General features: G+C 50.1%; 2 protein-coding genes across 2 annotated transcripts in view; both read left to right on the plus strand.

Moving 5' to 3' along the window:
* DNAH8 (dynein axonemal heavy chain 8) overlaps nt 1-9,145 on the plus strand; it is a 294,583-nt gene extending 285,438 nt beyond the window's left edge. Inside the window, exons 90-91 of the mRNA XM_003789318.3 lie at nt 5,330-5,451; nt 8,456-9,145. Of these exons, the coding sequence (XP_003789366.3) occupies nt 5,330-5,451; nt 8,456-8,743 (410 nt within the window). The 3' untranslated portion in view covers nt 8,744-9,145. The remainder of the gene's footprint in view (nt 1-5,329; nt 5,452-8,455) is intronic.
* Nucleotides 9,146-24,259: 15,114 nt separating this feature from the next.
* Nucleotides 24,260-60,542, plus strand: GLP1R (glucagon like peptide 1 receptor). Its single transcript, XM_023512887.1, has 13 exons — nt 24,260-24,388; nt 32,131-32,227; nt 33,125-33,232; nt 40,735-40,853; nt 41,209-41,315; nt 47,080-47,233; nt 48,083-48,242; nt 52,582-52,642; nt 53,191-53,260; nt 53,358-53,446; nt 53,818-53,956; nt 54,835-54,876; nt 60,307-60,542. Exons 1-13 carry the CDS (start codon nt 24,311-24,313, stop codon nt 60,472-60,474), a joined length of 1,392 nt encoding a protein of 463 aa, XP_023368655.1. The 5' UTR covers nt 24,260-24,310; the 3' UTR covers nt 60,475-60,542.
* Nucleotides 60,543-61,731: the final 1,189 nt, after the last annotated feature.

The following is a 61,731-nucleotide window of genomic DNA, read 5'->3' on the forward strand; positions in this document are numbered from 1 at the left end:
TGATGCACTTACCAGCCCTTCCTTGTCCCCCTATCTGTCTGTCTTGAACTTCTCCCACTCTCCTTAAATCTCTCCTCCAATATCTTTTTGCTTTCAAGATGATGTCATCTCCTTCTTTAGTCAGAATGTAGAAAGCATTAGGTGGGAATTCTCTTAACTTCTTGCCACCAAGCCTACACTATGCTCATTCACTATGAGCCTCTATCTCATGCCTTCCTAATTACCCTTGTTACAGTGGGTGCCGTGTCCCTCCACATGCCTGGAGCACATTCTCCACTTGTGAGTGCTGTGTCCACTCTTCCTCCCTGTCTGCCGGCATCACCGGCTCTCTCTCTCTCCTGCGCCTTCCCACCAATGTTCAATGCTCAAGCCTATTTTGTCTTTAGAAGAGAAAGATAGAAAACCCTGTCTTCTTAGACCTACTCCTTCAACTTGCTCTTCTCCTCTTCAAAGCCTAATGTCTGGAGAGAATTATTCATGTTGTTCTTCCTCATTCTCTGTCTCTCCATTTCCTTGTTGCCAGGGTGCTTAGTAAAGGTGGGCAGATGGGCAGATGGCAAGGACAATGATGGAGGGTCACATGGCCGGAGGCTGTGGTCGTCAGCATGGCAGAGATTCTCACAGAGGGTGGAGGAACTGAAAAGGGCCAGGTCTTTAGGGCTGATCCAGGTTCCAGTATGGGCGAGAAGGTGGAGAGAGTGCTCTGTGAAGAGGTGGAAACTGGGGGAGTTTGTCAATGAACTCTGCCAGAGGGAGCAGCGGAAAGGTCTGGGAGACGGGGAAGAAGTGGGAGGTTGGTTAAGGGAAAGGAAGCATAAACCAGCACAAGGAAGACAGACCAGTGCAGGGAATTTCATTCTGTAATGTGGGATGTGTGGGTGTCTCAACGTTGACAGGGGAATTATAGTGGTTTCCTATTTTTATTCAAGTTGTGCTGGAATCAACATTTCAGAGACTGCATGAATCTCAGGAGGCCCTATAGGGGCGCCCAATCTTTTTTCTTTTCTGCTGCATATTGGACAAAGAAGAGTCGTCTTGGGCTACACATTAAATACCCAAACACTAAGAAAGCTGAGAAGCAAAACAAAAAACAAACAAACAAAAAAACCCCAGTTTTTGCATAATCTTTGCAGTATCTGACACCACAGATAGGCAAAAAAGTCCTCAAATAATCTGCAGACAGCCCATGGCCACAGGATACCTCTGCAAGGAGCCAGCTCATCCTACCTTCAGCTTTCCTAGTATCATACTCCTACTATGAGCCTTTCTCTTCTCATTTAAAAATTAGTTCTTAAAACAAATATGAGTCAGTGGCTTTCTATGACCTGTCTTGCATAGCTTTTTACAGAGAGGTGATTCTCAGAAGTTTGTCCAAAGTAAAATTACCTGGGGAACTTTTAATACGTACCAAGGCCTGGGGGCCCAGAACAGTTACACCAGCATCTCTGGGAATGGGTCCTTGAGGGTCCATACAATCAATTTTCTTAAAAGCTCTCTTAGGCATTCTAATGTGTGAAGAATCTTGACCATAGACTTCTGCTTCTCAGTATCTGGTCCGCCCGGCAGCAGCATCAACATCTCCTGGGAACTGGATACAACTTCAGATCTCAGAACTCTTGATCTACCCACAGACTCAGAACTTGCATTTTCGTTACATCCCCTTCCCCAGGTGATTCCTATGAACCCTGATGTTGGAGAAGCCATGCCTGCCTGAAAACAACACTGATGCTTGGCTCCCGCCTCCAGAGATCCTGATTTCATTGATTTCGGCTGTGACTTGGGAATGGGGAGTTTTAGGAGCTTCCTGGGTCTTTGTAATTTTCAGCAGTTTGAGGTCCCTGCCTCACAGCATCTAGCAAAGAGTCAGGAGAGGTGCTTGGGGCATTTTTATTCGACTGGGTTGATCAACCCCATCTTTGTTTAATGATATCTGACCTTTTATTTAACTTACCAATGAACTGAATTTGCTTCTCATTTGGGGAAAAAACTGCCTGTCATGAACTTGTGGCAGGAACATCATTTCTCCTCATCTTCAAAGATGCTACGGAGAGGCTTTGAAACTGATTAGACAGGAAATATTACACAACCTAAGGCCCACAACATAAAAACCAGTTCATTTATTAAAGAAAATAAAAGTTGCCTGTTTTGGGCATAGGACCATCATTACAGAATACTAACCAACTCCTTATACACTTGAGAATAGCATATTTCCTGATTAGTTATTTCTTTCATCTTTTTAAGACTTTGTGTGAAATGATACTTAAAAACACTGTACAGGTTTCTTAAGCAACTGATTGTGCAAGTTAAACAACAGTAATTAGTATGCTAAAATGTTGGATTACTACTAGTATAGGAATTAACACAGCTCTTTTAAAGAAAAATGTATCAATACCCTTTTATGCAGGCTTCAGAAAGAAACAGATTTTGATTCCATTAGACTTGATATTAGTCTACTCACAGAAGAAAGGAGGTCATTCATTTTAAACTCAATAATGAACAGTCCACTGTATTCACTACCCTCCAACACAAAACCGTCAAGAATTGAAAAAATATATATCTTGTGTGTGTTTGTGAATGTAGGAATGGCCCATGGAGCAGTTCCCTTCCTAATCGGGGAAGGTGTCATAGTGTGTCCTAGATTCCTGCTATTGGCATACTAAGAGGGCTTGCGAAGCATTAGAAGGCTTATTGCTGAAGTCGGCTGGATAACATCATGTATGCATACTTGCTAGTAGGGAGAAGAAAGGAAATAGTCTCTCCTTACAGTTTTTCAAAGCTGGCAATGACCAAAGTCTTTGAAGCAAGTGTGCTACTCACGAGGGAGTACAGCTCCTGTGGTATCATCCTGAGTCCCACGTGGAGTGGGGTCAAATTCGCAATTAGTTGGAACTTAAAATGTTATAGACTCAATTATTCAATTTGTGCAGATGGATGGTTAAGACTAGGATTCATGCTTATACATTATGACCTTGTAGATTTATATATCAGTGATGAATTTTAAAATACCATAGAATGGGGTCAATTCCAAATACTCTATTTGGATATGCCATGTCTAATTCACCTCATGGATGCACACTTCAGGTTCAATAGTGAAAATGATATTTCCATGGAATGACTCAGAAGGGAGAGTTGGGATTTGTTCTTGTAGTCATATCTGTCAATGCCGGGCAAATACGTAAAAGTCTCATTACCAAAGCAGGGGATCCCCTGTGCTTATCATGGAAGTTAGTGTAATCTCATGCTGATCAAATCACTCAGACGACTCCACGCAGAGTACAGGACAGGCACTGACCGGCAGTTGCTGCCAGGCAAACTTCCACTGTGTTTTCTGCCCTCTGTAGTCACCATTTGGTGTCATGAAAGGATCCTTTCCTATTAGGCACTCCTGGTGTCTCAGAACTACGGCTTTATAAGAATCTCCTATAAAAGTGCTTTCCTCAGCTCCTCTAGTTAATTGATCAACTTTTCTTTTGGATTAATGTAAGGGCCTTTCTTTAGCACCCCAGATCCTGTTTGAGAGAGCACTCTGAGTAAGCTTTCTGAGATGAGGGACAACCAAATCATTTGCTTACTTCAAATATTCAGTGCCTTTCACCATCCACAGAATCAAATCCAAACTCTGACTCTGGAAAACGTCATACCAGCACCTTACCTGCCCTCCCAGGCCCCCACGCCTTTGCACGTGCTGTTCTTCTAACTGGAACTGTCCCATCCAGCAAACGCCTACATGTCCTTCAAGTCACCTTCAACTCCATTGTCTCCATTACACCTGCGGAGTTACACCATTCCCTAAGCTGTCCTCCCAAGTGGTTAGCTTTGTTCATAAGGACACCGTGTCAGTGTCTTGCCTCCCTCCACATGCCCTCTAGAATGTACGGTCCATGAATGGCCTCTTCATCTTTGCGGCCATCCCACCCAGAGCAGTACCTGGTACATGGTGGCCACTTCAGATAGATTGGACAAATGAATGAACGAATGAGTGCCTCTCCAAGTGTCTAATTTAATAATGGGCAGAACTTGACTTCCTCAGCAAAGCCAGACTAGGGCCTTATTCCTTATTTCCAACTTAAAGGGATTTTTTTTTTTTTGAGACAGAGTCTCACTCTGCCATCCTCAGTAGAGTGCTGTAGTGTCATAGCTCACAGCAACCTTAAACTCTTGGGCTTAAGCGATTCTCTTGCCTCAGCTTTCCGAGTAGCTGGGACTACAGGCACCCACCACAACGCCTGGCTATTTTTTTGTTATGCCCAGCTATTTTTTTGTTATAGTTGTCATTGTCATTTAGCAGGCCCAGGCCAGGTTTGAACCTGCCAGCCCTGGTGTACATGGCTGGCACCCTAACCATTGAGCTATAGGCACTGAGCCAACTCCAAGGGATCTTAACTCAGTGTTTGTAATTATGCTTTTCAACTCCCCCCTTATCCCACTCCCATTTAGACCTAATAAAATGTTATCACTTGTGTGTCGGCTTGGCTTTCAGAACTCAGTAATCTAGGAGTGCCAAGGATGAACATTCCACAGTTTTACTCACTAGAGAGATTCATGATTTTCAATATTGACATGGAGGCCAAAATATAACATATAGGTCACAGATAAGTTTTCTTAAGCTTTTGAAGTCTAGGGTATTTTTTTCTAACATCAAATGCAACTCTCCAAAAAAGGCTTCTCTTGTTGAATGGAATGAACAGCATGGTTTGCAAATATTAAGTTTAAAGAAGTTTAAAGAAAGGGCACAGCGCATGGAACGTATTGTCTTAAATGACTGCATTGTGTACATTAACACATGTAACTTTCCTCCCCAGTGTGATTGCCTTGATCAAATTGAAAGTCAGGTTTTCTATTTTGGCATTATGCCTTATTTCCTTGGACTAAATGAAATTGTTCCATTATAGCAAATAGAAGCTTGATAATGGTTTGATTCAAGTTTAATTGGAATGCTGTTCTCAGAATAGTTCACCATTCCGGTCTCATTCCTCGATGTTGTGTTTTCACATAGAGATTATGAGCTGAGACTGGGTTACAGTCCTTTAGGATTTGAGCAGTTGAAATCCTGGGAGCATTTCAAGGCAAAGCCCAGTCTGACACAGAAAAAGTGCTGCTTTCTTGCTGTCAGCTGGTAAGAAAGATTTAGCTCATTGCAGGTCCCCCTAGAAACAAAGCACAGAGGGACATGTCCCTTTGGGGATGGTCTCAGCTCCTCTTGGGATGGACACGATGTTTGGAGATTGATAAGCAAGTAACACTTAATACTGTTGCCTTCTCCCTCGTTTCTAAGGTGGACTGCACCAAGGCATCTAAATCTTTTCTTTCCATTTTTTTTTTTTTTAAGGCTTCCTCACAGCAATGAGGCAAGAAGTGACTCGTGCCCACAAAGGCTGGGCACTGGACACTGTGACCATCCACAACGAAGTTCTGCGACAGACCAAGGAAGAGATCACCACACCCCCTGCGGTAGGCACTGTTGGGCACCAGCAAGGACTGTTCTGGAGCTGAAAGTTCAAGTTCTGCTTACAACTGAGTTATTGTGCCTTAGTTAAATCCATTGGCTTTGCAGTGAGAGTTCCCATTGTCATGACCAGAAGATCACAAAGCCAAAGCCCTCTTCATCTGTAGGAGTAGATTAATGGCAAGGTCCAGCGAGTTTTGGGGACTCCCCAGATTGCATTTCTTTATAAAGTACAAGTTATGCTTGTCTTTGCTAAAAAGCATCTTTGACACATCCTTGGCTACTGTTGTGGCCTCTCACAGAATCAGCTGTGGGCAGCAGAGCAGCTCCGAGGGCAGCAGAGACTAAGAGGGCCAGCAGGCTGGGGCTCTGAGGCTGGTTCCCGTGGTGTCCTCACTAGCTTTAGACCCTGGGTGGAAAGGTGCCTGGCTGCAGGAAGAGCCCCTGCCTGACACTGTTCTACCCAATGAACTCGGGCCAGTTCTTTATCTTTAAAGTGAGCAAGATCGTTCAGCCTTATCCAAGGAGTCGTGAGAATGTAAACGTGATTGCTTAGGCTTTGTGCAGGACCCCGTGTAGACTCCCAATAAGTCTTGGTCCCATTTTCCCCTTTTCTGATTTTCTCTCCCTCATTTGTCAAATAAAGGGGCTGGACCAGATGACTTCCAAGTTCCTGCCAAGCTTTCCAACCGTTTGTAACATGGGTTGCCTTTCCTCCAGGCTTTAGGAACACGTCCTTCATTTCTGCCTGAGACCTCACCAGAAGCACCTTAACTTCCTTATTTCCACCAATAATCACTGCAAAGCGATTTCAAAATCCTTCCAGCCTCTACCTATTATGCAATTCCAAAATCACTTCCAGTCTTTTAGGTATTTGCTATAATAGCATCCTACATCCTAGTATCAAAATCTGTAGTCATTTCCTAAGGCATAAACTGAGTGACTAAAGGCAACAGGAATTCATCTTCTCACTGTTTAGGGGACCAGATGTCCCAGTCGCAGTAGAGTCAGTTTCTTCTAGAGATTTGAGGGAGAATCTTGTTTCTTGCCTCTCTCCCAGCTTCTGGAGGTTGCTGACAACTACTGGCACTTTCTGGCTTCTAGCCGTGTCCTTCTAATTTCTACCTCCATCCACACATTCTTCCCTGTCTTTGTGTGTCTGTTCTGCTTCTTATGTAACTACCAGTCACGTTGTATTTAGGGCCTACTTTGATTCAGTGTGTACTTATCTAACCTGATCACATCTGTGGAGTCCCTATTTCCAAACAGTCACATTCTGAGGTTTAGGGTGGACATGAATTTTTGGGTGACACTATTCTATTTATCACACCTTCCATGACTTTTTAAAGTTCTGATACTGAAAGTACCCAAGAGAGGTATAACAGTTTACTATCTGATGGCTTTTGAGTGGTCACATTATTCATGCAGTTTATTGTCACCCACTGAGTTAATGGTGGTAACTGAATGCCCTGAGACTGCCCATGGTTTTATCGTCAAACCATGTGCCTTAGTTTTTGGTTCAAAAAATACAGTTCTTGACCTGATGTGATGGCTCATGCCTATAATCCCAGCACTTTGAGAGGCCAAAGTGGTAGGATCCCTTGAGGCCAGGAGTTTAAGACCAGCCTGGGCAACATAGCAAGAACTTATCTCTACAAAAAAATTTAAAAATTAGCCTGACCTGTGGCTTATGCCTATAGTGGTAGCTACTTGGGAGGCTGAGGTGGAAGGTTTACTTGAGGCCTGGAGTTTGAGGCTGCAGTGAGCTGTGATTCTGCCACTGCATTCCAGCCTAGGTGACCAACTGAGACACTGTCTCTAGAAAACCCCCATGATCTTTATACTAGAGGGCACAGTAATATTACTATCTTTTATGATAACCTACATTTCCTTCCCTTACCTGACCCTCACTTGAAATGGAGAAATGGCCGCCATCTTGTACATGAACATATTTTATGAGCTTGCAGGGTTATTGGGGCTTCCCCTGAGCTTCCTCCCAGGATTCCATTTTTTAAATAAATAAATGTTCTGCGGCTTCCTACCGCCTACAAGGTAAAGTTCAAACCCTTCAGCTTGGCATCCAGATTCTCCCATAGTCAAACCCCAATTTTTTTTACAACTACTAAACCATCTGCTAAATAAAATGCTCGGCCTTTTCCACTCACCCTGCCCCCTTTGTATTATTGCATGGGGCGCCTGCCTCCTTTCCTCTGTCTTCCTGAGCACAGCCCACCCTTCCAGACTAGCCCTCCACTAAGGACCCCAAGCCCACAGGGATGTTTCACCCCAGGAGTCACTGCCCACACCCTCAGTGCTGCTCTCCAGGCAGCCCCCGAAACAAGTGGGTGCTGCTGTTCAATTCCTGTCTTTTTAAAAATTGTCCTGTGTCAGTGTGTGTCCTGTATCCACAATTAAATGGTGAGGTCCTCAAAGGCAAGTCTTACAGTATGAGAGACGGTGGGGAGGGCGTTCAGACGCCGCTGAACAATTCTGCACCCCACCGCCTCTGTGCGCACCCTAGCTCTACTTCAACCTGTCCTCAGGGGGTGCTCTGACTCCCTGCTGGCCAGGGTTGGCTGTGGCAAATCTCACTTCACCGACTGAAAGGAAATTGAGCCTACTAGGTTGGCTTGACCAGGGCAGGCTGAGATCCCATGTTTGACCAGCTCCAAATCCTTTTTCACATTCCCACCTTACACCAACTCAAAACCAGACCCCTCAGAGACTTTTAGCTCCCTGCAGAGGTGATTGGGTGCTGCCAGTTGAGTCTGTTGCCCAGGCAGGCCACCCCTACACACTCAAATAACCAATAACAGGATGGGTTCTGGAGGCTGGGCTCAGTGTCTCACTAATGCACCGCACCCAGTGATGTTTTCTTTATCTGTTAGCATTTTAAAATTGGTGTACGTTTTCATTGCAAACTGACCATCTTTATCACATTAATGGAGGTCCATCTTGCAGCACTTCATTTTTTAAAAAGTCCTTTTACCTTCTGCTTGGCTCTCCCAGGAAGGTGTGTACATCTATGGGCTGTACATGGACGGAGCGGCCTGGGACAGACGGAATGGGAAGCTCACAGAATCCACCCCCAAGGTGCTCTTCACGCAGCTGCCTGTGCTGCACATCTTTGCCATCAACTCCACGGCGCCCAAGGACCCCAAGCTGTATGTGTGTCCTATTTATAAGAAACCCAGGCGCACTGACTTGACTTTCATCACTGTGGTGTATTTGCGAACAGTGCTGTCCCCAGATCACTGGATCCTGAGAGGAGTGGCCCTTTTGTGTGATATCAAATAGGTTCATTTCCATCTGCTGGGGGCACCAGGAGCCACATTGACCGCTCATGCTGTTGAGAGACTCTATGATGGGGGTGTGTGTCTTTTCTCCCTGATTACAGCTTGCTTACTCTTTCTAAATTAAAAAGCTGATGCTCTAAAATTGCCTGTGTGTGTATTTTCTTCTCATATCAATATTCAAAAAGTTGTTTCTAAATTGGTGCTTTTTAATCCAGAAAATCATATTCCATTCTAATTACTTGATAAAGTCCAACCTTGACGTTATAACACTTTGGAAGGTTTGAATTTTAAAAATCTGTAACAACATAGTGGCATGTTTGTATCCTAAAAGAAACTCTAGCAGATAAAATAAATTTCCCTCTAATAAAAACTACTTTCCCTCAGATAAAATCTGCCCATGTCTCGGTTTGTGCTACTGTGTTATCATCTGCTCTTCGGAGTTTGATCTGCTCTCTAGGCCTCTGCAATGGAAATTGAAGGGGTCCAGTCAGCGCCCCTCACTTAACACAGCTGTGTAGCATAAAGTATTTGAGACAATCTACTGCCATGGCTGATCCTGTAATATATTTTAATTTTATTTAATACTGTTTTATTTTATTTTTTAGTGCTCTTGAGGCCCAGGGAACTCGAGCTCTCTAGCTCCCTCCCAAGCCCAGTTCTGCAGGAGATAATGAAACACATTTCTAGGCAGCAAATGGAGAAGAAAAAAACAAACTCCATCAAATGAAATTAGGTTACATGCTGAATGTCTTAAAAAGCAAAGTCTTTAAAAAGTGAAGCTATTTCTCACTCTGTAGCTAGTCTAAAACTCAGTTTGAGCCTTTATTTCCTGCTGAAGGAAATTGTCAATTTAACAAAACAGATGGGGTTCTACATTGAATGCTCGTGTGGCTTCAGGATAGTGAAGAAATTTTGCTACCCATCTTCTCATCTAGAACCCTTTTGCCTACTACCCCCAGCTAAATGCACAAACTTCATTCCTCTGTCTATTCTGAAGGAGGGCTTGTTTCAGGCTGCTTCGTTTCTCTCTCCTCCTTCTGTGCCCTGATCAGAGATGCTGATGATAAACAAAACAAGGTGGCCATGCAATAGGCCAAGCAAGGTGTCCAGGGAAAGCCCCAGAGGAGATTCTGCCAGTCTGGTATACTTTCAAGCAGGAGAAAACGTATTATGAAAAGCGAATTGTAGCAGTGGCCTCTGGTATTCTCCTGATATTGATTTGATGTCAAAGCCATAGAACTTTTAAAAAATAATGGCAGTTTAAAAACAAAGTAGCCAAGTCCTTGGTCTAACTGCAGATCTCTAAATATATTCTTCCCTTGGCCAATACATCCACTAACGCAAAGAAGGAATTCTCTGGAAAGAATGTCCTCCTGAACTGAGGTGGTGTTTGGAAGGCCTGCTGGTCTGGGTGGGCACAGAGAGTGGGCAGCATCCTGCCATTATAGCGAACCAAACTACACGCTCCAAAATAAAACACATTATTGTACTTCTGTCCTGTTGCTAAAGGAAGTCAAATGAATATTCTAACCCCTGGATATCACGATAGGTTCTCAGAGAGTAATAACTAGATTCAGTGTTCTCTAATGACCTGAACGTTTTCTGCGGAATTGGGGAAAGAGCAAAGATGTAAATCTAGCAAAGATCAGTGATGAGACTGTTTAGGCTGTGTGTGTACTGTCTGTCTCCTGGGAACTGTTGCCGCTTATTTTGCTCTGTGTCAACACAGTGGAAAGTGAGATGGGCGCCAAGGCCCAGAAGTGGGCACCTGGCATCCAGGCAGTGCCCCAAATGGTCCTCTTTATAGTGGCTACTTCTCAGCTGTCTCTAGTTCTGTCAAGAACTAGCCAGAGCCCAGTTCTTCTTTCTCTAGGCCCAGCAAATGATTTCCTTACACATGTTGAGCTATCAAACTTCCATAAACACATAAACATTTTCTCTGCAAAATTGTTGCTTTCACTAATTACATAATTGTTCCTACTTGAGTGAGAGAGACCTGGTAAGTATGATAGAGCAAAAGATGTTAAGCCAATGAAAACTGAAAGAGGCGAAATAATTGTTCTTCCTCCTTGGCTGGAATCAGTCCACATCTTATTTTGGTCTCAGCAAATGAGCAATGAGATTTATACCGCCATTGATTTATTTTTTATTTTTTATTTTTTATTAAATTGTAGCTGTGTGCATTAATGTAATCATGGGGTACAATGTGCTGGTTTTACCTACAATTTGAAATATTTTCATCAAACTGGTTAACATAGCCTTCATGGCATTTTCTTAGTTACTGTGTTTAGACATTTATATTCTACACCTAGTAAATTTCACACGTACACTTGTAAGATGCACCGTAGGTGTGGTCCCACTAATTGCCCTCCCTCCATCCATCCTTCTTCTCCCCTCCCCTCCCTTCCCTCTCTCCTTTCCCTTTCTTCGTGTCATTAAAATTTGGGGAAAAGAGAAGCTTTGCTGGCTATATGCTCATTAATAACCACCGTGGTCTCTGAAGGAGACAGCAATATGTGTGCTCACGGTGAGGTCTGTGACTTAATATTGTAGTGTGACCTTGTGCCAGGCACTGTCCAAGCACTTAACAAGAATTAATTCATGTCATCCTTATACCAACCCTATGAGATTAGTACTGATTTTATTGTCTCCATTTAACAGGTTAAGAAATTGAGGCACAGATGCTAAAGAACTTGCCCAAGGCTGGTGAGTGATAGAGCTGGGATTTGAACTCAGACTGAGGGGCTTCTGTCCATGCTCTGAGGTACTTTGCAAGACAGTACCATGTGCAATGCCATGAGCCTCTAAAATTCATAATAGTACCTGGAAATAGTAGGTCCGTGTTTCTCTAACTTGTTCATTTGAGCAGTCGTCATTATCTGAATGGAAAGGATGATGGGATAGAGGAGAAACTACAGAAGCAAACGTTAGCATGTGTGTGGTGTGGGAATAAATGTATGTCTGAAAACAAAGGTTTTGAAGAGAAATAGTAGGTTCATTTAAACATACTTTTTCTTGAACATTCTAGAAATGTCCAGGAGGTACACTGCATGTTAACTGGAAGGAACATGGCTGGAGAAATTGGCCTTAAACTCCAAGTGAGAACATAGGGAGTCTAGTCCTGGACCGAGGCCTTCTGCGGGACAGCTTCCTTATCCACATGAAAAAGTCATAAAAACGTTATTTTCAAGAACATAGTTCAGCAAGGTATAAAAGAGAGCAAGGGTGTAAAAAAATAATTCACTACCCTAAATGAAAAAAAAGATTAAGAAACTATAGAGATCATTTCCATTTGAAAGGCCTAAAGAGCCACTCGTGGTTAAAGTAACTCAGTGACTTAATCCTTGGTATCTCATAAAATCTTCAGCGTTACCTTTTTGTAATTGTTTTTAAGTGATCTGGCTTTAGATGCAAGAAGGTTCCACATGACAACACTCTAGAAATAGTTAGGACATATGCATAAATCCAGAAAAGTGCACTAATATTGAATAGGTAATGAGTCCACCAAGAGTTTCTCAGGGCTATGTACATTGGCTTATGCCTTTTCTATATTTGATAAAAATTGTCCTACTCACTGAGAACACTACAAACTCTCCCCCTCCCTGTCTTGGGTCCTGCTGTCTGGTAGCAGCCTCTGAAATGGAAATTTGTGTGCAGGTTTCCCGGAAGTAACTCTTGAGAACAGCATCCCTGTGCTCGGGCCTGGCGTCCGTGTACTACCTTCCTCCACGTTCTTCTCCTTTCCCTCCCATCCTCTTTCCCCACCTCCTTTAATTTAAAAACAAATCCTGAGCATGCTTTTCCTTGTCTCCTCCTCAGGCTCTCCTCAGAGGATTTTAACAACCTAATCGAGAGTATTTCTGACACCTGCACGCAGACTTCATCTCTCTGAAATGCCGGGAACTTTCTGGAACATCTGAAGTGGCAGGAAAGAGACCTGAGGGATGCAGTTGCTGACCTGTCTCAGAGGCTGGAGAAGAGGGGGTACCCGACTTGGGAAATCCTTGGACTGAGCAGAGTTGACAGGAGAGATTTTGAAGACTCCCAAACACAATGACAACTGAAATCTGAAGGCCTGATGTTTTTCTCAGAGCTATTAATTCCCTGAGACCTTTGGAAGAGCTGTATTTTGCCTTAGGAAAATTGCTCTTGTGTCATGAGCACGTGGAAAGGAGCTAGTCACCTTCGTTGCTTCTGTCTTCCAGCATCTGGCTTTGACTATAGAAAAGAAATGTACAGGCTTAGAACACGCGAGTCGTGATTTACATCCAGCCTTCCGAGATGAATATAAATACTTTGGAGTAATGCTCAAGAAATGAAAACGTTCTGTCTACCCCAAGTCCATACCAATTCCTTATGGGAGCTGTTGATTTACAGACGATTGCCCTACCTGCTTCCATTCTCCCCAAAAGGAGCCGGGGAAGGAGGGGCCTACAGTTCCTTCCATCCCTCCAGGGCTTGCAAGATCACTCTTCTCAGGAAGGTGGGATGTGGTGGGGTGACAGGGTAACAGTTGTATAAAGTGTTTTAATTAAACAAGTATCCTCGGGGCATGTGGAAATTCCTCCCCGCATCACACTGGTGGTGTTGGCAGCTCCCTGCCTCTCCTGACAGAGCCGCCTCCCCTCTCATTCTCACCCAGGATGTGACTGATTCATTAAGCACGTCCTTTCTGTTTCCAGGCAAAATCCTCATCTGACCTGGCACAGCTATGTGTGCCTCTAATTCCCTGGCACCCTCACCAGCTTCCACCAGGTGGGGTCCACAAATGTGGGGCTCTTTTCCAGTCTCCCAGATGACACATCCACAGGCCTTTCTGTCACTAGAACCTCAGCCTCCTCAGACCTGTGATCTGGGAATTCAACCTGTGTCTGAGGGATAAGGACACCCATCTGTCATCTGTGGTTTCCTTCCTGATTACGCAAACTCTTCCTTTCTATTGTCCCTCTTCCATTGTCACCCCTAAAGCACATCTGGTGTCCCATCATGATAAGAACCTGGAAGAGAGGCTACCAGAGGAATAGAAAATGCTCTTCTCTCTCTTTCTCCCTCGCCCTCCCTCCCCTCTCCTCCCTTCCTCTCACCTTCTTTCTCTCATTCTCTCTCCCTCCCCTCCCTCCCTTCCCAGAGCAGACCTAGCTATTTGGCATTTAGCTGGACTACATCAGAAGCTTTGTCTATTATGTGTCATCCCTCTCCTGGGGAAAATAGTCACTTTTAGTTTTTTTCCAGGTTTGTGGAATTTTTTTAGAAAGTAGACCTTTCTACCTGGTCTGTTCTCTCTGAAATCCCCTGACAGCTTTCAGCCACCAGCAGTTTGCTGTGGTGTTCCTTGGTGGGCCTGAGGTCCCTCATTCTCCCAGGTCCCTCCCCTGCCCATGGAAAACAGAGCTGAGGGGTGGCTGGCCCAGGAGGTGAGCAGGTGCTGTTTCTGGGGGGTGGTCCTGCTCTTGCCCCTCACGCCCACCTAGAGGTCCTGGGAGCACAGGGTGATGCCCGCAGGAGAAGGTTGTGTTCACGCTTGGTTTGCTCACATTACTCACTCTGGGAGCCAGGCCAGGAGAGAGCAGGTGGCCCCCAGCAGCCCCAAAGGCCACTTCTCTGAGGGCCAGGCTGTGATGTCTCTGCATTCTCCTCCTGTCCTGGAGGAGGGACAAGCTCCATGGGGGAAGTAGAGGGCACAGGCGGGAAGGGACTAGGGAGCTGCCACACCTGCCTCATAACATCCTCCTAACAACCCTGGGACAGCTCCAGTACCAGTGGCAAGATGGCACCAGCTGGACATACTACGTGTCCACCTAAACAAAGTATGTGAGCACGACCCTCTTCCAGGAAAGTGTCTGGGCTCTTTCAGTACTCAGAGTCATCTGCCTGCAGCATCTTTGGGGAAACTCTGACTCGACTGGCACATGATGTGCAGGCATCTGGCCATGAGCACCACAGGCCACGCCCCACACTCCATTCTCATCTGTACACCATCCTGTAGTGTATATGTCTCTGGTCAATTTGTGTATTAATTTGTCACTTGATGCATAATATTTAGCACTGTGATAAAAAACAAATAAGCCATTCCTATGAGGAATTGATTTTCCCTTCCACATCTGTTCACGAATACATAAATCTAAAGTTGTGCTACTTTAAAAGCCTTCAGTGCAGATATAATCTAAAATGGCTAGACTTTGAGAATGGGCTTCTCTGCCAAAAGCTGTTTATAGACCTGATCCCTGGTGCCAGGCCACTCATATTCTACCTCCAGGCCCCAAAGACATTGATTCCTTCTGAGGTCCTTTCTAATTCATTACAATCAAATCTGATGGTGACATGTGACTCTGGTGCATGATGAGCTCTGTACAAACATTTAGGAGGGATGCAAGAGCCACCAAGGTGTGGGCCCTGCCCTCAGGCAAGTAAGTGATACAGCAGGGAACACAAATTCTGCTCACGAATGGCCACCATGTAAGTCAGAAAGTGGTCATTGTCCTACAGGTGAAGTGACGCAGGAACACGGAGAAAGACTTGAATTTCCTTGGAAGGATCAAAGAATGTATTTGGAGAAAATAGAATTTAGATGGAACTATGATTGATGGATGGATGGATGGGATTTGACCAAAGAAAATAAGGAAGCAGAGCATTTTAGGAGGAAGGACAGAGGGAACACAGGCCCAGAGGAGGCAAAGGCTGGCCAAGTGGAAACCAGGACAGAGAGTTTCATTTGGCTACAGCACAGGACGCATGAGGAGAAAGCGGGGAAGAAAGTCTGTGAACACTGTGAACGTGTAACCGTGGAGTCTGACTGTGATCCCTTATTCCCAGGTGGAATTTTGCAGTTTTCAAAGCTCTTTCATCTGCATTCTCCCATTTCCCATTTAATTTTCACAACAATCCTGTAAATAGGCAATAGTGGGATTATTACTCAGATGAGAAAGCTGAAGCCCAGACAGTGAAAGGGACAAAGAAAACTGGCAGAAGAACCAGGATGAGACCAAAGGGGGTCAACACCCTGACCAGGAGATAGGAAGGAGCCTGCAAGGGAGCTTGCGGCCACTCTCCTCTGTAACTTCTCACGCTGTGTGTTTGTGGAGTTTGCGTTTGTTGGTTTGCCTTCAGGCTTAATGTGCTGGTTTTTCTTGTGTCAAGGCACTGTGTGGCAGCCACCCTAGATACTCTGGTGTGAGTCAGTGGGTTCTTCCCAGGGAGACTTGGGGAACAGTCTCTCCAGAGGGAAGCACTGCGGGTCTTGGAGATGGCACCAAAGGAGGCCTTGGGAAAGCTGGTACAGCAGTAAAGACCTACCAGCAGCAGCCACCTCTGGGGCACAGGGCCCTGAGACACGTTAGCACAGGGCCACAGCATGGTCACCACGCAGGGCACTGTGTGGGGCTTGCTCATTTCAGTCCCCCATAGTCTAGCCCAGGGGTCCTCAAACTTTTTAAACAGGGGCCAGTTCACTGTCCCTCAGACTGTTGGAGGGCCAGACTGCGGGCCTTGGGACGAGTCGGCTGCTGAGCAGGACAGGTAGCGGCGGCAAAAACACCTGGCAGGCCAGATAAATATCCTAGGCAGGCTGCATGTGGCTCGTGGGTCGTAATTTGAGGATGCCTGGTAGCCACTCCAGGATGATGGCGAGCACAGCAGGACAATGGGCCTGCAGATGGCAGTGGCACCTCCTTGGGCCACTTGACACCCAGACTGACATTATTGCTATAGTCCCTGATGGTGATGATTGCCTTGAACCTGGTCCCTTGGCAGTCTAGGTCTGCTTTTCATAAGCATGATCTTTAGAACCTTGTCGTTGAGGGAACAGGTCTCCGGAAAAAGTCATAGTTATCTCAAATTCCTTGAAGGGCAAGGAGAAGAAATAGATCTTCAGGGATTTAATCTTCATGTCTTTGACCCAGAAACTTGGCTGGTGATGGAGACCCATTCCTTGTCCTAGATTTGCCTCCACTCTCCAGAGCCTCAGCCTTAGTGCTGAGCACAGCCAAGACCCCGGCCACAGCAGTGCTGCCAAAGCCTCCCCAGGAACCTCCATGGCCTCCCATCCTAGGAGCCCTGCGTCCTCCAGCCCCTCCTGTGGGAATGGAACCATTGGAGAGCTGTTTGTGTACTTTCATATCACAAGACTGTCATGCTTGGAATTGACTCTGTGAGCCCACCCGGAGGGCCCCCCCACCCCCCCACCCTCCCACCCCCGAGAGCACCTGGACGGCAGGGGTTGGACATCTGAGTCATTAGGTGCCAAGCAGGTTCATCAGCTTTGTTTGCCATCCCATTAGGCAAATGAGCCAGAAAGCAGAGCATCACTGAGTGTGCTGGGGGTGAGGGCTTTCAGAACAGGGGAGGAAATGACTGGAGAAGGCTGTGAAGGCGCAGCAGTGAGGTAGGCTGTGTCCTCTGAAAATGACACCTGCTGGGCAGAGCCGCAAGTCCACTGGAGGCCCGGTCTAGAGGTCACACCAGAGCAATAGAGGGAGACTCCAAGCTTTCCCCAACCAAGGGTCAATCTTGAATTCTGGTGCTTTTAACCATGTCACAAGTCAGGTGGGACTGAGATAAACAACCTGGGAAGGAAAACTTCTGGGCTGCGACCCTGTGGAGGTGTAGGAGGTATCTAAGGATCAGCCCTTAGTGATGTGTGTGTGACCCATGAGGTCCACGATGGCTGGAGACGACCCCGGAGCCCACACTCAGAGAACCTAGGCCTGGTGGTGCCGGTTGCTGAGAGAAGTTGGCTCAGGACATTTTAGAGTTTCTATCTTCTTTTACTTAGCAGGGAGGAGGGAGTGGGTTATCAAATTCCTTTCCTCTGGGGCGGAGGGGGTGGCTTTTGTCCGGCCTGGGTGTGGTGAGTGAGGAGACCCAGAAGACTTAGAGGTGAGAGTCAGCCCACCTGAGAGCTCCTCCTTTCTTGCCTTAGGGGACCCCATGCAGCTTTGTAGTGACCTCTACTCTTTCCTGGGGGTAACCCTAGTTTCTGAAAGCCTGAAACAGTTTCCCCTACCCAGGCTCCAGAATCATTCTTTTCTGAGAAACTTCTGGTGCCTCCCTGCCAGCCTGGTTTGAGAGATGATGAGGGGAAGAGCTGGAAGAGTTTCTAGGAAGGAGGCTGCTTGGGCCACTTAGCATGAGTCTCTGGAAATTTCTCACTTTAGACCTGAGAGGGTTGACATTGGTTTCACTTCTCATTTTGGTCACAGTGGGTTTCTCAGTCATGATGGTGGCTCTGAAAGGCTACAATGGCAAAGCCTCATGTGATACTTCTTTTTCACTTGATTTCCAAGTGTGTGAAATTTGGTACATTTCCACTTTCCCCACAAGAGCTTTAATCCTGTGAAGGGGCAATGGGGGCTCTGACATAACCACCTCCTCCCCAGATCTCCATCTTTTCTTCAGAGAAAAAGGCAGACAGGTGAGGAAAGCTGGGGGGTGAGGGGCAGAGAGGGGCCAGGTGGACAAGAACAAATGAGTCTGCAAGTGATCATTAAGGAGCCAGAGCCAGACCCTGTGATCTTTCTGAATACGGTCAAGGAAGCAGGGGAAGATGAGATGGGCCCAGAGTGGAGAGCCCCATCTACTTAATTGCAGCTGTATAGAGGGGACTTCCAGAAACCCTCTGCCTAGACTAGCTAACCCTGCCTCCAGACAGGCTCAGGGGCACATGCCAGCTGCGTTTGTCAGGGTAGGCTAACTGCAATGACAAACAGCCCCCAAATCTCAATGGCTTAGTGCTACAATCCAGCAGAGGTCAGAGGGAGGCTCTGTTCCACACAGTCATTCAGGGACCCAGGATGCTGCTGTCTTGTGGTTCCATTGCCCTTGGCGGGGGGCCTTGGTGTTCTCCCCTTGATCATCTATGTCCAGAAGGGTAGATGGAGGATTCTGTGAGAGGTTTTATGGGCTAAGCCTGGAGGTGGCCTATGTCACTTTTTTTCACAATACATTGGCCACAAAACATCAAGGGAGGCTGAGAAGTGTGGTCACAGAATTGTGTGGGTTGAATTGTGCCCTCCCCCCAAAAAGATATCATGAAGTCTTAACTCTCAGGACCTTATCATGTCACCTTATTTGGAAATGTGGTCTTTGCAGAGGTAATAGTGTTAAAATGAGATCATTCAGTGAGCCCTAATCTAAGAATACTGACCTTCTTTTTCTTTTCGTCACTGATGAAGCTCATGGCATTCTTTACATAAAAGGGAAATTTATGACTCGGAGAAACATGCACAGAGGGAAAGTATGTGGAGACACAGGGAAAATCCCATCTACAAGCCGAGGAAGGCCTGAGACCATCAGAAGCCACCAGAAAGTCATGCAGACTCTCACTCAGGGTTCTCAGGAGAAACCAACCCTGTCAACAACTCAGACTTCTGACCTCCAGAGGCAATAAATTTCTGTTGTAAGCCACCCAGTTTGTGATAATTCTTTATGGCTGCCCAGGAGACTAAAATATGCTGTGCGCCCATATTTGGGGCACATCCAGCCAGCTCTGCTAGACAATCTTCTTGTCAAAAGGAAGAGAACAGATGGCTCTTAGGGCAATACCCACCATCCTTGCTGGTTCTGCAACTCTCAGGGAGCCCCTCTCCCTGTGACTCCCTCCCTCCCTGGGTTTTTTCTCACCTTCTTCCCACTCCTGCTACTAATCCCTTCCAGGAGAGAAGGAGAGAGCCCTCATCACTACTGGCTAGACTCCCTTTGCTGTTCTCACCTCAATTTTGTTTCTTTTCTTTGGTTGAGAGATGCACAACCCCCCACCAGCACCTTCCTAAGGGACCTCTAGCAAATCCTCTCTTGTGAGATTCAGTTCCCCTCCCGGTAAAGTGAGTGTGATGCCACTGACTTCTCTGTCAACAGTGGAGTCAGTTATGAAAACGATGCTGTAACACTTTGGAAATACAGCGCGCTGCATCTGCCCAAGAGAGCAATAATCACTGTAGCTCAAGAGGCTGTAAATCCTCCCCAGCTGACTGCCAGGAGCTGGACAGGGCCTAGCACCTGGTAACCGCTGGTGAATAGGCGGGGGGCAGTAATAGTGCACCGTGCAGCATGGGGATATGGCTCCTTTAGTCTGGCAAGTCTCTTCCCTTCTTGACCTGGGGGATCTGGCTGGAGCCACCTGGGCCAGGGAGGGATATACTATGCCAGAAGTATAGGCACTAGCAACTGTACCTGCTGCCTTGCGGAGAACAGGCACAGATGATGCACCAGGGAAAATGGAGGACTGTGTGGAATACTAGTGGTGTTAATGCTCCCATTTACGGGGGTCTTATTTATGCCAGCTTCTGGGCAGTGCTGTTTCTCCTCATCACACTGTCTTGCAGGGTGGCATGTAGGATTGTGGTGTCATTGTGTGCCCTGATGGTTTGCATCTAGGCTTTCTTGGGCTGTTTCAAGCCATCTTGGGCTAGTTGCTTAGCTGCTTGGGGCATCAGCATCCTCATTTGCCAAATAGGGATAAAAATAATCCCACTACACAACCCAAGGTGCTCCTGGGAGCTCTGAGTGGCAGGTGGAGGGCAGGGTCTAAGAAGAGAACCAGAAGGCGGAGGGATGGAGCCCCTGTCATCCTCCCATGACACTTCTTAACCCCAGGACTTGCTGGCAGCCTGGTTATCCTGGCACAAGGCAGATTCCTGGGCCAGGATAACCTGGCTCTACCTCCGGCAGTGAATTCTCTACCTCTTCCCAGCAGTGAATCTTCAGACTGTGGTGATGACTAGGCTGAGAGCAATGGTGAGCATTGGACGAAGTAATGCACTTAGGTCCCAGAACAGCACCTGACTTGAGGCTAATACTTGATAAATGTTGGCCCTTATTATTGTACCCATTTTAAAGATCATGAGGCCCAGGCTTAGCAACAGCAGGGGTATATAGTAAGTAACTGAGATGAATTTGAATCTAAGACTGGAATCAGATTCCAAGCTCCATGTGTCGGGATGTGTGTGTATGTGTGTTTATATTAGGCTCAAAGATACTGGCTCTTTCTTCATCTTGTCACTCAGAACCTGGATGTGATCTTCAACTATGGGAAGTAAATGATTTTCTTAGGAAATTGGAACTTGGAAAGGAATCTGAACTATATGAGCAAGAGACACCTGTCCTTTCTAGCAATTCCCTCTCCCCCCTCTCTTCTTTGCCCTTTCCCCTCCTTCCTTCTCTCTCTCCTGCCTCTTCCCAAGTAAAAGATCTGTCCTGCCCACCCGCCAGGTATTCCTACCAAGGACAGAGTTTTCCTGTCAGGGACACAGGAAGGCAGGTTGGCCTGGTCTCAGGTCAGTCTCCCTGGGGAAAGGGCCTTGCAGCATCTTTTCTTCCGGTGCACACACCAGTTGTTCCCACTCCCATTTCTGAAGACAATCTGTTTACCAACTTTGCTCAGTGGGAGCTGATGTTGCCCTACCTTAGGGCCACTGGAGAAGCCTTGGGCATGAGGGTAAGTGGCAGTTCCCAGAGCTCAGGGCTATAGAGGAAGGAGCCACAGGGGAGCTGCTCCCAAGACAGGTTGGCAGAACTTGAGGTACATCCTCTGTGCTGCCACAAATCTCGCTGCCTATCAGGAGCTTCTGCACCAGCTTTGGGGGTGGGTGAACCTGGGATAAATGCTAAGTTTGCTTTTATGAGCAACTTCCTCTTAATTGCTTAGCCTTGGTCTCTTCATCCATAAAATGGATGAACGTGTACCCATGATACTGGATGAGATCAGTGCACACCAGGCATTCAGCAGCTCCTGCTCAGAGAGGAGGCTTGATAAGTAGTGGCTATTGTTTTATTTTCCAGGCTATTAATAGTTTAGCAAATGATATTTCATCCATTCAAATCTCTGTTCTTTTGGAGCATGTCCTTGCACTGTAATAAAAAGCCTGAGCAAGGGGCCTGATAACAGTGTAGGGAAAGAAGAAAACCATATTTCCAAGTATATACTCCGTCCTACCATCGGAGCAAACTTAGAGACCCATAGATGTTAAAAAGAAAGACTGGGCTGTCATTCTTCCTTTCTTTCTTTGGGAAGCCATGCAATTCTCTCACTCTCCTCCTTTTCTCTCTTCCCTCTCCAGCTTCCCTCCTCTCTCTGTTGTCTGTTCCCATCTTTCTCTCTTTTTTCATTGCTCCCTCACCATTCTCCTCCCTCTGTCTAATATAAAATAAACTTAAACTTTTATATTCTAAAAAAAGAGAAAGAGACATCTCTGGACACCCTCATATGCCCACTGTCTTCAGCTGGGATCTCTCAGAAGCAGACTGTAAGATGAGGATTTAAGAACAAATACTTTATTTATATTTGGGAGGTGACCCCAGGAAACACTGGTCCCATCCTATTAGAAAATGAGACAGGCAAGGAAAGAAAGCCAACACTGGGTGCATTATTGAGCAGGTGACCACTGTGGGAAGCTGGGGCTCTACTGCCCTGGGGACTTCAAGAAGACTGTGGTACATACTGCTGAGCTGTCCAATCCAAGGGGCAAGAAGCTGGGGGGCCTACCCTGCACTCGCTGGACACAAAAAGCCTCCTCCTGGCCAGGGATAGCCCCTGGCAGAAAGAAAGTGTTTTTTTTTAAGGACTGAGGGCACTTATCACAACAGTGCTTATCACAAATGTAATATAAATGATTCTAATAATTATTTGTTTAATGTGTCTCTCCTGCATTAAAATATAGTCTTTCTAAACATAGGGACACCATCACCATTATATCCCCAGTACCTAGCTTAGTGTCTGGTATATGGCAGGTGTTCAGTAGACATTTCTTAAGTAAATGTAATCTGCAGATTGATAAATTCATGGCAAAGACCCTAGTCCTGTCTGAAAACCTTCTCTATCTCCTTCTTTTCCTCTCTCCTCTCCCCCCACCAACCCTGATGTAGTAGAGCCTGAAAATTATTTCCCAGATTCTTTTACTTTGGGGATCTTCTTCTAGAGTATTAAAGCCCCTAAATTTAACCCTGCCCTTGACTGCCTAGAATAAAGAGTATTTTTCCCAGCCTCCCTGGCACTTAGGAGTGCACATGAGACTAAGTTGTGACCAGTGGATGTAGGATTGATCCTATCCATTCAGGATATGGCCTCATGGGTGGGATGCACCCATCTTCTTCCCTTTCCTCCTTCTTGCCACCTGGGATTTGGATGTCATCGCTGGAGTTGGAGCAGCCTCCTTGGGTCAGTAGGTGGAAGCCTTGGACCCGAGAAGACCCCAGTACTCTGATGGTCAGGGAGCAGCCACTCCAACCCTGGGCTAAACCTCTCACCTAGCTTTCTGTGAGAGAGTCCTTGGTTATGCTTTTGTTATTTGGGGTGGAGATTTCTGTCACTCAAAGCTGAACAACCTAATTCTAAGTGGCACATAGTAGGTGCCTGTTTGACCTCTGGGCAGAAAATGAATAAGTGACTGTGGAGGGTGGAAGTAGAGCTTGATGGAAGGAGGTGGCCCCTGCCACTGGCCTTCTTCCTCCCTGGGCTCAGACAGGCTGGGTTCCTCTCAGGGCAGTGCAGAGTTCTGTTTTCTCCCCCTGGAGTAGCTGCTCTCACAGAATCCCTCTCCCTTTGGAAGGGTCCAGACATGCCCTGTGGCAGGGCCAGGGCTGGGCACCTGAACTTCTTAACGGTGCATCAAGGTTCTTTGGAGGTCCTCTTTTTCCACCCCTATCTCTCCAGGGCATTAGGGACGATATGGTCAGTGCCCTCTTCCGGGTGTGAGAAGGAGACTTCGGAGCCTGGCCTGCTCTCCTGCCTTGTACTGTGATTAGGGACGAGGGTGGAAACAAAGGCAGATAAAATGGAGCTCCCACTAAGCAGGGAGAGAGAGACACAGAGGCTCAGAGGACAGGCAGGAGCCCGCGTCGTCGCACTCCCCCAGGTCACCAGAGCAGCAGGCTGGGGCTGCGAGGGGTAGGTAGGGAAGCTTCATCCCTCCCCGCGTCTCAGCTCTGAAGTTCCCAGGTGGTGGGGAACTTTTAGACCTTGTGACAGTCATGGCTCTGTCGGTCCATCTGTCGTTGTGTCTCCATTCCCAGCCTCGACTGTCCCGCGCCTGCCTTCAGAGCAGAGCATGGAAATGAGAGGACTGGGGAAAGGGACCTTCTTACTAGTCAATCGCTCCTCTGGGGATGCACTTTCCGGGAGTGATCTGCTGAGCCGCGTGACCTTGGACAAGTCCCATCCACTCTCCGGGCCTCAGTTTCCTTCGCGTTGTCCTGAATAGGCAGGTGGAGGGTGGTTTGGTTTTCCTGAGCTGGGGATCCTGGGAGGAGGTTAGGGGTGCAAGCGTGGGAGGCGGGCCACTTGTCGCTGAAATCTGGCCAAGAGCACTGCTGGAGCTCAGAGCTGGTGGCCAGGCTGCTACGCTCGCTTGGAACCGGTGCGCGGGACCTCTGGGCCCAAGACTGTGGCGGGGTGCGGCTGGGCTGGCTCAGGGGCCTCGGCTCGCCAGGACGGAAAACCGGGGACCCCGCCCGGCTCCTACCGCGGGCGGGGCGGCCCCGCGCCGGCTCCTCCCCCGGCACCCGGAGCCCGCCCTGGGTTAGTCGCCGCGCGCGGTTCCGCAGGTGGCAGCGATGGCCCAGTCCTGAACGCCCCGCCATGGCCGGCACCCCCGGCCCGCTGCGTCTTGCGCTCCTGCTGCTCGGGGCGGTGGGCAGAGCCGGCCCCCGCCCCCAGGTGAGACCCGGGACCCCGGCAGCCAGGGGGTTGGTGGCGCTGCAGGCTGCAGGCGCAGTGTCCTGGCAGGGGCTGCCAGGACTTGAGCGAAACTCCGCGCCTGCAGGCGGGAGGGATCCGACAGCCTCAGGGGGAGTAGGGACTGGAGAGTTGGTGTCCTTGGGCTGGGAGACCAAGGTGGGGGGTTGGACCACGGTGACTCCCGCAACCCCAGCCAGGAGGTACCACTTCTTCGCGGCGCGGGCCGCTCTGCCCGGGCACCAGCTGCCCCGCGCCGCCCGCGCTGACTTCTGTGCCGCATCTCCCTCTCACCACACCACTTTCCCAAGCCCTTTCGCTCCTAACCCCCTGTCAGCAACCTGGGAGCAGTCCGGAGTTACCCCCGCTCTCCCCGAACTCCCTCAACCTGCCTGGACCGGACCCCTTTTCCGCTATGTCTCCTCCCCCACACCGCTCACCTGCCCTAAGACTCCGTAAGGCTCTGGGAGAGCCGAGAGGGCCCGAGTGTGGACACTGCTCCTTCTGCCTCCTCACATGCCCCCTGGACAGCCTTTGATTCAGAGTCTCCAGGACTCTGCAGTGGCAGCTCGTCCTTCCCAGTGACCTCCCAGACGGCACTTGAACCCTAGCCCCGTCCTTGCAGCACGCTTGCAGGAGGTTCTATGACTTTCTGGAAGCCCTTCTCACACACTGCTGACCTCCCATCTGACCTCCTGACTGACAACAGGCACCAGAACACATTCTGGGACACACAGGAACACCCTGGCTTCTTCAGTGCCACAGGAGAGCAGGCAGAGGGGGGCCCTTGAAGCCTCTCTCTCCTGCCCTCCCTGGCTTTCCTGCCCCAGGCTCTTGGGCCGGGAGTGGTAGTCAGCTGCTTTTTTAAGAGCAGAGTTGTCCAAAGATGCTGGAACATGTTTGAGCAGAGAGGAGGGTGGCCTGTCCTGGTCAGGAAACAGTCTGGTCTGTTCCTACCCCCTCCCCACTCTTGCCCCTAGACATAAGGGACTGAGATCTTCAGGCCTGGCCATATACGTCTTGAGATTTGTCCCAGAACAGGTGAGAGGTAGGATGAGGGGCCATTGCCTTTGTGAGAGAAGACTCCACCAGGCTGAGAGTCCAGATGTGGACAGATGTGCTCTTAGCTAAAAGGTCAGCACATTTGCAGCCCCCAAATTCTCTTCCAGTCTCATCCTCTCCCAGTTTCTGTTCCTTTACTCAGCTACTACCCCTAACTCCAGGAGACAACCCCCCTCCCAGGGCCACTTCCCAGCAACCCCCAGCCAGGCTTTGGCTTTCCTGGTGTAGGTGGGATTTGGGGGAGGGGGCAAGATTGCAGACCCACTGTGTGGTTCTTGCTTGTTTTTACCTCTTCTTCTGGGCTGCATATGAGAGGCTCTGCTTCCTGGTCCCATCCTGCTTCAGACCAAGTTTGCAGATCTGGGCTGGATTAGGGGAAGAAAGCAAAAGGAAGAGGAAAGCTTCTGTGGGTTTCTGGTCTTCTTCTCAAAGTCCCTATTCTCAGAGATGCCAGGAGTTCGAACTTGCCCTTTCCTCTGATCCCCTCTCTTTCCTTAGCCCTAGGCCTCAGGCAAAGTCTGAGTGTCCTGGGGCCATAACAGGACTGGGTGGCAGAAAAGGACAGGAGACAGGCCCTGAGCAGAGAGGGTGGAGCCCTGAGAGGATGTTCCTGCTATAAAGCGCTGAGCATCCCTGGCAGTTGCAGGGACCAGGGCCCCAGGGGGCTTTGAGGATAGACTGCCGTAATTATGACACAACCTCACGCATGCGGATGAGACTCTAAAGAATGGTGAATTTTGCATTTTATTTTCTGCCTATGAGGTCAGCAAGATTAGTGTTGATTGATGAGGGATGGAAGCTCAGAAGAGGGCTCCTGTGTAAGGTGGCCAGCACCTCAGGGGCAGGGAGGAGCAGGGCCTGGGCTCTGGGCCTAAACCTCCTACTCAGGCAGGGCTGAAGGAGGAACTCTGAGAGTGAGCTGCGCACTGCACTGCCGGTCTGGGAGGCTGGGAGCCGGTCTGGGAGGCTGGGAGCAGCTTCCCTGCAGGGAGGGGATGGCCGAGTTGACTTCTGAACAAGGGGCCCTGGGCAGCTCCTTCACTGTTGCTGAGAACGCCCACTCCCCTGCCCTGTTGCTTACAACCCTCAGCCCCCATGAGGAAGCAAGTCTTTGACACCCAAGGTTAAAGCCAGATGGACCTGGGTTCAAATATCAGCTCTGCTATTAGCTGATGATCCTGGCTGGCACACTTGATCATCCAAACCTCAGTTTCCTCATCTGTAGAGAGAGATCACAAGCTCTAACAGAGGGTTATGGAGAGGACTATGATACTGACACACTGGATGGCAGCTTTATTCACTTGGGCAACCTGACCCATTTGTCCTTGGGAATCTTGAGGCGTTCTCCAGAACTGCAGAATAGGACCTAGAGAGGGGCTATTGGAGGCCCCTGGGCCTCTGTGCTCTAGCAAATGGCAGGTGGAGTCCAGGGCTGTGCCTTGGTCAGTGTGGACTTCGTTCTGAGCTGGGCTCCCTCCTCCATAAGGACCCAGGTGGGGGCCAGGGCAGGAGCAATGACAAACCACATCCTGCCCTCCGGTGCCTTGTGCTGAGGAAAAACAGGCCATTCCTGAGCAGCAGCCTGCCCCTGGGTAAATTCTTGTGTGTATCTGTGTGTGTGTGTGTATGCATGTGTGCATGTGTGTACGTGTGCACGTGTATAATGGAGAGATACAGGGATGGAGAGAGAGCAGAGGAGAAGGGTGTGGGCTGTCTGAGTTCCTCTTTCTCAGGTATGTGACGCTGTGTGTGACAGTCTGCTGTGTGGCAATGACTCCCTGTGTGTGCAGCAACCTCTCAGTGTGTTGTTGTGTGTCTGACAGTGTGTGTGTTTGTAACCTTGTGTGTGATACCTTGTCAGTGGAGGGGGGGAGTCCCAGTGAAACATCTGGGCGTATGAATGGGTGTGTATGCTGTATGTGTCTGTGTGTGGGAGAGACAGTGTCCTTGTGACAGAACGTCTATGGCAGTTCCTCTGTGTATGTGTGACACTGTGGGTTAGTTGCATCAGTCAGAGGGGGTATGTGTGTGTTGGGGCAGCATCTCACACGTGAATGTGTGCATGGCAGTCTGAGCAGTTGTGGGGGGGGCAGGCTGTGTCGGTGTCACCATATTAGGAATGCTCTTAGTGACACGTGTGATGCTGTGTGTGACTGTGTATCCAGCTTGTGCCTGTGAGAATGTATGTGCAATTACTGTTAAAAAATAATAATTTTTTATTTATAATAAAATAATACATAATTAAAAATTATTATTTTTAACAGTTATTACTGCCACACGGCATGTATGCAGGTTTCCTCACCCTGTCCTTTTGTTCAGATGTCTAACATCCTTAAAAGAAACAGACACAAAGAGACAGTAACACTCCTCAAGTGATGGAAGGCACGATTTCAGCTCTCACAGGTGACAGAGAGGAGGGAGGCTAAAGGTGCTGGGACCTGGGTCTAGCTGGGGTCTCCAGAGCTCTGTCCGTGGAGCCCTGCTTCCTCCTCCTGCAGGGTTTTCTCCTCTTCTCCTGCCTCGGTTGCTCAGAGAGGCCAAGATCTCTTCCCTCCTTCCCCTGGACCAAAACAGTCCCCAGAAAAGGGAAGAATCAGATACATTTACTGGCACTGAGAAATAGGAGGACCTTTCCAGGTTGGCAACCAGTCTTTGGAGAGGGAGTTCCTTCCTAGGGTATTGGAAGCCCATCACCCTGGGAGCTCCCACCCCACTTATACCCTCCCCTGCTCTTCTTCCTTCAACACCGCCCACTTGCACAGCATTGAAAAGTCAAAGGGTTCCACCTACTTTATCTGGTTAGATCTGCGCAGTAACCCTTTGAAAGGAATATGCCCATTTTATTGATGAGGAAGCTGATGCCCCAAAAGGTAGGTGTGTCCCATTGGTCGCATGTCAACAGATAAGGCTAGGATTTAACCCAAGGACTTGTGACTCTCTGTCCAGTGCTCATTCCTCCAGACCATATTCTGAATTTGAAGGATGCCCCTGGTTGTAACCTTCAACCTGGGCACTGTCCCCACTTGTCTTCATCCACCTTGAGAGATCCTATGAAGCCTGGCAAGTCCCGATTCTAAAAACCACCAACCTGCCCTTGCCGTGGCCTGTTAGTCCCCACACCCACGCCGTGCCCTGCTCTCCTGGAGGCCCCACTGCCCCGTGAGGGACAGGAACAGATGTACTGTGTCCTCCCCACTACCAGCACCCACAGCCCCACCTCACTGAGCTTGGAGTGGGGACTCGTATCATGGGAGGATGACATGGGGTGGGGGTGCTGGGCTGCCCCTCCCCCCAGGCCCGGGATCCCCACCTCCTGCCTACTTCCTTTGCCATTGGCTGTGGTTGCTGCGGGAAGATGTCACAAATTAAGCAGAATAATTGGTCCTTGGGCATGAAAATATATTTGTTTCCTCCTGGGAACTTGTTGATTTTAGAAGTGAGAGAGGGGTGGGTCCTCAATTCCCAGGAAGCTACTGAGAGAACAGCTGCCATTAACTAGAGTTTTCCATGTGCCAGGGGCCAGCCTCAGCATTAATCCAATCCTCACACCATCCTGTTGGGGTAGGGACTGTCATTATTCCCACTGGCACATGTGTGAGCTGAGGTTAAGAGTCAGAGCTGGTGAACAAGGTTGTGGAATTAACTTATGGGCCAGTCAGGCCCAGGCCCGGATCTGAGCCCAAAGCTGAGCTGTTCACCCCTCACTGTATTACCTGTGGTGCTAGGTGGCCCCCACCTTATTTTCCCAGCCTTGTCCCACATCAGAGCCTCCTATCTGTCCCAGGCTTGTCACTGTTCTCTCCCTGCCACAGAAAATCCTCCTGGACAGAGCCCACTGCTTTCCTCTGCTCCCCAGAGCACTGATGTCCCCAGCACTGCACCTCCTCCCGGCTGTACCCTCCTTCCGAACAGCCTGTGCTCTTCCCAGCCTCCCCGTCCCCTTCATGCAGCCCCTACCTCACAGTCCTCAGCATCCTGGGGCTCTGAGTCTACACTGAGCCCTCCCCAACCACTCCCTGAGTATTTTCACCCACTGCCTCCTCCTCCGGTCTGTCACTTATTTTGCATTTTTTTTTTCTTTTGAGACAGAGTTTTACTTTGTTACCCTGTTTAGAGTGTGGTGGTGTCACAGCTCACAGCAACCTCAACTCTAGAGCTCAAGTGATTCTCTTGCCTCAGCCTCCTAAATAGCTAGGACTATGGGCTCCTGCCACAACGCCCAGCAATTTTTTTTTTTTTTTTTTTTTTTTTTAGAGACAGGGTCTCACCCTTGCTCATAGTGGTCTTAAACTCCTGAACTCAAGTACTCCACCTGCCTTGGCCTCCTGGAGTGCTGGGATTACAGGTGTGAGGCACCACATCAAGCCTGCAAAGCATTTGACCCCCACCCCCAAGTAGTCTGAGGACTCCTCAGGCAAGAAGTGTGTCCATAATCTTTATATTCCCTGTGTCCCCCTCTAACCACAACCACCCAGAAACTGGGAAAGTTATGCTTTCCATAAATACCAGGTGTTGGAGAGGCCAAGGGTCTGGATGATTCGTGCTGCGTGTGTGTGCGCGCGTATGTGTTGGGATGGGCTGAGGGCTCAATGGTGGTTGGAGACCCACAGCTGGTATCACCTAACTAGATGGGGACACAGCCCTCTCTTCAGGGACCCCCAGTTTGAGGGGGTACATGGCCATCTCCTGGGGGAGCCCTAGTCTGGGGGGAGACATGACCTATCCTCAGGGAACACTAATCTGAAGATAGTTTTATGTCCACAGCTCTGTTCACAGTAGATGACAATGCTGCCTGTTTGAAGCTCCCTAGAAGCGTGTGTGGCCAGGTTGGCCTTTGTGGTGCTGTCCTTCACCCCTCCCCCCAGCTGGGGGACTGCTGGCTTCTGGAGGCTTCTTTGTCCTCACTCCCTGCCCCAGACACACCTTCTGCCCCAGTTCCCACCAGCAACCTTGCTTGTTGCCCGCTTCACTCTAGAAACAGAAATCAAAGGACGGTTCTCCCTGTCTCTCTGCATTCAGGACCAGGGAGGAAGAGTCCTTTACTTGGAGGAAGAGGCGGAGAAGGGAGAAGGAGAAGGGGATGGGGAGGTGGGGTTGCTCCACTGTGACGTGCTCTGGTGAAAACTGTGCCACCCTCTCAGTTGTGGCTAAAATCAAGACACTGTTTTTGCTGTTGCTGAGTTTGATTCTCGTTTGATTTCAGATGCATTTGGCCTTTGCTCTCCAGAAAGCTCTGTCCTTCAGGGTAGCCTCACCTGCAGCCTCTGTGCATTTCCTCTAGGAATGCTGAAGGGGCTCAGAGCAAGCTTAGCCCCCTCTCTGGGCTCTCTGTGCAGCTGGGAATAAGCACATATGACCTGAGTTTAATGGGGAGGTGTCTTATGAGCCAGCTTAAGGCAGGGCAGGATTACCCAGAAACCAGGTCCAGCATGTGCTTGGCACACCGCAAGTCAAGGGTGGAAGCTTCTGAAAAGAAGTTATCTTAATTTCAGCACACATGCACATTTTCATGCATTTCGTAAGTGAAATTTTGTTTTAAATGATGTACAGTCCTAAATTTTAAATTATGTATAGGTCTGGAGCTCTCTGGTCATTTAGCATCTGTAAAAATGCAGCATTTATAACCTTTAAGCCTATATTCAGTCAAAAAGTAAAAATAAAACAGAACCAAAGTTCCAAGACATATCTGAAGAAAATAACCAAAGTGTTTAGAATTTTCAGTGGGATGGGTCTATTTGCTCAAAATCTATTTTTTTTAGCTTATCTGAAAATTGAGGTTCACACTGTGACCTCAGTGTTCTGAAGGGGGGGGGGGTTCCTGATCCCTTCCCCCAGGTCCTTAGGACTTCTCCTTCTGGGGAAGGACAGAGTTGGGCCAGGCATTTGGTCTGAGTAGTTGTGTTAGAGGGGAATGTTGAAATGTTGCCCTCCTGGGTAAATGAGAGCATTTTGCAGGAGCACGCTGGTGGTGGACATTCTGGCTCTGAATTCTTTTTTTTTTTGGTTGCATCCATCATGGTTGTTTGGCGGGTCCGGGCTGGATTTGAACCCGCCAGCTCAGGTGTATGTGGCTGGCGCCCTAGCCGATTGAGCCACAGGTGCTGAGCTGACATTCTGGCTCTGAAAGCCATCTCCCCATCCCCCAGGAGTCCATCATAGTCTCTGACCTGGGAGCCTTGGGGTCCCAGCCTCAGCCCTGCTTCCAGGGGTATCGTGTGTCTCGATTGAGTCCCCCTCCCACCTTGGCCTGTTTGTCCTCTTCCAGAACTGTTGGAAGAGTAAGAAGCCCCTGGCAGCCTGACCAGACATCAGGAGGAGGGAGCCCGCAATTACAAAGTCCTCGCTGTGGGGAAGCCTCTCCCTGCGCTTAGGGGAGGTCAGAGGAGAACAGCAATGAGACACACGCTCCCATCTCCCTCTTTACCCACACAGCAGCAAAAAGCACCGAGTCAGCAGACATTCCCTGGGTGCCTGTTACACATTCAGCTGTGTACCAGGCCCCTGAGGAGTAAAGACATGAAAGTGTCCACCTGGAGCCCCATGGCAGCAACTTGATCTTGCTGCCTTTTAAAGATGGCTAATGCCTAGTAGAGTTGGGACTCTAAGGTCCCCTGGAGATCAGGAAACCCAGTGCATGTGGCCCCCATTTCCTGCCTCCCCAGGGTGCCACTGTGTCCCTCTCAGAGACCGTGCAGAAATGGCGAGAATACCGGCGCCAATGCCAGCTCTTCCTGACTGAGACTCCACCTCCAACCACAGGTGAGTCCGGGTGGGGCCATCACACTCAGCGCTCCTCCTTCCAATTCCTGGAAGGCTTTGATGAAGCCCAAGTCCATGGTTGGCATCATTTCCTCTCTAGGACTCCACACCTGCCTTCTGCCTCCATCCCATCGTCCCAGCCATTTCCTCCAAATGCCTTCCTGGCCCCTTTCTTCCTCCCCCCAATTCTCAGTTCCTTCAGAGCGCAGCTCCAGCACTACCTCCTCCGGAAGGTCCTCCCCAGGGCGCTCTGCCATCTGCCTGGGGCCGTCTGCCCTGCAGTCGGCTTTGGGTCTTGGCCAGCCTGAGCCTCTCAGGGCAGGATCCCGCCTCCCCATTTTGTATCCTCACCATCTCCCAGCCTGTGTGTGGCCCGAAGGCCCGACAAATATATTTATAGGAATAGAAATGCTTCAGGGAGTTTGATGGTGGTTTAAAGAGCGCAGGGTGGGAGCCAGGTGGACCTGGGTTCAAATCCTGACTCTTCAAAACTTCCCTCTGCAGTGAAGTGGAAGGTTGTCCTAGCCTCCGTGATCATTGCCCTCTGACCTGTAAGGTGTAATTTAAAAATAGGCCTATAGGGATTGTTTATTAAGCACTAATTGTTTAATTATCTATGTAACAGGTAGTCTGTATCTCTACAAAGCCCTATAGGGCAGGAGATACCCCACTTTACAGAGGAGAAAACAGAGACATTAAGTAACTAGCTCAGGGTCCTATGACTGATAAGGGGCAAATGCCCTTGCTTTGCTCCTGCTGGGTGGGGAAAGTGCTTGGCATACAGTAAGTGCTCAGTAGAGGCCACTGGAGTAGACCTCTGATGTGGGAAGGGGTGGTGGGGAGGGGGGCCGCACACAGGCCAGGCAGGGACTCAGAGACTGTTCCTCCTGCCCCCAGGTCTGTTCTGCAACCGGACATTCGATGACTACGCCTGCTGGCCAGATGGGCCCGCAGGCTCCTTTGTGAATGTCAGCTGCCCCTGGTACCTGCCTTGGGCCAGCAGTGGTGAGAACCCCCCACTTTCTCTTGTATCCAGGAGGGGGCAGGGTGGGGGGACTGTTTCCCTTGGTCTGCGACATAGTGGTCCCTACCTTGGGGTATCTTTAGGCCTCCAAGTGAGTGGTCTGCCTGCCTTCCCTGGGGGGTGAGAGGGAGCGATTGTCCGTGATGGGTATTAGGATGTCATGAGGTACAACTTGGGCCTGGGGCCTGAGGCAGGTGCAGGGGTAGGAGGAGGTGTGTGTCTGACTTAAGAAAGAAATGTGACCCCCTCTGACCCAGTAGTCAGGAAAGGAGCCAGGTGGGGCCAGATCTGGGGTGGAGGTTGGTATAGAGGCTGTCTGTGCTCTGATGTGCATGTGTGTTAAGTATGGTACTTGTGTGGCCAGCCTGTCCCCTGGCAGAGTATCTCCCAACTTTTTAGGGGCTCATGGGAACGCTGATCAGGGGTCAGTGGGCTGGCTAACCCCAGCAACCTCAGGCCTGCTTACAGGGGACACCCTGCACTGGGAAGGGTACGACTGGGTAGGTGGGAGGGTCACTGGAGCACAGAGCCCTGCAAAGGCTAGAGGGGTTGTTAATATGCCCCCCTCTATCCCAGCCTCCCCTGCTGAGCCCCGGCCAAGCCTTACAGCAAAGAGCCACAGGGTCTCCACAAGAGGAGAAAAGACATTTCTTAGAATGAAAATAGCTAATGTTTACTGAGTACCAGCCATGCCAAGTCCTGCCCTATCTACAAGCAGGACATTCATTTAATCTTTGCAACTAGCCTGTGGTTATACCTGTTGTGCAGATAAGGAAACTGAAACTGGGAAGGTTTAAGTCACTTGTTCCAAATGATGTGGTAAATGGCAGATTTGATTTTCTTACTGTTGTGCCTTGAAGGGGCCTGAGCTCATGGGAGAAAGTGGCCCCGGAGCAAGTGAAAGCATAAAGTTATGCTGTAGGGAACCCCAGGGACTTCCTGGAGGAGGTGGCCTGCTGGGGTCTGGTGTGAGTGTCATCTCAGCATGCAGGACCGAGGTCAGATGAAGGCCAGCAGCTCTCCTAGAAAGGCTCTTTCCCTATCCACCCCCACAGTACACTCCCTCTCCCCAGGGTGCCCCTGGAGAGACTGAGCCACACAGGAAGAGGGGGCCTTCACGCAGCATCCTTTCCTCCTGGCTGCTGTCAGCACCTTGCATGCCTACGTCCTTACAACAGTCCTCTAAAGCAAGTGCTCTCATTATCCTCTTATTCTCAGATAGGGACACTGAGGCACAGAGATGCTAAGTGGCTTTTCTAAGCTCACATAACTAATGATAGTCAGCTTCAGAGTCACTTTAATTGCTACACTAAAGGCTTCCTTCGTAGGTGGGTGTGTGTGCCCATGTGTGGCTCTGTCATGGAGACAGGCGAATGGCCTGGGTGACCTCTGCTGGCACCTTCGGTAGAGAAGGCAATCAGCTGCCTCTGCTCTCCATCTAAGCCTGCGATGTAGTGGTTCTACCTGTAGGTGGCCTGACTGCTTGTGTGAGCAGGAGCAAGTTTCTAGACCTATCAGTGCCTTGGTTTATTCACCTGGGCATTGGGATGGAGCCAGGTGACATGGTTGTGGGGAGGATCATAGGTCCTTGAAAAATGGTAGCTGCTCCTTTCCCACACACCCCCCACCCTATACACCACCCTGATCTGCCACATACATGCTTTCCTGCCTTCCAAAGATTTGGGACTGGCTGCTCAGCCAGCCTCTGTTGGGCTTCTAGACCCTGGGGAGCCAGGCGCAGGACAGGGCCCATCACTCAGCACTAAGCCGCCCCCAGCTCTGCCTGCTGCTTGCAGCTCCATCCATCACCTTTAATTTTATTTGAGCAGGAAATAGGTCCTGGTGGTGCCCATTTATGATTGAACACGGTTTTATTGCTTTCTCCATGAAGATAACGGCCACTGCACCGGCCCCCTGCCAGCCTGCTCCCCTCCACACCCCTCCCACTTGCCAGGCTAATTATTTCCCTTTTTTGACACTTAGAATCACCCACTCTACCTCCCTCTCCCCTCTCCCTGAGTGAGGGGCCCACAGAGACACTCACCACAGGCTCTGATGGTGTAATTCTTTCTGGCCCGTCCAGGAGCTCTCCTTGGCTGAGGCTGGCAGGTGTCCCTGCCCCCCACCCAGGCCCCTGGAAGCAGGAAGAGAGCAGTCCTGGAGCTTTCTTGGGCTGGTCAAGGGCTAGTCTGTGGAGAAGCTTCACAGTGTGCTCTGGGGTCGTGGAGAAGGAAGGGGTTGTCTCAGGCAGGGGCCTGGCAGAAAACATGCTCAGCTAGGAATTCGGAGAGAATTTAAGTGGAGTGGTCCCTTACAGAGGCTGGGTGGGGTTAAGGATCTGGTAAGGTATATACAACAGCAGGGACTTCTCTAGTGGGAAGTTTTATCACGCTTACACCGGAGAAGCAAGGAGCAAGAATGGGACTGTGGGTCCCATGAGAGCTGGAGCCATGATAGAGTGGCCACCCAGCAGGACTGTAACACAGAGAGGCAGAGCCCCTGCCAGGACCTCAGAATCAAGGCAGGGAGGGAGCAGGAGAAAGTGCCCCAGTCTCCATCGCCTTCCACCCTCCTGTCTTCTGTTGATCCCTCTCATTGGCCAAATCCAGCAGGCCAGGGAATCTGAGGGATGCTGTCCCAGGACTCAGCCTTGTAAGGTGCAGAGCAAAGCAGAGGAATGGGTGACTTGAGGAAGAATTAAAAAGAAAACAATTACCAGACTTCTGAGCTGTGTCAGGCACTATGGATGCTGCTGAGATCCTCGGGGTATGTGTATGTGTACCTGTGTGTTGAGGCTGAAGGGGCTGGCACAGCGGCCCAGTCAGTGATGTTGAGGGAGGACAGAGCCTCTTCTGCCCAGGGTGTGGCATTAGGAAGGCTTCACAGGACAGGTGACACTCGGGCCAGGCCTGAAAGAACAGACAGATGCAGAAAGGGGGCCCTCCAGGGAGGGAGAACATCCAGGCCAGGCTTTAGGCCTCAGAGCTGCACAGTGTCCTGGGAAAGTCAGCCAAGCCCTTGAATTCTGACCCCTCCAGTTGAGAATGTGGGACTCGGGGTCCATGCAGAGAGGACAGGGGTAGATGAGTCAAGCAAGGAAGATGTTCAGAGGAAAAGCCTAGTTCAGACAAGGTGGTGAGGAGAAGGCTGAAGTGTCTCAGGAGAGCCTGTGGCCACTGGAGGGCCCTTCACCAGCCTCATTACCCACAACAGCCCATCTGCTCATTACACATTCCCCGGGGCTCCTAGCTGCACCTCTCCCGATGCTTACCTGTTTGTCAGCCTAGTTACTTCTACGAGAGTCATCACATGCTTTTAACATAGCTGCTAACTCTCAATGCTAGGAAACTCTGCCACGCGCCTCCCCTGAGGAATGTTACGCTGAGGACTTTTACAGCAGGCTGTAGTTGCCCTAGGGAAACTGAGACCCTACATGGGCTCCAGAGGTGTTCTAGCTGAAGTGGTGTCACAGCCTCCATTTCCAGCCTCAGGAAAGAAGTGCTCTTTTGAGAAATCTGGAGGAGGCAGCAGGGCCTCCACTGTAGCCGTGTCTTAAAGCCCTACTATGTATGGACACTTCACAGGCTTCCCATTTTACAGATGAGGAAACTGAGGCCCAGGAAAGTGAAGTGTCTTGTTCAAGATCCCACAACTGGTTGGGGGCAGAATCAGGCTTTGAACTTGAGCCTGCATAGTTCAGAACCTGAGGTCCTTGTAAGTCCTAATGCTCTGTGTTACTACCCTTCTCCTTACCATCTTGTCTTTAGCCCAGACTCAGAACTGATGCCTTTGACCCTAATACCTCTACTTTGGGAAGGGGCTGTACATAGCGGCTCTGAGTCTCAGCTTGTGTGTCTGCAAAATGGGGCCCCAGTAGCCCTTGCTGGCGGCCTTTGTTGCCAGGGTGCAGGAGCTAATGGATTCCCGAGCAGCTCTTCACAGCTCTGAGTGTTGGCATACACGTGGAAGGGCGGCTGTTAGCTTGATTACAGACACCGTGGCAGTTTCCGGGAGGGGAAGTGTTTAATTGGGGGTTTTATTTTCAGCACCAGGGTCTGACTTAATGAAATATCCCTGGGCCTCCTGGCATGTGGCTACCCCCGTGTGTTTACAAGCCCTGCGCCAAGCCTCTGGCTGTGACTTACCAGCTCCTCCCAGGCTAGATAAAGCTGGGCTGATAAGTAGGGCTATGCCCTGACCCACCCCACCTCCAGCCAAGATGGGTGTCTGGGGACCATGGGTCCAGCCAGGAATCAGCCCTGGCTTTTAATATTTGATGCTAATGAGGGTAATTGACAGATCCACTTGAACAGGCTTGCTGAGCTTCTCAGGGACACAGTGCTGCTTTCACTCTGCACCAGCAATGCACACATCTGTGCTGGCACCACCTCCCCACACTCCCAGCTGGCCAGGAGTAGGGGCTCAGGAATGGTGCAGGCTGCCTGGGGTCCACAGAGGCAAGGAGACCTGCTGGAAGGGGACTGAATGTTGAGAAGTCCAAGCCTGGAGGAAGGGCAGAGGAGAGATGGCATACAGCCATTGTTGACTGTTAACAGCAAGTTTGCCTGCTGACTTTTGACTTGGGGAGGCAAAGAGCTATGTGGGTTTGAATCCTGGCTCTGCTCCTTCCTAGATGAATGTTCTTAGGTAAGTCAGCTGGCTTCTTAGAGCCTCAGTTTCTTTATCTGTAAAATGGATTAACCATTCCTACTTTGTAAGGTGGCTATAACATTCAAAGATGTCAGGCATACATACAGTAGGTGTTCAAAACCGAGTCTGTGAGTGCACAGACTATGAAGAAAGTGTGAAAGAGCATATAGAGAGGGAACCTGCAATTATGGAATGCTTACTGTATGCCAGGCCCTAGGCCAGCTGTGGGAAGTGGGTCTTATTAACATCACACTGCTGTGGGCTGAGTCCTAGTAAATGAGTGGTTAGGTGGCTTGCATCCTCTCCTTTCCCCTGGTCTCTTGGCCTCTCTCCGTCCTTCCCTCTCTCCTTTCCCCTGGTCTCTCGGCCTCTCTCCTTCCTTCCCTCTTCCTCTCATCAAAATGAGCTGCCAGAGTAGGCTCTGGCAACAGTCTGATTCCCATGGAGTTAGCCCAGGTCCCAGGTTTACTGCTTTGGGGGTATCTGCAGCCCAAGACTGGTTTTGCCTCATGTCAGAAGACCTGAGCCCTGGTGGAGAGTCTCAAGCATCCATACACAGCTCAGAGAGGCATTTGGACGCCTGGGAGGAGCCCTTCCAGTTGCTAAAGTCAGACCACGTGCCTCCCGTTTCTGCCCTGTGGATATGGCTGACTTTGTTTATTATAAGTGCAGTAAAGGGGTAACTGGGACACTGTCTTTCCCACTGCTGGAAGATCTGCCATTAGCTTTTCAGGTTTTTTTTTTTCCCTTTGTCTGTTTGTTGTTGAGACAGAGCCTCAACCTATAGCCCTTGGTAGAGTTCCATGGCATCACAGCTCACAGCAACCTCCAACTCTTGGGCTTAAGTGATTCTCTTGCCTCAGCCTCCTGAGTAGCTGGGACTACAGGTACCCACCATAATGCCTGGCTACTTTTTGGTTGTAGTTGTCATTGTTTGGCAGGCCCAGGCTGGATTGAACCTGCCAGCTCTCATGTATGTGGCTGGCGCCTTAGCTGCTTGAGCTACAGGCACCACCCAGCTTTTCAGGTTTTTGTTTCATTCTAGGTGAAGTTTCTTTTAAAATGCACGTTGTTCCAGAAGAATTAATTGCACAAGGTGGCTCGCCCCCTGTATTACCAGAAAACTCTGCCTCTCGAAGAGGGGCCTAGCTGAGGGTTTGTAAAAGCAGCTGGGAGGGAGCAGAAGGAGGAAAAGGGAGGCTGGCTGTGGCTGGGGGTCGGGTCAGGCCGGAGGGAGGGGCTGTCTAGGCCCTGCAGGGCTGACAGCAAAGGTTTCCCTGCCATAACAGTGGGCGGTGCTGGAAATAGAGCCCCTGACCTAGGTGACGGCCCAGTCCTGGGTCCCTGAGGGGTAGGCCCTGGAGCTGCCACACTCCTCATCTCTCTCTCTCTCTCTCTCTCTCACACACACACACATGCACACGTGCTAATAAGGCCTCTTCCCAGGAGACCCAGTTCAACTCCTGTCTCTCCACTGGAATGGAGCTTGACCACTCCCCTGCTCCCAGGTCCCCCGGCGCCTTCTCCATTCTCCCCTGTGGACTCAGGCTGTGCCTTCCTCTCTCAGCTGGGGGAGCTGGGCTTTAAGATCTGGTCTTTAAAGTGTTTAAAGTCTTTCAAAGTTTTCCTGGTGGCTCCAGATTCCTCCTTGATCCTCTGTGCTCCCTCCCTGTGCTCACTTTCCACTGCTGGGCCCTCTCGCCCCAGTTCCTGGCCCTGGTATCAAACTTCAGTTCTCCTGCAAGCAGCTGATGAGTGAGTCATTTCTTCCTAGACATAGTAAGCACCTACCTCTCACAGCCTCATGTCAATTGTGGGGCCAGAAGCCACCCATCTCCCCAGCTAGGTGGACAGCAGGGCCTGGTGGAGGACTGCTAGGACGAGAATGGGCACAGGTGATGGCCCGCCTTCCTTCTTCTGGGCCTGTGTTTGATCTCTGTTGGTTTGCATTCATGCTATTCCTTCCCCAGGTCTTTTTTGCTTTTTCTCTGAGTCTTGAGTCCTTGAAGCCAGGGACTAGGCTGCCTCCCTCACCCTGGGAGCTCCCTGAGAGAGGGGCTGGGCAGGTCTCCAAGGCCAGTCTTACCAGGAGACCCAACATATGACTAGAGGGCACGTGAAGGCAGGAGCTTGTTCTTCCCCCTTTGGAGGGAGGATCTCCAAGGCAAAAGCTTTATATGCACCACGAGGCTGTGCGTTCTTTTTAGATCAGGAGGTCTTTTAGGATAGGTCTGTGTCTCCTCCATCAGACTGGACTTCTCAAGTGCAGGGTCATGTCACTCCCTCAGATTAGGGCTCTTCCTTTCTCTCAGGAACTCAGTGTCAGCTTCATTCCCAGGATCTACAACCCCTGAGAAGTGTGGAAACAGGTGGGCACTGAGTCCTGAGAAGCAGAAATGGTAGTGAGTGACTGTGGAGCTGGCAGGGCTACCATTGGGCAGTGCCAGGCATTATCAGTAGTGTCATTTGAGGCTGAAGTCGGGGACATGGAACTGGGTCGGGTTAAACTTGTCTCATCTCAAAGATGTGGATTCATCAAACTGTGTCCCAGGAAGCATAAGAGGAAAGGCTGATGGTGGGACTGGGCAACCCTCACTGTGGTCACCCTCTGTGCTGTCCCTGGGCTAACAGGGGATATGGCATGGGAGGCAGGGGAGGAGGGCCCAGGGGTGGGTGTGTGTGTGTGTGTGTACATGTGTGTGTGTGAAGAGGGGAAGAGGGTGTTACCAACTCAGAGACCTCCATCCTGGGGGAGCAGGGTGACCGTCAGGACCAGAGGAACGAGGCGTCCAGCATTGGGCTGAGGCTCAGTGATCGGGTCTCCCCACTCCAGTGCTGCAGGGCCATGTGTACCGCTTCTGCACAGCTGAAGGCCTCTGGCTGCGCAAGGACAACTCCAGCATACCCTGGAGGGACCTGTCAGAGTGTGAGGAGTCCAAGCGAGGGGAGAGAGTGAGTTGACAGGGCTTCTGAGCCAGGGAGCGGGTAGCAGGGTCTCAAGTTCATTGTAGTGGAGACCTGGGCTTCTGGTGGGCCCTGCTGTGGTGTTCTCATCCATCCTCCTGCCTCTGGGGGCTTCACATGTCCTGCTTTCTGGACAAAGCGGTTTGTGTTCACCTCCCTGGCCTTGGAACAGGGCCAAGGAAATCCAAGAACCATCCCCACGGGGTGTTTTGTTTCTTGTTCTGCTATCCCCGGTGGGGCCTGCCGTGGAGCCCCAACTCTGCCCCTGCCTCATGGGAAAGAAGAGTGTGGGGGAGAGGGCCATGGGCTGTCCATGCACACGCATGTCCCCTGTGTCACACAGAGCTCCCCAGAGGAGCAGCTCCTGTCCCTGTACATCATCTACACTGTGGGCTACGCACTCTCCTTCTCTGCGCTGGTCATCGCCTCAGCCATCCTCCTCGGCTTCAGGTAAGGGGCCTGGACCCGGGGTGGGGGCCACTGCACCCTAACTCCCCAGGTAGAGGACAGGACCACCAAGCCAGAGCCACTATGTGATGGGTTCTTCTCTCAAGAGCTCTCCAGACAGCCTTCGCTATAGAATATGATACAACCCTGCGTCCTTAGCCTAATCTCCACCAGGTAAATGTGTATCTATGCTGCAAAAAAGAAAGAAGTCACATAGGTACTCCCCTCAAAACCGTAACAATGGGTGGGAGGGTTATAGGAAATCCCAGGAAAGCCTCTCAGTGTGTGCACCTTTAATGATCTTAGAAAAGATCTCAGGAATCAGAGAGTCTGCACGCCTTGGAGCTTGTCAGTCCCAGAGGAAAAGTTCTTCTATAGGTCTAACCTAGGAGACATTTTCCTTCCAAGCTAGGAAGAACCTCCCTCTGCACTTGATAGGGGTGGACATGGCGGGCACGATGCAAGGATGGAGGGATTCTGTGGGAATCAGGCCTCAGGACACCAGGCGGCAGGGACAGGAGAGGCGGCATTTGCCCTCCCTCCCTCCAGACACCTGGCACGGTCCTGGGCACACCGTGCTCTGTAAATGTGTTTACTCAGTGAATGTTCTTCTTTTTTATTATGAAGCGTTTCAGGGTTCAGAGATACAGTGACTGATACTGTGATCACTCCTGCACACACTTCCCGTGCAGTTACACCTCCCTGGGTGCCCCTCCCTGGTCTGTTCCCTCTCCCTGCCTTACCCCACCAGAGGTAACCTCTGAATGGGCCCTTTAATTCCCACACATCTCCTTACACGTTTACCACATTCATGAATATCTGTGAAAATACATACCATGGTTCGTGCCTTTTTATTAGCATGCTGTACTTATTTGTCTTAGTCTATTCCCTCTGTTTATAGCAAAATACCTTAGACTGGGTAATTTATAAATAATAGAAATTTTAATCTCACAGTTCTGGAGACTGAGAAGTCCAAGATCAAAGCATCAGCACATTTGGCGTCTAGTAGGCTCTCTGCTACCGAGATGGCCCCTTCTCAATGTGTCCTGACTTGGCAGAAGAGCAAAAGGGCCTCCTCAGGCCTCTTTTGTAAGGCGCTAATTCCATTCTCGAGGTGACCTAATTGCCACCTCTTAACACTATTGCATCGGGGATTAGTTTCAACATGAATTTTGGAGGCACACAACATTTATACCCCTGTTGCCCCCAATTTATGTCCTCCTTACATACAAAATACATTCATTCCATCCCTGAAAGTGTTCTCATCCCAGCACTAACTTTAAAGTCTAAGTTCAAAGTCTCATCTAATCTGATATGGGTGAAATTCAAGGCACAATTTACCCTGAGGGAGTTTGCTCTCCAGCTGTGAACCTATGAAATCAGAGAGGTTATGTGCTTCCAAGGTACCACGGTGGGGCAGGCATGGGATAGACATTCTGATTTCAAAAGGGAGACATAGAAAGGAAGAAAAAGATAAGTAATCCCAAGTAAATCCAAACACCAACATGGCAAATAGCATTAAATCTTAAACCTCAAGAATAATCTTTGACGCAATGACCTGCCTCCCTGATACACTGAGGTGGAGGTTGGGTCCCCAGGTTCTAGCAGCTCCACTCTTACAGCTTTGCTGACTCAGCTCCCATGGCAGCTCTCCCAGGCTGGATTGCACACTAGTGGCTCTACCAACCCCCACAACTCTGCTGGTCATTGTTTTAGTGGCTTCTCTGTGGAAGGCCCCACCCTTGTGGACATTCTCTGCCTGGGGCCTAAGTATCTACAGGATGTCCTTTGAAATCTAGGTGCAGGTGACTATGCTCCCTGCAGCTTTTACACTCTCTGTACCTGCGAAGTTAGTGCCATGTGGACACTGCTGAGATTTACTGCCTATGCCCCCAGAGGGGTGGCCCAAGTCACACCTGGGCCTGCTTGAGCCACATCTGGGGTTGGCAAGGAGTGCCATGCCTGAATGCAGGGAGCAAAGACTTGAGGTGGCCTTGGCAGTGAGTCCTAAGGTTTTGTAGTGCCTTGGGCCCTTCTCCAAAACTGTTCTGTTCTCAAGGCCCTGGAACTGTGGGCCTGTGATCTCTGAAGTGCTTCAGGGTCCTTTTTCCACTGAATGGATGAGGAGCACCTGGCTGCTTCTATCTATACTAATCTTATCAAATGTTCACTTGGCCACAGCCTGTTACACTCTTTTGAACAGGCTTTTGCATTCGTTATATCCTGGCCAGGCTGAGAACTTTCCAAATCTTTAAATTCTCTTCCCTTTTAATTATAAACTTTATCTTTGTTTCTCTTTCCTTGTATGTTACTATAAGCAGTCAAGAGAAGCCACGCTGCACCCTCAACACTTTGCTTAGAGGTTTCTTTCACTGAATATCCTATTTCATTCCTAATAAGTTTCTCCTCCCACAAAATGCTAGGGCACAGACACAATTCAGCCAAGTTCTTTGCCACTTGATAACAAAGATGGGCTTTCCACCAGTTTCCAATACCATGTTTCTATTTTTGTCGAAGACCTGGTCAGAATGGTCTTTACTGCATATTTCTACCATTATTCTATTCATAACCAATTAATCTCTAAGAAGACTGAGACTTTTATATACCTGTTGTCTTCTTCTGAGCCCTCATCAGAATCGCTCTTTATAGTGCCTTCATGGCAACATGGGCTTTGTCTAGCCTGGTTCTCCAAACTCTTCTAGCTTCTGCCCATTACCCAGATCCAAAGCCACTTGCACATTTTTTATAGCAGCATCCCAATTCAGCATACTTTTTTATAGCAGCATCCCATCTCAGTACCAATTTCTGTCTTAGTCTCTGCCTGCTGTTATTACCCTTGGACTGGGTCATAATTTATGAATAATAGAAATTTATTTCTCATAGTTCTAGAGGTTGGGAAGTCCAAGATCAAGGCATCAGCAGATCTGGTGTCTAGTAAGGGCTTGCTCTCTGTTTTCAAGAAGGTGTCCAGTCCTTGTGTCCTCACATGTCAGAAGGGCAAAAGGGCTTGCAAAGTCACTTAGGGCTCTTTTATAAGGGCACTGATCTCATTACTGAGGGTGGAGCCCTCCTGATCTAATTACCTAAAGGCTTCACCTCTTAATACTGTTGCATTTGGGATTCAATTTTAGCATGAATTTTAGAGGGACACAACATTCAAATTATTTTTTTGTTTTGGCATGTTTTTGTGAGATTCATGCACATTGGTATAGGTAGTTCTCTTTCATTAATTTTAACTTTCATTCCATATCCCATTGTATGATATAGTATAATTAATTTACCTGTTATCCCTTTAATGGACATTTGAGGTATTTTTTTCTTTCTGAATTATAAACATTAGTACAATGAGCATTCTTACTGATGACCCCTTGTGTGTTTCTCTGGGGCATGTATCTAGGAGTAAAATCACCAGGTTTGCATACCACCTGCCTTTGCAAATTAACTGGGTGTTGTTAAGTTGCTCTTCACAGTAGTCATATCAATTTGCCCTTTCACCAGTAGTGAAAGAGAGCTTCCTTTGATATTATCACCAGTATTTAATATGTTCAGACATACTTGTTGTTAATCTGAAGTGTGTGAAATCTCATTATTTTAATTTGTGTATCCGTGATTCCTAGAGTGATCAAGCATTTTTTCATGACTTATACTGTGAATTGCTTGTTCATACCCTTTGCTTACTTTTTATTGGCTTATTTGGATTTTTCTTTTTCATTTTAATCATTCGTTATGTATTTTAGATATTAACCCAGGATATACCTTCTTTGTGGTTTACTTTTTCATTCTATGGTGGCTGCTATGCACTGAAATTCTTAATTTGAATAGAATAAAAGTTAACTTATTAAATTTATATTGATAAAATTTATCAATAAATGTTGCCAATTGATAAAAATTAATTTTATTGATTGATTAAAATTACCATTTTTCCCAAGAACAATTTTTTTTTTTTTTTTTTTTTTGGTAGAGACAGACTCTCACTTTATTGCCCTCAGTAGAGTGCTGTGGCATCACACAGCTCATAGCAACCTCCAGTTCCTGGGCTTAGGCAATTCTCCTGCCTTAGTCTCTGGAGTAGCTGGGACTACAGGTGCCCACCACAATACCCAGCTATTTTTTTGTTGCAGTTCAGCTGGGGCCAGGTTTGAACCCACCACCCTCAGTATATGGGGCTGGTGCCCTACTCACTGAGCCATAGGCATCACCCCCAAAACAAATTTTTATAATCTTATTTAAGAAATCTTTTCTTATTTTAGAGTCATGAAGACCACCACCATTTTCTTCAAAATGTTTCAGTGTCTTGCTCTTTTCTATGGTTCTTTGATATACCTGAAATTTATTTTTGTGCATGGCGAAAATAAAGAATTTAATTTAATTTTCCCGCATATACCATGTATATAATTAACTGCCTCTTTACCATTTATCGACAGCCTGTTCCTTCTCCCTTGGTTTGCAATGCCTACTCTATCATACAGTGGGGTTTCATAAGCCTGTGGGTTGGTTTCTGTCATCCACATTCTTTTCTGTTGGTCTGTTTATCTGTCTCCATCCCAATTACTGTGGTTCCTTAACTACTGTATATTTATTAGAAATCTTATTTCTCATATAGCAAAGGCCCTTACTTGGTTCTTCAGGAGTTTCTGGAATATTCTTGGCCCTTGGCTCTTCTTTACACAGATAAGTTTTAAAAGTTCTGTTAAAAAATACTCTGAATTTTTATTACATCTACAATCAATGAATGTGGGGGAGAATTGACCCCCTTCGAGATAGTGAGTCTTTCTGTCTGAATATGGTATGTCTGTGTATTTATCACTAATTTAAATTTTCTCTAATGATTTTAAGCAAGTTTTATAATATTCTTCCTAGAGATCTTCCCCATCCATCATCTGTTAGTCTTACTTCTAGACAGTAAATTAAAAATATTGTAAATAAATTGTTTTATAAATTTACTTTTTAATTTTATTTCTGGCATACATAAATACACATATCAGCAACCTTGCTGAACTCTCCCCTTAGTTCTAATATTTTGTAGATTCTCTTGGATTTTCTCTGAAGAAAATCTGTCATCTAGAAATAATAACCATTTTTTAATTTCCAATTCTTATACTTTTTATTCTCTTGCCTCATTATAGTGGCTAAGATCTGTAGTTAGAATGTTCAATAGAAGTGATGATAGCAGACATCCTTATTTTGCTCCTGATTTTAAGGAAATGCTCTACATTTTCTCAGTTAAGAATGAGGTTAGCTCCTAGTTAGGTAGGTAGTCTTTATAAGACTAATGCCCTTGTATTTCCAGGTTGCTACGCATTTTTACATGAAAGGATATTGAAATGGTATCCAACACTTTCTGAATTCCTACCATGTGCCTAGCCCCACCTGCCTCTGCAAGGCAGACCACAGACATTTAAGACATAAGCCCCATCATGAAGAAGCAAAGCAAAAGTCCCCACTGGGGAAACTGATACTCAGGCACAAATCTCTTTGGTTATGCATGACTTTGTGTAAAAAAAGATACTGCAGAGAGAAGAACAGAATACAGATGGGAGGAGCAGGTAGTGACTACAAAACTGAAGCCTTCATGGGGAGGCAGGTCTTAAGTTGCACAGAAGGATTTTCAAGGTTATGGGGAAGAAGGGCATTCACACAGGAAGGAAGACAGGAGCACAGATTCAGAGCCAGAAACATGCCTGCTGTGTGTGTGAGCCCGAGAGCTGCCAGTTGTAGAGCAGACCTGTGGGCATCTTGCCAGGGAAGGGGCTGCTTTCTCCCTCAGACACCTGCGCTGCACCCGGAACTACATCCATCTGAACCTGTTTGCATCCTTCATCTTGCGAGCACTGTCCGTCTTCATCAAGGATGCAGCCCTCAAGTGGATGTACAGCACGGCCGCCCAGCAGCACCAGTGGGACGGGCTCCTCTCCTACCAGGTGTGTTGTGTGTCCCCGAGGGCTTGGGGAGGGACGTGCACTGAGGGAAGGCCTACCACTGTGCCCCTACCCAGGCTTGGGACAGGGGAAGTCAAGAGCTTCCTGGCCATCTCTACTCTGATGGGAGAGCTAGTCTACCTTGAAGGCCCCCCATTCTGGTGGGAAAGGGAGTCTCTCTGGAGAGACAATCAGTCTACCTAGGGAGGCTCCAGTCTAAGGGAGGGGACACTGCCCTAGGGAGTTCTCTGTCTATGCAGACAGACTTGGATTTGAATCCCAGCTCTGCCACTTACTAGCTGTATAATTTTGGGCAAGTCACTTGCTTCTCTGAGGCTCAGCTTTCTTACCTGCATGGAGATATTACTTTCTTCCATTCAGGATAGTTAGGATTCAGTGAGCTGAAGTAGATCACATTCTTGGCACTGGCTCTGGCCAGAAGATGTAAACTCTCTCAGCCTGCATTAACCATGGCAGGATAGCAGTGGGGAGAAGACAGGAGGGGCATCAAGAGAGGCAGGGGGTGGCCGGATGTGAGGGTGCACACCTATAACCTCAGCACTGTTATTTGAGGACCAAGAGTTTGAGACTAGCCTGTGCAACATAGCGAGACCCCATCTCTAAAAATATTTTAAAAATTAGCTGAGCATGTTGGTGCACATCTGTAGTCTCAGCTCTTTGGGAGGATGAGGCAAAAGGGTGACTTGAACCCAGGAATTCAAGGCTGCAATGAGCCATGATCAGGCTGCTGCACCCCCGCCTGGGTAATAGACTAAGACCTTGTCTCAAAAAAGAGAGACAGTGGCAGGTGCCAGAGCTGTTGTCCCCATGGGCCCCTTCCTGTGCCCCCAGGATTCTCTGGGCTGCCGCCTGGTCTTCCTGCTCATGCAGTACTGTGTGGCGGCCAATTACTACTGGCTCCTGGTGGAGGGCGTGTACCTGTACACGCTGCTGGCCTTCTCCGTCTTCTCTGAGCAGCGGGTCTTCAGGCTCTATGTGAGCATCGGCTGGGGTAGGTCCCCGTCACTCACCCGGGCCTGTGGCATGAGGGCGGGAGACCCTGACTTCTCTTCCAACTTGGTACTCAGAACATACTGCTGGGCCAAGGGGTGGCGCCTGCTGGATAAGCCCCTCCTGAGCCCTGGACCCTGCCTGTGGGCTGCTAAGGCACTACAGGGGTTATGGTCCCCCCAACTTTGTGTAATTCTCCTCCTTTGGTAGAAGGCTGTACCCCATCTGGCTAAATGCTACCCCCTTCCACTATCATGCACACCATTGGAGTTCATGGCATGGTCCTCAAATCCTCTGCTTCTAAAGCCACATGGGGACAAAGCTCTATACCTACCTAGTCCAGGGCAGCCCAAGGCCCTGAGGGAAATGGTGAGTCCCGGGCCTCAAGGTGGGGCAGGGGTTCAGTGAGTGGGGGTGGAGGCTGGAAAGCCGAGGCTCTGTCACATGATAATGAAGAAGAGGGCTCAGAGGGAGCCACATAGGGAGGGCAGGGCACCTAGAGGCCAGCCATGGGAAGGGGTGGGCTGCAGATGTGCCTGGAGCCCAGCTGGAAATGTTCTAGCCAAAAAAGTTTGCTAGGAACCATCGTGTCTTTTTTTTTTGCTGGAACATTTCTGGCTGTGCTTCTGCCTCTCACCATGTGGGGTTCTGAGGAGGGGCAGGGCTGGGGTTGGGCAGGGTGCTGGGACCCCTGCGCTGCTGGGAAGGCAGATGCAGCCGGTTTTCCAAAGCAGCCCAGAGACACCCACCGGCGTGCCGTCAGAGAATGGGCCCTGCCCTGGGCCCTGCCCTGGGCCCTCCCTAATCTGCCACCTCCTCTGCCTGGCTCCCTGCTCCCCAGGGCCCAGCTTGCCACCCATTCATGCAATTCCCGTCCTTCCTCCTTCACCTCAGGCTGCTCTGACCACTGCTGCCCCGACCTCCAGGGACTTCCAGGGCAGTAGCAGCCAGACTCCTCCCTCAACCTCCCCTTTGCCCCCAATTGCAGTCCTGCCTCTGAGACTGTGAGGCTTTTCTCCATCCAGGAATTTTCTTGAGGCGTCCTTCCCACACCACGCTGCGAGATGCCTCCTTGGAAAGCTGCCTCAGGCCACCTGGCCCTGGTGGCTCTGGGCTCTCTCTGGCCATCTCAGCCTGCCTATTCCCTGTCCTTGCACTGCATTCATTTTGCTGGTGTTCCTCAGCCACCTTGCTCTTATAGCTACTCAGGGAAGAGTAGCTCCCAAGAGGTTTCAATGTGATGAGTGTCTTGAGAGAGGGTCAGGGACATAAAGGCAGAGCAGGCCTCCTGGTCCCAGGCTCTGGGCTGGCAGCTTGTCATGCACAAATGTCTAGCCTGGGTGGTATCACCTCAGTTACCTGTGGCCCCACCGCCAAGCAGGCTCAGGCCTCTGCACAGGAGGGCAGGTGGACCTGACTCCTGCTACCGATGCCACTCCTCCCCGTCCTCTCCCCTAGGACCCAGTTCCTCCTCCTGGCCTTTCCACCACCCAGGCATCTTCCTCTTGTTGGGGCAGCTGGAGAGCCCTGCAGCTCGCTAGGGGTAGGGCGGAAGGAGGCCATCTAGGGGAGCTCCGGGAAGGCTGTCCTTAGGTCAGAGACTGTGTCTGTCCATTCTGGGAAATAGCATCAGCGCTGTTGGTGCCTGTCACCATGGCAACCAAAGGGCAGGAACAATCACAGGGCCAGTGTGATGTGTGCAGAGAGGGGTTCAGTAGGTTGGGGACATAGTGACCTGGATGTCTTTCAGGGGACTTGGAGGAGTGGGTGCCAATCCTTCTTCTGCCACCTCAACCTGGGCTCAGGCTCAGGGTCTGTGGGAGCACTAGGGTAGGACCCAGGGGACACATCCTTCTCCAGCCAGAACAGCCTTTTCTTCAGGAATTGGGATGGGGAGAAACAGAAACAGAGGGACAAAGACAAATTCACAGATTTCTGAGCCCAGTTGAGAAGCCAGGAGGCCTCGCTCAAGTCGGGATGCTTGGGAATCAACATTTGGCTTCATGTGCAAGTAGAAGAATTCAAATTAGAGGACAAGGCAAGGTTGGAGGGAGACCCTAAAAGCCGTGGCAGCTTCCGCTCAGTTTACAGGCAGTTGGGTACCCCTAGAAACCCACCACAAGGAGGCTGTACGGGCGGGAAGGCGAGTGATGGATGAGGGAATCGTTACTTCCCTAAGCTGGTTCTGTGTGTCGTAATTGGAGCTTATTTTCTCTAACCTGTCTTGCTGGTTTTCTAAATGGGAGAAGGATGAAACCAGCAGGGAGTAATGTTTGCATGTGGCAGAGCTGTGCCTGTGTTTTTTAAAAAAGGCCTTGTTAAAGAAATGCTGATGGACGAATGGAGCTCACCAGGACGGGCAGGTAATGGGAGTGAGCTCCCCAGCCCCGGAGAGGGGTCTCAGAGAGAAGGGACAGCAGGTAGCTGGGGAGCCCAAGAAAGAGGCATGTGTATGTGTGTGTGGTCTGGGGAAGTGGCATTGTCTCGCCTAGAGAGCTTCCCTTCCCTCGTGGACATACTGGCTCACTCATCACTCCTTCATTCATTCATTCCATTCCCATTGAGCACTCTCCACGTGGCAGGGCCTGTGCTGTGTGCTGGCCCTGGAGGTCATCCTGTTCCTTGTCCAGGCTTAAGAAGGCCTGTTCCTAAAGCACAGTGGAGGCTAAGAGGCCTGGTTTGTGTAAAAATGAACAGGCAAGGAGAGAGAGAGAGCTGATGAAGAATGCTGGCCCGCCATGAGCTTCTCTGCCTCCTCCCTCCCTGTGACAGGGAAGAGCTGCTCCCTATCCCCCTGATGCCCTTGAGTGGACATCGATGTGCTGAGGATAATATTGGCAGTGGTGATAGGGAAGGCTCTGAAGTGGTCTGCCCTGGAAATATGTTCCTGGGGGACCCCCCTAAAGCAACATGTGCACACACCTGGACCACTCACCGCACACAGACACGCACACTTGTGTCTACACACCCTTATCTATCTTGGCCACTCACATCTCCATGCTAAGGGAGGCCAGGCTTGGAGAAAGTCAGTGCAGGAAGCTGCTGAGGGTGGCTGGGAGTGCGGGATGGCAGCGCTGAGGGTGGCTGGGAGTGCGGGATGGCAGCCCTGGGTTCTCATCCTACCTGTGCCCTTCGGAGCTGATCCATCTCCTCATCCGTCCTGTGAGGGTGGATAGCCAACTTAGTCCACCAGCACAGACTGCGCTCTCCAGGTGAGCTGCCACCGCGGCTCTGAGGGGATGAGGCCTGGCTCTGCCTTCTGGGAGGGAAACTAGTTCTGTTAGTTATCTACTGCTGCCCGAAACTCAGCTGCTTAAAATAGTAAACAATTATCATCTCAGAGTTTCTGCGGTCAGCAGTCTGAGTTCGAGTTAGCTGTATACCTCTGGCTCAGGATCCCCGGCAGATGCAGCTGAGCCACTGACCAGGGTGGCCATGACTCAGGGCTTACCGGGGATGAAGAAGCTGCTTCTGAGCACACCAGGCTGCCAGCCGCAGCCTCAGCTCCTTGCTGGCTATTGGCTGGAGGCCTCCATTACCGTGCTGAGTCTCCTCAGGACAGGACAACTGGGTTCCCCCTGATCAAGTGAGGAGAGGGAGTGCTGAAGACAAACCACAGTGTCTTGATGACCTAGTCTCAGAAGTGACGTACCATCACTTCTGCCATAATAGTGATCACACAAACTAATCCGGGAGCAAGATGGACCACACAAGGCACAAGTACTGGGAGCTGAGAGGTGGTCAAGTCTCGGCTGGGTGGAAAGCATTTATTGTTGTTGCCGTAGCTGTTGTTACCACAGGCTGCTGTGGACAGTGAGTTGGCCTGTTGACATCAAGAATAGGATTTTTGTCTCTATTCCAGCTTCTCCCCGTGCCACTCGCAGGTGCAGGGGCTAGGGGATAGACGGCTGAAAGGGCATCCAGTGGCCGAGGGAGACTGAGACTGAGAGGGCGTGTGGACTGAGTAAGGGAGGAGATGGGCACCCGAGGATTTGGCTGTTCCCACCTCATCCAGCACGCCCTCCCCACTGCATGGCCCTGTCCCCCTACCACTCAGGTGTCTCAGCCAGGGTCCTGAGAGCAAGTCCTGACTGTGGGAAGGACATGGGACATGGGAAGGATGGACTGGTGAGGATCTCTCTCTAAGGCAGGGTCTGGGGAGTCAGCATGGGGCTCCTCCCAGGTACCCAGACCAACCTAGAAAATGTGGTTTGGGGCCAGGCCAAGGAGCAGGGATGGGGGTGTGTGGAGCCTGGGGTAAGGAGAGGCCTCTGGGTTTGTGGGTGGTGGCTCCAGCCTGCCCGCCCCTCTCCCCTCTCTCTGTCCCTCTGTCCTCTCAGGTGTTCCCCTGCTGTTTGTCATCCCCTGGGGCATTGTCAAGTACTTCTATGAGGATGAGGGGTGAGTGTCCTTCCAGGAGGTGGGTGTGCTAAGGTCCCCATCCTTCAAAGCCCATGGGATTCCTTGCCCCTGGGGCATGTTACTCCCACATGTCAGGAAGATAAACAGAGGGACCAAGAGCTTAACCTGTAAACTTCGTTCCCTGATGGCCCCTCTCTGCCAGGCCCCTGACTCTACCCTGGGATTGCATGATGACAAATAGGGGACAGTGGGGTATGCAGTGCCCTCCTGCAGATTTTTCTTCATATCTGCAAGTGACATGCTTCTGTTATTTTGTGTGTGATGCTGGGTATGCGTGTGACTAGTCTAGGTCCGTGAAACGTTGTTTGGAGGCTGTGTGTATCTCTCAGTGCGACTATGTGTTTGTGTGGCTGTGTACTTGGAGGGCTCCGCATGGGTCAGTGGGCCGGCTATTGGGTAGCTCCTGGTGGCCATGTGGGTGGAACTCAGCATGACCATGTGCTTTGGCTGGCCCTCGTGCCTACACCAAGAGCTGGGGTCGCCACGAATGCAGCTGGACACATGTGTGCATCACTCTCCCTCCCCAGCTGCTGGACCAGGAACTCAAACATGAATTACTGGCTCATTATCCGGCTGCCCATCCTCTTTGCCATAGGGGTGAGTGACGATGTAGGTGGGGAGTGGGAGGAGCTACAGGAGGTCTGGGCTGGTATCTGGAGAAGAGAGAGAGGGTCCCCACCTATCTGCCCCTCAGGTGAACTTCCTCATCTTTGTCCGGGTCATCTGCATCGTAGTGTCCAAACTGAAGGCTAATCTCATGTGCAAGACGGACATCAAATGCAGGTGACATAACTGAGCTGGCTTTACTGGGGACCTCAGTCCTTCCTTCCAGCAGAGAGACAGAGAGATGCTGGGATGCTCACCGTGGAGCCCTAGGCTACCTTCTTCTCCCCACCAGGCCTGGGACCCACCCCCCAAGCCTTGTCTTCACCCCAGCCCTTAGCAGACAGCCCTTGGGTGCCTGGCGGCGGGGGAGTGGTCTGGACCTCTATTCCTTACCCGTAGGCGGCCTATCCCAGCATATTTGGGGTGGAGACTCTTTGTGACCCAAAGAGACCAGAGCCTGGTAGGAAGTGGGGAGGGAATAGAAAAGGGAGAAGAGTCCATGGGAGGGGTTCAGAATGACTCTAGTGATCTTTGCTCTGTATCCCCAGACTTGCCAAATCCACACTAACCCTCATCCCCCTCTTGGGGACCCATGAGGTCATCTTTGCCTTCGTGATGGACGAGCATGCCCGGGGGACCCTGCGCTTCATCAAGCTGTTCACAGAGCTCTCCTTCACCTCCTTCCAGGTGACCACACTGCTGGGACCTCTTGCTCTGGAAGTGTGGGAGTGGGGGTGGGGCAGACACCAGCCTGTGTCATGCAGATAGAACAGACTGGCAGGCTGAGGCCTGGGGGAGTGACCACTGCCCAAAGTCCCATGGTTGGCGCAGAGCCAGACAAGAATCCCCAGGTGTCCCAAGTCTTCTCTGCAGGTACATGGGATGAGAAGCTGTCCTGGAGGTAGCCCTGGGCACCTAGCCTGGCATCGAGGCTGCCATCTCCTGGGTGGCAGGCACCCTGCCAGGTGTTCTCCACATATTATACATTTAATCTCACAGAACTCAGGAGATAGGCAGGATTAGCCCCGTTTTACAGAGGGCGAAACTAAGGCCCAGAGATGTGCAAACAAGATTTATACAGTCAATAGTTTCAAAGCAAAGAACTGAAGCTCTCCACTAGCATTAGATGATGGTAAGAGGGTGTGAAAATATAAGAAACTGGTCCCAGCCCCTCAAGAGTGTTACAGAATTCCTACAGCACGTGGAATTGACATGTGTGCATTGACATACATTTGCGGGTACACACACACACAGAAAACAGTTCTGGAGCGGAAGGTCTGAGTGAGCACACAGGGCTGGGTGGGGAATGCTCTCGACCTTCAGAGTCAGTGAGCTTCACTGGGTCAGGCCTCCTTGAGGAGGGGGGTTTGTAGAATTTTGTGGTATCTGAGCAAGGGGCCTTGTTGGTCCTCCAGAAAGGGAATGAGAAAGAACCCACTGCCCCACAGACCCAGGGATTTGAGGAGAGGGATATTGGGGATGGAGCCCCAAAGCACTACTGGCCAGGGCCAGCTACAGGCGCCTCGCTCCTGGTTCGTCCCTACCAACATGACTCTTGTTTCCAGGGGCTGATGGTGGCCATCTTATACTGCTTTGTCAACAACGAGGTAAGGTCTGAGGAGGGAAGGGAGGGACTTCGGTGGGTTGCTACTATTGGCTAGTCTGGAGTGCAATGGGGTCTCAGTCTTTCCAGCTGAAACCCTGCTCACCCCCTGAGGCAATAGAGTGGAGGAGGCATCATGTCCTAGATTGTTTTCTGCACGGGAGTCACCCGTCTGTCTGTCTCTCACATGCCTACATGTGCACATGAGTGCAGGCATACCCTAACAGTATATGAGCCTGGGGAAGACCCAGCCTCATGTGAAGGGGGTCCTGAGTGAACTACTGGGGTAATGAGGGCTGTCTATTGCAAAGTGATTCAACATACACAGTCCCAAGCTGTGGGCTTTAATATTTACTATCTTATTTAATTATCATCCTCATTCCCCCCCCAAAAAAAACCTTGCTAAAATTATGACTTTTCTCTCTCTCTCTCTCTTTTTTTTTTTTTTTGAGGCAGAGTCTTACTCTGTCATCCTCAGTAAAGTGCTATGGTGTCATAGCTCACAGCAATCTCAAACTCTTAGGCTCAAGTGGCTCAAGTGATCCTCTTGCCTCAGCCTCCTGATTAGCTGGGACTACAGGTACCTGCCACAATGCTGGGCTACTTTTAGAGAGGGGGCCTCGCTCTGGCTCAGGCTGGTCTCGAACTCCTGAATTCAAGCAATTCACCCACCTTGGCCTTCCAGAGTGCTGGGATTACAGGCATCAGCCACAGTGCTCGGCCTAAAATTCTGATTTTCACATAGAGAACACTGACAATCAGAGAGAGTAAGAAACCTGCCCTGGGTTTGGAGATGGTGGCAGGGCCAGGATCCCAGTTAACTCTGACTGCCGAAAGAAAACGCCCTGTTTTTGAGCACACAGGCAGGAAGGAGCCCTGGTCTGCTGTGGGACAGGGGCACCTTCAAAGAGCAGGAGCACCTTCCAAGCCATAAAACGAAATGTCACAAACATCACAACATGCCTTCCCCCAAATTCCTTCCAGAGGGGAAAATAAAAAGTTGCAGGGGCAGCAGCTGCAAGGTCCCCTGAGGAAGTGTCCCCAAGAGGATTAGTCCAGCAGGGAGGAGAGTGTTGGCAACCTCCAGCCCGTAGTCTGGGACAAAATTGAGGACTTAACTCCATTCAGGTCCAGGTGAGAGTTTGCACCCATGGGGCTGGGCTCAGGTGACTCAGGGAGACTGGTCCTCAAAGGCCCAGAGTTCATTGTGTGTCTTCTCTGTCCCTGAGCCTGGATCCCAGAGTGCAGAATCTTAGAATCAGTGCATTAATACAGACATGCCCTTTCTAGGTGTGGGGGACACAGAGGGACCAGTGGGCCAAGACCTGCGCATTCCTGGAGCTGTGAGATGGCCACAAAAATTAATGTGATGTGCTGAAAAGATGCAGGGATGCAGACTTCATTCAGCATCAGATTTCTGCCCAGCTCTAGGTCCCATCACTTAATGAGCTGTGTGACTTTGGATAAGTTACATGCCCACTCTGAGGTGAACCTCAGTTTCTTCACCTGAAAAATGGGGGTAATAATGCCTACCTAAGGTATTCCTGTGAGGATTAAATGAGGAACAGTCTGAAAGAGGTGGAAAAGGGGAACAGAGAACAGGCCCCTCCAAAGCGAGATGCTGAAGGCCCGTCCCCAGCTCCTCACAGCTGGTGCTTGGCATGAAGAAACACACACACTACCCTCTCCCCATGCTTCATAAGCAATAGCCGTTTAGATATCATTCCAGGATGCAGTGATTCGCAGACACCCAGGCCTAGGATATTTCAGAGGACACTGTACAGAGAAAAGGAGGCTGGGCCAAAGGCAGAAGAATGGGCTGTTCCCCTGTCCCTGAGGCATCCTCCAGCCTCTCCTGTGCTGGCCTCCTGTGGGAAGGTTGGGCATGGAGCACGTGGCCTTCAGGTCTCTGAAAGGGAGGGAAACCAACATTTCCTAAGGGCTTACTGCACAAGAGTTTTGTAGGGTGCTTAAGTGTTTTATTATACCCAGTGCTGTGCAACAGGTGGCATCCCCAATTTACAGATGAGAAAAGTAAGGCTCAGAAAAGTGAAAAGTATAGCCCAATTCAGCATCTAAAAGATTTTAGAGCTAATGGGCTGGTGCCAGGTAGATGTGGGGATCCCTCCAGGTCTTCAGGGTAGCTGTGTGTGTGTGTGTGGGAGGGGGGCGCAGGCAGAGGCAGTGCCAGGCAGGGGTTGGCCTGTAAATGGGATTCCTGCTCTGCTCCTGTGGGCAGGTGTCAGAGGGCACAGCAGGCTCAGTCTGGAGGGTGGGCCAGGGGATGAGGGAAGGGCCTCACCCAAAAGGCCCTAAGCCCACAGGAGGCAGCAGGATGTGGCAGCCCTGCGCTCCCCTATGGCCGAGTCCTCACAGATGTTGACATGGGAAGACCTAAGCTCTGCAGGTGGCCTTGCCTTTAGGAATTGTTCTCAGCCAGCCCTAAGTTCTGCTGCTTTATATTCCAGCCTGGTGGTGAGATAGGAACAGGTGCAGGGCAGCATATATCCCTGGCGGGGATGAGGAGCAGAGGTCTGTGGGGAGAGACAGGCTCGCTACTGGCACTGTATCCGCTCAGCCCCATTTTCTCTCTCTCCTCTGTCTCCAAAGCCATGCTGTAGAAACACACTCATGAAGCCCGACTTGCACACCCAGGCACCTAGTCACTTCCCTCCTCACCTGCTGCCCACGCTGGCTTGACTTGCAAGCATGGAGGGACAGGCACATACCCCTGCTCTGCCCTTAGCAGGGAACTTGACCCCAGTCCCCCACAGCAGCATCTCTCTGATCAGGCCCCAGCTGGCCTCTCTCCTTGGGCTATCTCAGGCTTGTGCTGTGAGTTCCTGGAGGCCTGGAGACCTATCTTCCCTCAGTGTACTGCCTGGTTCCTTTAAAGTCACCTAAGACTGCTCACACCCTGACTTCTACAGGCACAAGGACAGACACCGGGCCACAAAAGACACACGTGGCTCCAGGGCTGAAGCCTCTGTCCACAAGAGCTGTTCTCCAGAGCCAGGGTTGCCATGGCAATGCCAGGTACTTATGACCATAGGAGAAAAGATGGCCTGGCTGTTGGTCCTACGTGACTGCCAAAGCCTTCACCAGCTGCTGGTGGGCAGGGAGTGGGGACAGGGACAGGACGCTGAGGATGACTTTGCCGTGGCTGGTATCTGAAGCCAAAGTAAGGTAACTTGGGAGCTCTAAGTGGTGGCCCCATCCTGCCACTGCCAGGCTGTGTGATTAGGCATTTACCTGTCTCGCATCAGTCTCCCTAACTGTAGGTGCAGGTGAATGCGCTTTCCCAATTCACTTCAAGTCCTGTGCCCAGCGTGGTGCCTGCCAGAGAGGGTGCCCAGGAAGTGTTTGCAGCACTGCAGACTTGGAGGGCAGGGGCAGAGTGACATCAGATTGTGGGGAGGAAGTGTGTGACCCTTCAAGGATCAGGATCTGTGTCATCTTTGTGGTTTTATTCTGATAACTGAAAACAGAAGGAGCCCATGTTAGATGCTCCTTTATATTCGGGTTTCTCTTTGGCTTCTTTAAAGCCCACATATTAAACATCTGCTGTCTGCCAGGCCCTGTGTGAGGTGCAGGGACACCAAAATGAGGAAGATGTGGCTGAGGCATTCCAGCCAAGGGGGAGGAGGCTTGGCCGGGGACAAGCAGATCTTGAGAGCCACGCAGGCAGGAAGCCTGGAGCCAGTAGCTGGCATTGGAGTTAGGCCCAGTCTAGGCTCAAAACCTGGCTGAGCGGCCTGGGGTAGTATGTAAACGCTCTGCACCTCAGTCCTTCACCTGTGAGTGTGGGACGGTAACAGGAGCAGTTTTGCAGGGCTGATGCAGAGGTTAACTAAAACCATCAATGGAGAATGCTGGCCCTGTAGTGAATGCCCAATACATGGTGGATTTCAGGAGCCACAGCAGAGGTTAGGGAAAGGTGCTGAGGGAGATGGGGCAGATGGGGACACCGTGTGTCCACTCTCCGGGTAGCCTTCTGGGTGTCCCTGAGACCTCTTCAGTCTCTGAGGTGGTTTCCCAAGTGTGTGCCTCAGGTTACCATCTTTTTCCCTCCTCCTCAGAGGGAGAGCTGTGAGACACGTTGGCCTCCCTGCCACTGCACAAGCAGAGACGGCCGTCAGTCTCTGAAGCCCCCATCCCAGCTGTCAGTACGTGCCCTGCACCTGTTCCACCTGGCAGTGAACTGGCACAGAGTTGGGAGGCCTCCGTCCCCCCCGCCAGACTTGGGCTCGTGACGCTGCGGCTGCCTGCTGTCTGGCAGCCAGGCTCTGGGCCATCTCCACTCTACTCAGCACAGAAAAAGTTCTTTTAAGGGATGGCATGCGGCCATGCCAGGCAGCTTGCTGGGCTCAGCTAGATGGATGAGAAGGAGAAGAGGAGGGCTGTTTGCACAGGGGTGGTGGGGCAACGACAGAGTACCTTACACACAGCTGTGGGCGCTGGCTGCCCTGGTGACTTGGCCTGGGGGAAAGAGCCCAGGCCCCAGATACTCTGGTGTGGGAAGGCTGAGGGTCAGGGTGGGGAATGCCAAAGAAGCTGCAGAAAACAAACTTCTGGAAATATTCAGAAGGGGGATCAGACCCCTCAGGATGAGCTGTGCAGCTCCGTTCGGCTCTCTGGGGACCAGAGTCACTGGTCATCACCAGGAGCCCAGCACTGCCACAAACCCTGGAGGGACACAGGCTCTGTCGGCAGTATTATTGGGATTTGTATGTTTCTTCCCCAACGATCTTGTCCCCACGTTTCAACCTGGTTGAGAAGGCTTTTCCAAGGGGGAGGCAGAGCCCAGCAAACAGGACTGGGGTTGACTGAGCCCGCCTGGGCTGCACAGAACCCCCCAGGGGGGTCAGTGGAGAAGCCCCCACCCTGCCCCTGCTCCCGGCCCCCTGCTCTTCCTTCCCTCTGACTCCCCCACGAGGTGCTAGGTAGGGCCCAGAGCGGAGCCCTTGGGGAGTTTAGAAGGGTCTGCTGTAGGCACCAGGGGGGTTAGGGATGCTGTCCCCCTTCTCAGCTGTCCCAGTTGGCATCAGGAGAGTGTGCATCAAGGTCAGGTTCTCTCTTGTCCTCTTCTCTCTCCCATCTCCTGTCTCCCTGCGTTTCTCCCTCACTCTCTTCTCTTCCGTTAAATAATACTGTGATGGATTGTAAAAGGTACTTAGCTGAATCACAGAGTTTAGAGATGGAAAAGACCAATTAGGTCATCAAACCCATCTCCCTCCCGAGGAGATGCGGAAAATAGGAGACAACAATAAACAATTTTATTGGGATATTAATTTAGGCGCCCGAAGGCCTTGACTTGTGTCTCTTAATATAATGCAGTGGATTTTTTCCCTTCCCTACTAATGTAATAATGGAGCCATTTTGTGGGCAGTTGGCTTGCATGATGGCTTTTGTTCCCCTCCTTTCCCCACTGAAGGTCCAGATGGAGTTTCGGAAGAGCTGGGAGCGCTGGCGGCTGGAGCACTTGCACATCCAGAGGGATAGCAGCATGAAGCCCCTCAAGTGTCCCACTAGCAGTCTGAGCAGCGGGGCCACCGTGGGCAGCAGTGTGTATGCGGCCACCTGCCAGGCGTCCTGCAGCTAAGACTATAGTGCCTGCCCCATGGTCCTTGCTGCTGGCTGGGCAGCCACTCCAGGTGGGAGAGACCCTCCCAGGGACAGGGAAGGAAGGGACACATGCACACATACATCTCTGCTCTCCTTTCCGAAACCCACGAGACAGGCAAGTGGGCAGTGCCGCTGAGACCACGGACACATTTTCTCAGAGGAGAAGCAGCCTGCTAATTTGATCACTATGGTGAGAGGAGAGGAAAAATGATTGCTGTGACAATAAGGAGGATTTCTTCCCTTTAAGCTGCAAGGCCCTTGGGGTTCCCCTAAGCAGAGCAGCAAATCAACCCCAGGCTCAAACTCAAGGTCAATGGCTTATTATTGGGATTGGGGCTTGAAAGAGGAGGTAAATCTGAAAGATGCCCACATAACCTCAGCCCAACACACGGCCTAGAAGCCTGCTCTGCCTGTGTCAGTGAGGTCCCCACTTCATCTGCCTTCTCATTGGGAAGCTCTTTGTGTCTGGGGCACTTGCTCCCCTCACTCTACCCCTCCTCTCACCACCCAGTTCCCCTTGGGGGGCTTTGTTTGGGCCACCACCAGCAGCTTTTCTGGAAATGGCTGTGGGTGGTATTGAGAATAAGCATAGAGAAGGTGCCTGAAGATTTTCTGCGGTGGTGCCCACTTCTTCCCCGGGTGTCTGAGTTGCTTTGGTTCCTGTTTCTGCCAGGGAACCAGGGCAGGCCTGCTGCTGAGGAGGCCAGCCTGGCGTGTGAGCTCCAGCTCTGTTTTAATGATGTTCAGGAACCCTCCAGGGTTCATCTTTGGGTACTTTAGGAATGTCTGCATAGTGGGTATAGGTTACCTGCCAGTGCTGGGAACCCAGAGGGCCAAGAGACTTATTGCCTCCACCTCTCCATGGGAATACTTTCTATCCATGACCAGACTCTGTTATCTTGAATAGAGGTTTGGGTACTCCCCTCTAACTTTATGGGATGTGACCAAGAAGAGACTCTCCCAGGGAAACCAGCTGTCTGCATTGTTATCGTGGAGGTGGGCTTCCCCTGCCTTTGAAATCCTCCACTGGGAGCTTGTATGTACTATATTCACATTCCCTTACTGCTGTGAATGGTCATATGTGTATTCACACTCCCTTACTGCTGCAAATAGTCATATGTGTATTCACATTCCTTTACTGCTGCGAATAGTCATATGTATATTCACACTCCCTTACCGCTGTGAATAGTCGTATGTGTATTCACACTCCCTTACTGCTGCAAATAGTCATATT

Source organism: Otolemur garnettii, unplaced genomic scaffold (assembly GCF_000181295.1).
Source record: "Otolemur garnettii isolate 467f Iridium unplaced genomic scaffold, OtoGar3 scaffold00031, whole genome shotgun sequence".
NCBI classification, from domain to species: domain Eukaryota; kingdom Metazoa; phylum Chordata; class Mammalia; order Primates; family Galagidae; genus Otolemur; species Otolemur garnettii.

Excerpts from the sequence above, each read along its gene's own strand:
- GLP1R (XM_023512887.1), top strand. The coding sequence starts at position 24,311 with ATGGCCGGCACCCCCGGCCCGCTGCGTCTTGCGCTCCTGCTGCTCGGG. Across the intron at positions 32,228-33,124 it reads GACTCCACCTCCAACCACAG|GTCTGTTCTGCAACCGGACA; the intron begins GTGAGTCCGGGT and ends TCCTGCCCCCAG. Across the intron at positions 48,243-52,581 it reads CTATGTGAGCATCGGCTGGG|GTGTTCCCCTGCTGTTTGTC; the intron begins GTAGGTCCCCGT and ends CTGTCCTCTCAG.